Source organism: Palaemon carinicauda, chromosome 19 (genome assembly GCF_036898095.1).
Source record: "Palaemon carinicauda isolate YSFRI2023 chromosome 19, ASM3689809v2, whole genome shotgun sequence".
Taxonomy (NCBI): domain Eukaryota; kingdom Metazoa; phylum Arthropoda; class Malacostraca; order Decapoda; family Palaemonidae; genus Palaemon; species Palaemon carinicauda.
The window spans coordinates 40,714,126-40,786,214 of record NC_090743.1 but is presented as its reverse complement, the minus strand read 5'-3'; the positions used below and the strand labels follow the sequence as shown (position 1 = coordinate 40,786,214).

Sequence of the window (72,089 nt, the reverse complement as noted above, 5' to 3'; positions counted from 1 at the left end):
TGATTGTAGCGGTTCGAACCTGTCTGACATAAGGAATCTTAGAACCACGTCTAAATTCCAACCAGGTGTAACCAAACAACGCTCCTTCGTGGTCTCAAAAGACTTAAGGAGGTCCTGTAGATCTTTATTGTTGGAAAGATCTAAGCCTCTGTGACGGAAGACTGATGCCAACATGCTACTGTAACCCTTGATAGTGGGAGCTGAAAGAGATCGTTCTTTCCTCAGATATAAGAGGAAGTCAGCTATTTGAGTTACAGAGGTACTGGTCGAGGATACGGATACTGACTTGCACCAGTTTCGGAAGATTTCCCACTTCGATTGGTAGACTCTAAGGGTGGATGTTCTCCTTGTTCTAGCAATCGCTCTGGTTGGCTCCTTCGAAAAACCTCTAGTTCTCGAGAGTCTTTCGATAGTCTGAAGGCAGTCAGACGAAGAGCGTGGAGGCCTTGGAGTACCTTCTTTACGCGTGGCAGACGTAGCAGGTCCACCCTTAGGGGAAGTGTTCTGGGAACGTCTACTAGCCATCGAAGTACCTCGGTGAGTTATTCTCTCGCGGGCCAGAGGGAAGCAACTAGCGTCAACTTTGTCCCTTCGTGAGAGGCGAACTTCTGCAGTACCTTGTTGACAATCTAGAACGGAGGGAATGCATATAGATCTAGATGTGACCAATCTAGTAGAAAGGCATCTATATGAACTACTGCTGGGTCCGGGATAGGTGAGCAAAGTATTGGGAGCCTCTTGGTCATCGAGGTTGCGAAGAGATCTATGGTTGGCTGGCCCCAGGTGGCCCAAAGTCTCTTGCATACATCCTTGTGGAGGGTCCAATATGTTGGAATTATTTGTCCCTTCCTACTGAGACAATCTGCTATGACATTCAAGTTGCCTTGGATGAACCTCGTTACTAGTGAAAAGTCTAGACCTGTTGAACAGGAGAGGAGGTCTCTTGCGAACTCGTACCATGTCAGAGAGTAGGTCCCTCCTTGCTTGGAGATGTACGTCAAAGCAGGGTGTTGTTCGTGTTCACCTCCACCACTTTGCCTTGAAGGAGAGACCTGAAGCTTTTCCAGGTCAGACGTACTGCCAGTAGCTTCTTGCAGTTGAAATGCATTGTCCTTTGACTCGAGTTCCATAATCCCGAGCATTCCCTACCGCCTAATGTCGCACCCCAGCCTACGTCTGATGCGTCCGAGAAGAGAACGTGGTTGGGAGTCTGAACAGTCAGGGGAAGACCCTTTCAAAGGTTGATAAAGTCCTTTCACCAAGTCAGACCAGACTTTATCTTTCCGGAAACCGGGATCGAGACCGCTTCTAGCGTCTTGTCCTTTTCCAGTGAAAAGCTAGATGATACAGAAGAGGACGGAGGTGTAGTCTTCAAAGTGACACAAATTGAACCACGGATGACAGTGTCCTAACCAGACTCATCCACAGCCTGACAGGGCAGTGTTCCTTCTTCAGCATCTTCTGGATGGATAACAGGGCTGGGGGTTGATCGTCTTGTTCAGCAATGTCCTCATCAGAGGGTTCCTCATCCGAAACTGATGAGGAAACGGCAACGGAGTGGGCAACGTCTGACTCGCTGAATCCGGTCGCACTGGTGGATGCGTGACGGAGCCGGACACAAGATCATGGTACTGCTGCACAGTCTGTGAACTGTCAACCATGGGGACGCGAGGCGAGGAAGTACAGCGTCAACCCGAAACTGTCTAGACTGTCTGGGTTGTGCAGTCAACCCCCTACCGGGTTGCTGAGGTTGCCGCACAGCGTCACAACAAGTCACCTCTGCTGGTTGTTGAACGTCTTCCTAGTGACACAATGAACGTCCACAACCACCTCCGAGAGTCGCTTAACGTCAACGTGCGACTGGCAACCCACACTGGGTCGCACCGGTGGAGGAACCACCTCAACTGGCGGACGTGAGAAGGATACCTCAGCGTCAACAGGGCGTACAACCAACCGGTAGGAAGGTTGTTGGCTAGGAGGTTCTTCTCCGTAAAAAATCCTCTATCAAGGACACAAGCTTGGACTGCATGTCTTGCAACAAAGCCCATTAGGGTCTATGGGAGCAGGTGTGGCAACAGACGGGGTTAGCGACCGAAGCGGAACCATTTACCATCCCTGGAAGCCTTGTTATGCTTTAATTAAAGTCCATAGGAGGCTAAGCAGCTTAAGGCTCCTCTCCAAATGACAGAGTCCTCAAAGGAATATCAGAAGGAGGGAGAACAGCACTTTCTCATCTACAGGAACCATGTCCGAGAAAAGCTAGGTTATCTCAGTGAGGGTCTCACTGGTGCATAAGCAGCAGACCAGAAGGCAACGTTATGTAACTGCTTGACAGTTCAAAAACTGAACTGTCAACCACAACAGGTGCGTGAGGACATACAGCACTGGTGCATTAGTAGCAGACCAGAAGGCAACGTCATGTAACTGCTTGACAGTCTGTGAGCTGGCAACAACCAAAGCTGTGTGGGGAAGCCTCAACTCCTGACTGACTAGTCTGCTGCGGGCGAGTGGCGGAAACCACAGTGGGTTGCGGAGGCTGACACACCGTGTCAAAACACGGCAGCTTGTGGTAGCTCACGCACGGCAACGGAGTGCTCCGTGTGTCTGTGGGAGTCAGCATGCGTCTGGCAGGGTCGACTGCGCATGGGTGGAGGAGCTCTCACAACAAGAGTGTGGGAGCAGGCAGCCATGCTGGGCGCACAACCGTGGCAGGTTGTAGGCAAACGGGTGCATCGTCAACCTTCTCCGCAGTCGGAGTGTGGGAGCAGGCAACAACCAAAGCGGAGTGGTGGTGCGTGGTGGGGACTGCCGTGGGTTGCGGAAACTAATGCATCGCGTCAAAACACGGCAGCTTGACTCCACCTTCCCACTGCTGATGCAGTAGCTCACGCATGTTAACGGAGGGTGCCGCACGTCGGCTAACATTAACATGCGTCTGGCAGGGTCGATTGCGCATCGGAGGTGGAGCTCTCCGCAGCCGGAGTGTGGGAGCAGGCAGCCTCAGTGTGAGCTGGGCGCAAAACCGTGGCAGGTTGTAGGCTAACGAGAGCAGTGTCAACCTTCTCCGCACGAAACTCCTGCATAACCGCAGCTAACTGAGTCTGCATAGACTGCAGTAAAGACCACTAAGGGTCTACAAAAAACGGCAACAGACGGAGCTACTGTCCGTTGTGACTGAGGGTCTAAAACAGCTGGTGCGGCAACAGACGGAGTTACTGCCTGTTGCGGTACCACCTTGCCTCTCTTGGGAGGAGTGCAGTCGTCGGATGACTGCAGCGAGTCCGAACTGACCCAGTGGCTACACCTAGGCCGTTGGACTTGCGCGGAAGGGACCGACTTGCACTTAAAAAGCTGCAAGATGTGGTCCATGGTTTCTTAAGAGAAACCTCTTCCGCAGACGAGGAATAAATGGGCTCTCTCGTCTTTGTGTGGGTGGGGCGATCTCACGTCGGCTAACGTGGGTAGATACGCCCGAAACCACGGAGGGAAAAACGTCTGTTCGTCGATCAAGGCCTGTGGAACCCATAAGTCGTTCGACATTACTTCTCCCCTGGGCTTGGGAGCTTGTAAGAGGTCCCGGACTAGGTGAACAACTGGCACGAACAGACGAACCCTCGGACGCAACACTGTAACACTTTGCGCATATCACTTTATCACTTTTGATTTTCTGTTAGCACTTATTTCACTGAAATCGAAACTTTAACTGATTTCTACCTGAAACACGCAATCCTATCCTTCATTAAAAGGTAGTAATTGCGAAAACAGTTTTACAATGCAACAGAAAAACATAAAAAAAAAGATAAAGAATTCAGTGGCTGGAAAAGAGACTAAACACTAGATCAAATAAACTACGTTTACAATCTCTCACCGCATATAGCCTGGGAACAAGAATAAAACCCTAGAAACGTTTTACCTTCTTCCCCTACAGCGACTAGGGAGAAGAGTAAAAAAAACGAGAACAACGTTACCCGCTTGAACGAAACGTTTATTCTCCTCTCTCTCCCTCCGTCTCTATCTCTCTCTCTCTTCTCTCTTGATTTAGCACCTGAGAGAAGAGCCCAATTATATATCGTTAAAACATGTTATTTGCTAAAGGAAAAAACTGAAAGGTTTCCCAAATAAAAAGTTCCTTTATTTAGAATTTAAACCATTTAAGCTAAGAAAGAATGAACGAAACGCTAGAATCGGTTTACTCTTACTGCAACGTGAAACCGTGATACACTCTCTCTCTATCGTAACGATAGAGCGCATGTTGAACGTTCTGAACGTCAACAACTGCAGAGACTAAAAAACTAAACGTTAGTTCATCTTTGAAAACAGTACGAGACTATCAAAGAAATTCTTTCATAAAACATTAAAATTAAAAAAGTATTAAACTCTTAAAAGGTTAAATACGATATAACGGGCTCAATGTTAATTAACTTCGGTTCCAAGTAAGGACCGCCTACTATTAGGAAAGGTCGCATATAAACAAACATAAAAATTAATTTTTTATAAGTTTATAATAAATGGAAAGTTAATCGAAGAGGCCTATAAAGGCGGAGAGATATAAAATAAATAGATCTATAACTTGTTAAGCAAAATTACCAAAAACCTAAACACACTTCCGTCTAAGGGAAGGGTCGGCCATTTAAAAGTGAAAGAGAGTCCATACTCTCTTCGTCACCATAAATAAATCTATCCAAAACGAGTTCAAGTTTTGAAATGAAGATAAAACCCCTGCATAGCGAAAGCTCAAAACTGGAATAGTGTACTTCACCAAATCGTTGTGAAAACAAATCCAGTTAGGGACGGCGTATTTAGTAGGTCTTGCCATTGGCACGACAGAGAGAAAATTGGTTCTTGTTGACATCGAGTACTTGAGTACCTACTTGACAGATGGCACTGTTGATGTACACCCCCACCTGTATAGCGATCGCTGGCGTATTCCGCCCGTAGGTTTTTTCTGTCGGGCAGCAGAGCTGACAGCTATATGATCATCGGGTAAGTTTAATATTGAAAATTCTGATTTTAGGGATTATAAATTATTTAATAATTATTGTTAAAAACTATTATTATTATTAGCTAAGCTACAACCCTAGCTAGAAGAGCAGGGTGCAATAAGCCTAAGGGCTCCAACGGAAAATTAGCCCAAAAATGGGTGTACGTGTATTTATGGACTTGTGGAATGCATCGAGTGAATTTCCCTTATTTCCTATGGGAAAAAAATAGTTTTAAAATACTAGTATTTTAGGTTATGAGCTTGCTCCTACAACGAAATAAATCTCGTGAACCGAGGTACTACTGTATAGCCACTTTACAATTACTGTTCCAGAATTATTAAACTAAGTATGGAAATTGGTACCTAGTTAGAAATTCTCTCTCATAGCAAATTCTTATTTTAAAATCAAAATGGGATACGATACATTGTACAGTTTTTCAAGAAATATGTTACTCTATTCTTCAACAAATCTATTCATCATCTGATGCCTCTGCCCTTTTGTACTTTTACCATTTCTGATATCCTGTCCTCCATGCAAACTATCCATACTTTCATCAGCTCCTAACTTCCAACGAGGCCTATAACTCATAGATCACAATCACAAAATTGAAAAACTGTAGGATGGAGAAGAACTTAGCAAGACAAATGCTCCCTGAATCAAACTCATTAAAACAAATCCTCAAAGATATGGTTTAAAGATATTAATATCCTTCAAAACCCATCTCAAAAGAGACATACTCTATAGTACATAAACATCAGACATGAATACACATATTGTAAAGTACTGTAACACTTGCAGTCTTACATATAAAAAAAAAATCAGAGGATGACTCTTCCATCCATCTGTTATATGGGGAGGTTTGAAGTTGAATTGCACAGGTCTATACATATAAAAATCTTAATCGGTTCTTTCATCCATCTGTGACACAGGAGGGGTCTAGCTTCTGGAGAGAAGGCTTCATGCCACTCAACAGATGATAATCTGTAAAGGAAATTGAAGGTCTTAAGCATTGCAATTAAAAATATTAAAACAAATGTTATATGGGAGAATTTACAGAAACACAACTTAACTATTTTTTTGAAATTTCACAATAACAACTGAAATCAACGCACTTAAATATTCTGATTTTTTTTCTGCCGTAATATAAAAATGATATTTTAATTATAAAATAAATTTTTGAATATACTTACCCGGTGAATATATAATAGCTGCTGCTCCAGCGGCTCGACAGAAAACACACACAAAAACTCGCGAGCGATCGCTATGAAGGTTGCGGGTGTGCCCACCAGCGCCAACTATCGGCCAGATACCGCATATACATGTAAACAGACCCAATTTTTCTCATCCCGCTGGGTCTCTATCGGGGAGGAAGGGGGGGCCTTTAATTTATATATTCACCGGGTAAGTATATTCAAAAATTTATTTTATAATTAAAATATCATTTTTAAATATTTAACTTAGCCGGTGAATATATAATAGCTGATTCACACCCATGGTGGTGGGTAGAGACCAGAGTTAATTAAGTTTACAGCGTATATGCTTAGAGTTTTTGACAGTTATATCATAACAAAACCCAAATATATAAAGGTACCTGGTAAGGAAGTTGACTTAGACGATTACTCTGCCTTATTAGTCTGTCTTCCTCACGAAGCCCAGCGATTCTCTTAGGATGCTGAAAGACTCCCAGGAGCTGAAGTATTAAGGGCTGCAACCCATACAACAGGACCTCATCAAACCCCTAATCTGGGCGCTCTCAAGAAATGACTTTGACCACCCGCCAAATCAACCAGGATGCGAAAGGCTTCTTAGCCTTCCGTACAACCCAAAAAACAATATTAAAAACATTTCAAGAGACAGATTAAAAAGGATATTGGAATTAGGGTAATGTAGTGGTAGAACCCTCACCCACTACTGCACTCGCTGCAACGAATGGACCCAGTGTGTAGCAGTCCTCGTAAAGAGTCTGGACATCTTTTAAGTAAAATGACGCGAACACTGACTTGCTTCTCCAAAAAGTCGCGTCCATAATACTTTGCCGAGATTTATTTTGCTTGAAGGCCACGGAGGTTGCTATAGCTCTAACTTCGTGCGTCTTAACCTTAAGCAAACATCGGTCTTTCTCATTCAAGTGAGAATGAGCTTCTTGTATTAAAAATCTGATAAAATATGACAAAGCATTCTTTGACATAGGCAATGATGGTTTCTTAACTGAGCACCATAATGCCTCAGATTTACCTCGTAATGACTTAGTACGAGCTAAAATAGAACTTAAGAGCTCTAACAGGACATAATACTCTTTCCAGTTCGTTGCCTACGATCTCTGATAAGCAAGGAATATCAAAAGATTTAGGCCAAGGACGAGAAGGCAGTTCATTTTTGGCCAGGAAACCAAGTTGAAGTGAACAAGTGGCTTTTTCTGTAGAAAAGCCGATGTTCTTACTGAAGGCATGAAGTTCACTGACCCTTTTAGCCGAAGCCAAGCACACTAGGAAAAGTGTCTTGAGGGTGAGATCCTTCAGGGAGGCTGAATGTAATGGCTCAAACCTGTCTGACATGAGGAACCTTAGGACCACGTCTAAGTTCCATCCAGGAGTTGCCAAACGACGTTCCTTAGAGGTCTCGAAAGACTTAAGGAGATCTTGGAGATCTTTATTGTTGGAAAGATCTAAGCCTCTATGTCGAAAGACCGAAGCCAACATGCTCCTGTAGCCCTTAATCGTGGGAGCTGAAAGGGAGCGAACCTTTCTCAGATGTAAAAGAAAATCTGCGATTTGGGCTACAGAGGTACTGGACGAGGACACAGATGCTGACTTGCACCAGTCTCGAAAGACTTCCCACTTCGACTGGTATACTCTAATGGTAGAAGCTCTCCTCGCTCTTGCCATCGCACTGGCTGCCTCCTTCGAAAAGCCTCGAGCTCTTGAGAGTCTTTCGATAGTCTGAAGGAAGTCAGACGAAGAGCGGGGAGGCTTTGATGGACATTCTTTACGTGGGGCTGACGTAACAGATCTACCCTTAGAGGAAGACTTCTTGGAAAGTCTACCAGCCATTGAAGTACCTCGGTGAACCACTCTCTCGCGGGCCAGAGGGTAGCAACCAACGTCAACCTTGTCCCTTCGTGAGAGGCGAACTTCTGCAGTACCTTGTTGACTATCTTGAATGGTGGGAATGCATATAAGTCCAGAAGAGACCAATCCAGTAGAAACGCGTCTATGTGGATTGCTTCTGTATCTAGGACTGGAGAGCAATAGATTGGTAACCTTTTGGTCAACGAGGAGGCAAAGAGGTCTATGGTGGGTTGACCCCAAGTAGCCCAAAAACTCTTGCCCACGTCCTTGTGGAGGGTCCATTCCGTGGGTATCACCTGACCCCTCCGACTGAGACAGTCTGCCAAGACGTTCAAGTCCCCCTGGATGAATCTCGTCAACAGGGAGATGCCTCGATTTCTTGACCATAAGAGAAGGTCCCTTGCGATCTCGAGCAGTGTGAAGGAGTGTGTGCCTCCTTGCTTGGAGATGTACGCCAAAGCTGTGGTGTTGTCTGAGTTGACCTCTACCACTTAGTTTCGAAGAAGCTTTCGAATATCATCAAGGCCAAGTGGACTGCTAATAGCTCCTTGCCGTTGATGTGCATGCTCTTCTGACTTGAGGTCCACAGACCCGAGCATTCCCGACCGTCCAGGGTCGCACCCCAACCCAAATCCGACGCGTCTGAGAACAACGCGTGGTTTGGGTTCTTGACTGCTAGGGATAGTTCCTCTCTCAGACTGATATTGCTGTCCCACCATTTCAGGCATGCCTTTACTGGTTCGTAGACTGGGAATGATACCGTCTCTAACGTCTTGTCCTAGTTCCAGTGAGAGGCTAGATGGAACCGGAGAGGCAGAAGGTGTAGTCTCCCTAGTGAGACAAACTGCTCCAGGGATGAGAGAGTCCCTACGAGACTGTTCCAACTCCTGACTGAACAAACGTTTCCTTTTCAGCATTAGTTGGACTTCGAGCAGGGCTTGTTCTATTCGGTGGCAGACGGAAAAGCCCGAAAAAACTGGACTGCGAATCTCCATCCCCAAATATAGAATAATCTGGGATGGGATCAGTTGGGACTTTTAGGTTGACCAAAAGTCCCAACTCCCTGGCCAGACTCAACGTCCAATGTAGATCCTGCAGACAGCGAAGACTGGACGATGCTCTGAGAAGCCAGTCGTCCAAGTACAGGGAGGCTCGGATCCCCGATAGATGGAGGGATTTTGCCACATTCCTCATGAGCCTCTTAAACACGAGAGGAGCAGGACTGAGGCCAAAGCACAGGGCTCGAAACTGGTACCCCACATTCCTGTAAACAAACCTCAGAAACGGTTGGGAATCCGGGTGTATAGGAATGTGGAAGTATGCCTCCTGAAGGTCGAGAGAGACCATCCAGTCGCCTTCCATTAATGCTGTCAAGACAGCCTGGTAGACTTCATCGTGAAGTTTGTCTTGACAATGAACACATTGAGCGCACTTGCCTCTTACGTACTCCTGCAGTGAACATGGCTGCCAGATCATTGGAGCCATCCCTGAGGGACTTGTTCCTGCAGAGAACGTGGCTGTCAGATCATGGAGCCATCCCTGAAAGCCTTGTTTATGCATGACATAACTGTACAGCAAAACTTCAAACGCTCGAAAAAACTCCTAACAGGAGATGGTCTAGCTCTGAACTCGACCATAAAATCTTGGAGCGTCTCATGGCCAGGCACCAGGGAGAGTCTATGAGGTTTGAGAAGTCTATCTGGGTAGAGGCAGGAACTCCCAAGCCGAGAACTTCTCCCGTGTCATATCAGACTCTCGCTCTATAAGCCAGCTTAAAAGAAGGGAAAGCAAAGGCTGTCTCCCCCAAACTCCTCCTGGTGATAAACCAGTCGCCTAGCAAACGTAAAGCTCTCTTAGAAGAGCGAGAGAGCACTAGCTTATAAAACAACGGCTTCGAAGTAGCTAGGCCTAGTGTAAACTCTGACGTTTAGGCGAACGAGGAGCAGCAGTTACAAAAAGATCCGGACAAAGATCCTTAAAAATCAGCATGATTTATTTAAAGTCCATAGAGGGCTGAGCAGCTTTAGGCTCCTCTCCGTCTGACAGAGTCCTCAAGGGAATATCAGTAGGAGGGGGAACAGCAACTTCCTCATCTGAAGGAACCTTGTCCGACAATAGCCGAGTCTCAAGCAAGGGAGAGACCTGCCGTGGTGGCAATGCTTGACAAGCAGAGTCCACACGCAAAGGAGCAACAGTAGCAGTCAAGGAAGCTATGTCATGTAACTGCTTAAAGGACTGAACAGCAACAACCAACAGGTGCGGGAGGACGCTCGACGTCAACTCGAGACTGCCTTGACTGCCTAGACTGAGCAGTCAAAACAACTCTTGACTGCGGTGCTTGACGCTCAACGTCAAAACAAGTCAACTTCGCTGGTTGGCGAACGTCCTGAACGTCAACAAGAGCATGCGGCAGCGGCTGAACGTCCACAAGCGGCTGAAAGTCAACACTGGACTGCATCGAGTGAGGCTCTACAAAACGTGACTGACGTGACTTTGTAACGTCAACGTCAACAGGACGTAGCAAAGGTTCGTTTGGGCGGCTGACGGCCAGGATCTCGATCAGCTAAGCGGCGAGGATCATCGTGAACCTGCTCAGCAGAATAGTCCTCCATAAGAGAGGCAAGCTTATTCTGCATGTCTTGCCGTACAATCCATTCAGGATCAACGGGAATGGTTGCGGTAAGAGACGAGGGTAACGTCTGTGACTGCAAAACCTTACCTACAAAAAGACTCTCGGAGCCTGTGTTACGCTTTTGTTTAGGCGGCGAGCAGTCTTCCGATGACTGCATAGGGTCAGAGCTGTCCTAAAAGTTAAAACCAGGACGCTGGACCTGTCCTGAAAGGACTGACTTTCGCTTAAAGGGCCTCGAAACCTTGTTCCACGGTTTCTTATGCGAAAAGCCTTCGGATGACGAGGAGAAAAACGTCTCGCTTGTCTTATGGTAGGGGCGGTGTTGATGAGACACGCCTGAAACCATAGAGGGAACGTCTGTTCGCTGATCAAGTCCTCTCGAACCCATAAGTCGTACGACATTACTTCTCCCCTGGGCTTGGGAGCTTGCAAGAGGTCTCGGACTAAGCGAACGACAGGCACGAACAGACGAACCCTCGGTCGCAACACTGATAACACTTTGCGCAATTATCACTTTATCACTACGATTTTCTGTTTTGCACTTATTTCACTGAAATCGAATTTTTTAACAATTCACATTAGGTATGAATAAAACTGATTTCTACCTGAAGCACGCAATTCTACCCTCATCAAAAGGTTATAATTGCGAAATCAGTCGTATAATGTAAGCACATTAATACAAGCAAAAAACAGTAAACATATTTTAAGATAAAAAGATCAGTGGCTGGGAAGGAGACTAAACACTAGTTCATTCAAAACTACGTTTTCAATCTCTCACCGTACAGTGCCTTGGGACGAGAATAAAAACTAAAAACGTTTTATCCTTTCTCCCCGTACAGAGACTAGGGACGAGAGTAACTCGAGAACAACGTTACTCGCTTGGGACGAGAATAAAGATCGGAACGTTCTCTCTCCTCTCTCTCTCTCCGTCTCTATCTCTCTCTCTCTCTCTCTCTCTCTCTTGATTTCGCACCGAAGAGAAGAGCCCACTTACGTTTCGTCAATAAACAGGTTATTTGACCAAAGGAAAAAACTGAAAGGTTTTTCAATTAAAAAGTTCCTTTAAAATAGTATTTAAAACATTTAAGCTTTGAAAGAAGAATGAACAAAACGTCAAAATCGATTTACTCTTTCTGCAAAGTGAAACCGTGATACTCTCTCTCTCTATCATAACGATAGAGCGCAAACTGCGTAGCATAAATAAACTAAACGTTAGTTCATCTTTGAAACAGTACGAAGACTATTCAAAGAAAATCTTTCATAAAATATCTACTAAAAAATATTCATTTAATAAGTTTTAAATCATTTTCTCTGTAAAAGTTATTTACGATTGAAAGGGCTCAACGTTGTTTAACTTCGGTTTCCAAGTTAGGACCGCCTACTCTCAGGAAAGGTCGCATATAAACAAATCATTAAAATTTATCTTGATGTTTATTATAAATGGAAAGCTAATCGAAGAGGCCTAATAAAGGCGGTTGAGATATAAAATATATAGAGGAAAATCTATAATTAATTTATAACGTGATAAGATAATTGCTAAAAGCCTAAAACACACTTCCGTACTAAGGGAAGGGTCGGCCATTTAAAAGTCAAAGAAAGTCCAAAAAACAATCCAAAGTCATCAAAAATTAAATCTATCCAAAAACGAGTTCAAGATTTAAGTTGAAGATAAAACACCTGCACTGCGAAAGCTGAAACCAAAAGGAAGTACTTCACCAAATATGTTGAGAAAACTCCAGGTTATACAGCGAGTATTGATACGTCTTGTCGTTAAGGCCGACAGAGAAAAAATTGGGTCTGTTAACATGTATATGCGGTATCTGGCCGATAGTTGGCGCTGGTGGGCACACCCGCAACCTTCATAGCGATCGCTCGCGAGTTTTTGTGTGTGTTTTCTGTCGAGCCGCTGGAGCAGCAGCTATTATATATTCACCGGCTAAGTTAAATATTTAAAAAAAAGAAGTGTTAAACTGCTAAATGTTTTAATCAATCACAGAGGTTTAAATTCTCAAGTCTCGCAAGACTGGACAAAGGTAATAAAAACTACACCTTATCTACCATATTTATATAAGTAGTCTGGGAAAACTATTTTTTCATTATTAACTGAATAATTCAACTTTGGGTCCTACAGATTATGGATGGAATCTAGGCAATATAGTTCCCATAAAGACTTGAAAAATTTATCTATACAATGTTGTCCTACACAGCATACTGTTGATGATACCAACAGTTCTGGTGTGTGTTTTTTTTTTTTTTTTTTGTATTTTAGAGGTTTTTAAAGGCTACTCATGAATGACAGAGGCAGGGGAGAGTGACATTCCCCTGTCAAGCAGGACAATTTGCAGCTTCCCTTCACCCCTTGATGTGTTGCCTTTTAATTGTTACTGTTCGTCTATTCTCAAACTTTCAATAAGAACAATTACAAATGATTCACCAACTCACATCTGTCTCAATATGGACATAAGCTTTCAAAAACATATTTCAAGTCAAGACCAACATTAATTTCATGAGCATAATTTGAGGATCTCTGAATAACACTGGAAATTATAAGAGGAAAATCACAAACACCTAAAGCCTTGCATGAACTAAACTGGAAACTGCAGAAGAGATATTTACCTTCTGACATTTTCCACCGGATGTTGAAACACTTTAGGTACCATACAGTAAGTTATTGGAATTAAGATGTAATTGGCACGTAACAAGGTACTATTTCCACTTTTAGCTAAGTGATTTGACCATATGTAAAAAAAGAACCTCATTTAGCTAAATAAAATAATTGACATTTAGAAGCCAAGAAATCAACTGCTTTCACAAACAACAAAATTAAAGAAATACCACTTGGATTTACAAAACATTAAACATCAAAGTAAAATCAAACATTCTTCAATTTACATGACCATAAAGCTGGTGAGTTTTACATAATTCTGCTTACTGTAAAAAAATAAAGAGTTGCCTTTTCCTTTTGATAGTTAGCGTCAGTGCCATCTGATTTAGGCAAAGGAAGAACTTTCAGAACTACATAAAAAGACACAGTCTTCTATATAGCTCACCATATACATTCCTAGGTTGTACTTAAAAAGGTTGCTTTTATGGTCAATCTGAAGTAATTTTTAGCTGAAGCATAAACTGTCTGAGCTACAGCTATTTGATTTCATTATTCCAAGTCAAATCTGACTTATTCCATTTTGCAAAGAATATAAGACTCCTGTTTCTACAAATATACGTATATATCTACAACTGTCAGTGAACCAGGGTTTTTCCTTGATACGGTACTTCATCAACTGAGAAGGAACATGTCTAAGAATTATGACAAAACTTTAATCTAAAGGAACAAGTTCATATTCTGTAAGCAAATGTTATCCATTTATGTGCAAGAGATCATTCAAAATGCTGTTCCAATATGCTTAAGATTTTATAAACATTTCACAAGAATATTCTCTATGGCTGTCCATTAAGTCGATGATGACTACTGCTTCCTTAAATGTTATCTATGGAGATGATGATCAAGTTAAGTGTTACTGTCGTTGATGCCATTGTGTATGACTGTGCAGATCAATCCAAGAACCACAGAATCTACTGCACATCTGGCAGGTTCACTTGGGGTTCAGTGGGAGGACTCCAGTAAGATGATTTTGCCTTTGTTCTCTGCATTGCTGTGTTGCTAGGATTCTTTCCTCTTCTAGTCTAATTACCTCTGCACTGCATAACAAATGCCATAGTGGTCTGTTGGAACCACTTACTTCAAGATCTTCTAGATTAATGTTGCATTTCTTAAGTGTTGTCTTTATGTTATCTTTACACCTCTTCATTTGATCCCCCGGGTTTCAACGTGCCTTAGGGAGCTGTCTATACAAGAACTGACAAGGGAGGCTGTGTTCTGGCATATGTATAATATGTCCATTCCATCTCAACTGTATTTTTACTAGTGTAGCTTCTAAGCTGATTAATTTGGCGCGTTGCAATATTCCTGTATGAGGAACTTTATCTCTCCATGTTATTCCAAGGATGCATTGTAAGCATCTAATATGGAAGGCTTCCATAGGCTTTATGTGGCGACAGTAGATAGTCCAGGATTCTGCCCCATATAGTAGTGTGGAGAAGCATACAGCTGCATAGACCGAGACTTTAGTATCTATTTTTAGGTTGTTGTTATTGAATACTCTGGATTAAAGGCATACAAAGGATGCTGATGCTTTGTTGATTTGGGATATGATTTCTTAATCTATGTTGTGCTTGATGGAGAGCACACTACCAAGATAAGAGAAACTTTCGACTTGTTTGATATTCCTCCGTTAATTTGGAATGTTAAAGGCTGTTCGTTATTATTTCTCTGAGCAATCATTTCTATTTTAGCAATATTTATTTCAAGTCCCATTGCTTGATAAATGGAGGAGACTATTTTGAGAGTGTGTTGGAGAGCCTCAGGTGTGTGGGCTAAGAGTGCAGTCATCAGCATATTAGAGCTCTAAAAGATGTGCTATTGTGATTTTTGTTTCTGCCTGGAGATGCTTATGGTTAAAAAGAGTACCATCCAAGCTAAATTGAATTTCACACAGTCATCAGAATATTGCCCTCGATGGCTGAGAAGAGTGACTACTGTGAGAAAGATGTTGGAGATAACAGGAGTGATACAAGGATGCATCCTACATCCTTGTATCACTCCAACTTTGACATTAAAGTGCTCAGATTTGCTGCTGCCAAATTCCACTTGAGATTGCATATCATCATGCAGATCCTTCAGAATGTTGATGAATTTGGGAGGGACACCAAATTTAGAGAGAATTCCATAAAAGTTCACAATTAAGTGTCAAAAGCTTTGGTCAAATCAATGAAAGCAATACAGTATACAGATGGCAGTTTTGCTAATGACATTTTTCTGGTAGCTGACGGGTGACAAAAATCATATAGCAAGTGCTCCCATCCCCACGAAAGCCACATTGCGAATCTGGAAGTATGGTCCCTAATAAGAGTGTTGTGAGCATAATCCTTGCTAGAATTTTACCAGCAACAGCAAGGAGGGATATGCCTTTAATAAATGGCATATATTGAGATCTCCGTTCTGTATGTAGACTGTAATTATATCATTGTCTCAGAATTCTTTTGGGACATTTTCAAGAGTCCAGATGGACAACATAAGGTTGTGGAGGTACTGATGGAGTAGGTATCCTTCCTCCTTGAAAAAGTTTAGAGGGCAAGTCATCTGGGCAAGGGCTTTTGTTAATTTTCAGGGTTTTGCTGAGTTCTTTAGTTTCAGTAAAGGTGGACTGGTCATCAAAAGCCACTACTGGAGATAGTGTTGGTAGGAGGTCTATGATGGTGGGTTCCGTATGGTTTCTTTGATTAAGAGGGCCACTTGTTTACCTATCAGAAGTATTTCTTCAGATGATCGCATAGGTATTACATTACGTTTTATCCGTCCATAAATGGTTTTAAGCTTATTGTAGAAACCGTGTTGGTCGTTTATATCTGAAAGACAGCAATTTTGCTGAGTGAGCAAGCCACCAGTTGTTTTCCGTGTTACGTTGTACTCTCCGAGTATAATCTCTAAGGTTTTGAAATGTAGTCTTTAGTGAACAGGAGCTCCGGTTTGGGAGACAAGCATTAGATGCTCTGGTTTTCTTTTTGATGAGATCATGCAAGTCTTCTGCATTTTCGTTAAACCAGTCCTTGTGGCGATGTGCGGAGAATCCCAGGGTTTCCTCTACTGAGTGATGGATTAGTACTTTTAGGTTTGACAACTCACTATCAATATCTATTTTGTTGCCAGGCTCCACAAGTCGATGGCGAGATTTATTACCTGCAATTGAACTGTGATAGTTTTCCCTTGTATCAACGTTTTTTAAAGCATTGCAATTCAGTTTCGTGTCAGAAGGTATTCGAGAGGTCTGGGGTCTTATTTTGACCCTTTGTTTGGTTTGAATATGGCTGTGGTGTGTTAAACATTCGGCACCTCCAATTACTCCAGTATGAAGTACAGTATTTCGTCTTGGTCATTCTGATAAGCACATAGTTGAGAAGATGCCACTGTTTTGACCTAGGGAGCATCCACTAGGTTTTTTATTTATTCTTCAGCTGGTATAGGGTGTTTGTTATTGCCATGTTGTGTTCTGAACTTATGGACAAGAGTCTGAGGCCATTGCTGTTCATTTTGCCATGGTGGTCCAGAATTCCTTCCCAGAGATGTTGGTCTTTCCCAACTCTTGCATTAAAATCACCTAATATAATCAATTTATCCTTACGAAGTCTTTTGCGAATAGTAGAATCTAAAGTTTTATAGAAGGAGTCCTTAACAGCATCATCAGTCAAGTGTTGGAGCATATGCACTTAGGAGGGTTAAATGTCGGCATCTGGAGAGTGGCATACGCCAGGACATTAGCCTCTCTGATATGGCTACTGGGGATTAACGGATTTTTTGCAGCAGAGTGCTACGAACTGCGAAACCCACTCCATCTATTCTTCTTTCATTTACAGGATAACCCTTCCAAAAGTTGCAACTCTCCCAAACCCCATTTAAATTATCTTCTCCTGAAAAGCGAGTCTCACTCAGAGCAGCTATGTAAATTTTGTATCTGCTAAGCTCATGAGCAACTAAAGCAGTCCTGTGGTGGGGTCTATTACTTCCGTCACTATTAAGTAAGGTGCGGACATTCCACGCCGCTATGATTAAAGGAATTTGTCTGTCTAAACTGCATTAAGAGATGCCTTGATGGGTATGATGAACCGTCCAGGTGTTGATGGAACAGCCAGGGTTTAGGTCTCCTTTTATCGACCCCTCCCCGCCAGCGGTTAGCAGTGGGGCATCTGTCACCGGCTGCTCAGGCACACAGTAAGCTACCTCAGGCTAGATCTGTTCCAATGTCATCTTGCCAGCAGCCATCATTACTATGCCGTCTACGTGTAGGACTCAAGCTAATGACTCCCAGCCACATCTATAGCTTGTCCCTGTCACTGTTTCCTATTGCCATGGAACTCTTTATTATGTTGATGAACTGAGGGATGAGAAAATAAGAAGCAGTGAACTTGCGCAGTGATTGGATTTATTGTGGCAGTGTGTGAGTGCAGATCTCACCACTACATTCTTGGTCTTATGTGCAGGATAACATTGGCAGGAGGGAGCTCAAGCCGACTGCAAGGAACGCATGGTTGCAGAGTGAAACAGATATGCGTCTCTGGTCACGCAGCCATGGTTCGTCAACAGGTAAGCTCCCAGTCGAGACTGATAATTATAGTCATCCTTGTGGCTATTTCTCCCCAAAAGTTAAAAGACCTTTTTACATAAACTGAGAAGTACACAAGATAGCTTTAAGCTGGGGCACCTCTCAAGGTTAGACAGTCCCTTGCCCTGGTGGTGGTAAAGCCACCAGAACCACACCTGATATGACAAATCAGGAATAACTTGCTCAGCGTTAATTAGTGACAAAATCACAAAATTGTCAAGAAGTTTTTTATTTTCATAAATATTCAAACTAGAATCCTTTAATTGGAGTATGCTTTTAGCAAAGCTGGATATGGCTGATAAAAAACTGCCAGGTGGCGGTTAAGCCCCGCCCACATGAAAGGCCACTGAGCTCCAAATTTGAGTACAAACCTGATGTATAACTTGAAGGACTTAATTTTATTTAGGAAAAATAGAAATTATTTAAAAAAATTTGTGATTTATTCCTGCACAAATACACAACTTCGTCATTTAATGTGAGACTTATCCTTTGGAAGAAAGAAATCCACATAACAGTCTGGCTGGTTTACTTTCCCAGGAGGATGATAAGGGGCTTCAGTCCTGTGTATAAGTAAAAGTGATGACTCAAGTCATCCCCATAACAATCTTAGCATGAAGATGATGTAGGTGTTAGGCTAGGTCACTACCAGGTACTGATGGTCAAAAAAGAACTTATGTGTGGAGGATATGTTGTTCAAGTGAAATGGGGTTCCATACATTTTCCAATCCTCCTCTTTGTCTGGGAGGATGGAGGGGATGCTTCTAAACAATTCTTAATTGCTAAGAAATATTGCTAGAATAATGGAGTGAGTGCTGTACCCTAAGGAAAGGAAAGAAAGAATAGCTAACAAGGACCAGTAAATCTAACCTTTTATTCTAGACTTACGTCATGACTACTGCCTTGAACGAGACATTTTCTATCCTGCGAAGGAGTAGAGTTCACTACACGATCTACAGAGCTATGACCACTGGGTCAAGGATCAAGTTATCCAGGGTCTTGTGATTAAACTCCTGAAGGTCATCTGTCATCACATGACTCCTTTCTTCAAAGAATTCCACCACTAATATGTTCTCCCCTGAGAGCTTAGATAGTTCAGATATGTATGTCGGACTTCCTGCACTTGAATCTGGGATGAAATTTTCATCTCCTTGCTTTTAGAAAAGCATGTCCAATTGATCCATGAAGCCAGAAAGGAACAGAATTCTAGGATCTCTTCTTATCTCTTTGTTTGCTGTAGGAAGAGTCGTAGTGTCCTCCCGAAACAAGAAGCTACGTCATCCTTGTCCCCTCTTGCCACTTTTTATAGGGAAGAGGCAACGAAGGATTTAAAGTTGTGAATAGCTAGATCTATGTCCAGGCTATGAATCACTGAACTAAGATCATGAAGATCTTCCATCCTTCAAAATGACTTGTGACAGAGAAAAAGTTAGGGGGTCTTCCTACTTGCTTCGCTGCGGCTAGGCTAGTAGAGGACAGTCTTTAGGGTCGAAACCCTATCTGTCGACCATCCCACAGGCTTGAGAGACCTAAAAACTTGGTATACGTACCAAGTGGTTTGAGCTACTTAGGAAGTCTAGATTGTTCCTTGCTCCTCGTGAGTCTTGTCGACTCTCACGAGAGTCAAAGCATAAGTTCTATTTGAAACTCGGATTGACAGCCGAGTGGCATCCTTCATCACAGAGATTGATGAGCTTCCCTAACAAATGAAAATCGAAAAATAGCTGATCCGGATACCATTTGGCATGTAGCCACATGGGGGCAATCAAGGTTACCCAGAGCCTTGATGTCATCAATTGACTATTTGGAAATTGGTCAAATGGGAAAACAGGTGGAAAGTGAAAGTGTCTTTGAATTCCCAGGGATGCAAGAGGGTGTCCTTGAATGCTGCTGATGGTCTGGGACAGGAGAACAGAATACTAGAAGATTCTTGATCAATTGAATGGGGAGCAGGTCGAAGGATGGAGAACCCGAGTAAGAAGCCTTTCCACCATGCAATGATGTAATGATCACATTTGACTCCTACACCCTAACTTTGTCCACTGAGAGTATCTGTTCTCACAGTCCTTCTGCTTGGAAGAGTACTGCAAAGAGATCTACCACATTATCGACTTACCAAGAGTACACCTACTTGTCAAGGACCTGCAACATGGGACCCTTTCTTGATGTTTTTCATCAGCGATTTTGAGTGTTTCATCAAACTCATTTGGAAAGTTTGCAACATGGCTATGCTAGATGCAATATCAGTAGGTTGAAAAGTAGGTGCATTTCTTCCATGGACTATATCCCTGATATAGATTGAATACTCGGGTAGGCACTCTATTCTTCCTCCAGAGGTGAGGAGTTTCTGCTACAAGGTTCATCATGCAGCTATCCTGATAGATCGTCCGGTATTCCTGTTTCATCAAAACTAGACAGTGAGGGGAAAGCTGGTTGCTCACTAGCGACACTTCAGGAACTACTGGAACAATCAGTGGAGAGCTGCTCATGAGAAACTAATCTATTTGTTATTAGATTACGACTCTGAGGACGTTGTCTCTGGCGATCCGTAAGGTTATGCAGACACAGCTGCACTGCCTCTATTGTTCTGGTTGTTCAAAAGGGAAGCCTCTCGGTGCTGTCCTATCACTGGTATCAAATATTCCAATACATCATAATTTGAAGATTGTGAATAAAGGAAGTACTTTTTCTGTAAAAGGAAAACTAAGAATCATAGAGATCCTTCAGAAGACGAACATAATTCAAAAGTCCTCAAGAAGAGACTAGTGTGAATACTTGAGGAGTGGTAGCTAGTCTGAAGCACAGGTCTTTGCACTGGCACACTACTCACTCACAAGCATAACTGAGAAAAACTCTTGAAGGACAGAGATTGGACCCGAAGGTACATATCCTTCAGATCAGTCTTCTTTCTTATGAGAGATCAGGACTTCTACTTTCTTCAGTACAAACAGGGCTGCAGTCTTCATATTGGAGCATTCTGTAAGGAATGTACCCTCTTCTATCTCCCCTATCTGACAAAGCAGGAGCTATGGTAACCTTCTCTTCAGGGTTCACTCACTGGTTTGCTATTTGGTATGCCAAGGTCCTGGTCTTGGTGCCTGACTGGATCAAGTTTGAGTACTGTACAGTACTTATACCTCATCCAAAGGCTGTAAAGTCGTGGGTCATATTGAAGGACAGAGTTGTATGTGGAGAGAGAGATCCAATATTAAACAGTGTGGTCAGTCCTTAAAGAACCAAAACAGTGTGGTCAGTCCTTAAAGAACCATGTAACTCACTTCCTTGTGAATCTACTAACAGGTTTGCAGTTGAGTCCGAGGTACTGTTACTATAATTACGTCCTTACAATGAACACATTTAGTATATCTTTAAAATTGAGCAAAGTCAAATTTCTCCATCCATACAGCTTCCCTAAAAACATTTTAGGTAAAAGGCAAAAATTTGATCATGAAAAAATTGCAAACCATAAAACCTTACTTCATGTAACTGACAAACTATGTTTATCCTAGCTCTATGAAATATATAGTTAAACATAAATTGATTGACCTGATAAAAAAACATTGAAAAATTCTAGCTACAAAATGGCTATATTGAATGTAATATAACGGTAAATTACTTTATTTTCTTAAAATTTCCCTCAAAAGGAAAATTAAATTAATCACCAAATACTTACAGCATTCAGTTGAGAGAGAGATCCAAGTCTGCATCAAGTGACTCATTATCCTCCAAGACAACAAGTTTATTAATAAACATTTTGTAGAAAGACATTGGAAAGCCCCTTTGATGTAATGATCGTGAAACACGGGTGTTCCAATAATGCAACCCAAACAGTGATGTATGATGGATATTCCTGAGAAAAGAAATACCAACTGTACCTCATAAGCCTGATAGCACACTAGCATCTTTATCACATAAACATTACACTTAGTATTCCAATAATTTTCCAGAAAAAAATTTTAAATTTTTAAAGTTACTCTCTTTGAAGGAATTACTAATGCACATTGAATATCACCTACTTGAAAGTTGTGGGGTACTTACTGTATCTGATTTGTAATGTGCAGTTGTCATCTTGAAAATATTGGAAAATTCCATTGTAAGGATTGAGCAATTTCTGTGAGAGATGGTACTATCATTCATGAACCACATCTTCCTTTCCTTGCGACGATGTGATAAGATTGCCCCAATTCGTAGGTGGGACATGGTCTCTTGCATCGCCTGCTTGTATTTAGAGAAGTGGTACACATTTGTGAGAGGTGAGAATTTTTTATAGAAAGGAGGATGAATAACCATGCTGGATTGGCACGGGAAAACAGAAGACGAACAGGATGACGATGCGATGAATACCGCCAGACACACTCAAGAGATAACGGCAAGTCTAGGGGGGTTGCCACCCGTGCTTTAATATACACTAAACCAAGAAATCTCTTCAATTCTTATAGGAGCTCTGCTCTAGATAAGATTTAGAGGGAGAATTTCTTTTTCTTTAACCTCCATATGTCTTTTCCTATGTACACTACAGTATTTGGGTTTCATCTTTCTGCTTTTCCAACTAGGGTTGTAGCTTAGCAATTAATAATAATAATATTAATCTGAAAACAAGTCCCTTTGAATATTTTCCAACATGGAATGTATAAGGGGCAATGTCTTATTGGGGATTCTAGGTACTGGAACTCCACAAATACTGTCATCTTGGCCAGTAAATTTCCCTTAAATTTTGGGCGGCTTTCATTTTCAAAGTTCATCACAGTTAGGTTTTCAAAAGCTTCGGTATTTTTGCTGATCTGTAAGCTGATAGGGTTACTCTGGAGTGCAAAAAATATATACTGTTCTACTATTAAGAGTGCCATTTCTATTATTATTAACACCACTTCCTTCACTGCTCACAGCTTTAATAACACTTGTTGAACTGGCAGTAGTGGTATAAACTAAATGATTAGATTCTTTGTTACAAAGAGGAGGACTTCTAATGATTCCTAAATTTATGTTAGCTTCAAGCGATGGGCCTCTGCTATGTGAAGCACTAATTTTCCTACAACTGCTACCTCTGTTATGGCAAATAGAACTACTATTTCCTATGATTCCAGTGTTTATTCACTATTATTGTTATTGTGTGATTTAAAAAAAAATAACTTAGAATGTGATTCTTTGTAATTTTAGGATCAGTAAACTTTGTAGAATAGATGCAGAGATCCAAGAAATAAGGGCAATTCTTCTTGATATGACCTACATTTCTCAGAAATCTTGGATTGTACCAAGTTGAGTTAGTCAGAGTAGCCTTGTAATACTGTACTAAAATACACCTGGCTTTGTTTGCATCATGCAATCCTCTGGAAAATCTGATGGTTAACAGTGTAAATATGTCAAAAAGTCTCATCTATACTGTAATGCAGTGATGACGACGAGCTGAGAGTCTCCTGACAGAATTATGGTTACAGTATATCTTGATTTTGCAGAATTTCTTTGTCTCTTGGCTATGTCCCAACTTTTTCTACGTTCAATGGGATCTCATCTGACTGGAAGTCTTTCAGTTAGACCATCTCATGAACTAATGTTAGAATTCCTAGTACAATATGTACCACTTCCATGAAACACAGTGATGTGAAAGTTGTATTTCAATCTTATTTGGTATGCCAATTTTGATTGGAGAGGAAGAGAGTTTGTTTAGTGAAGCCATTGTGCTGCTACTACCCTCTGGGTTACCTGTCAATATCAATCAGCTATTGTAATGATTCTACATAATTTTTTAATCTATATACATTCATATTACATAACTGACATTTCCCACTGTTGTGCTAAAATGTTATTTTTATTAATAAAATAAATTTTTGAATATACTTACCCGATAATCATGTAGCTGTCAACTCCGTTGCCCGACAGAATTCTATGGAGGGATACGCCAGCTATCACAATACTAGAAGGGGGTGTACTTACCAGCGCCACCTGTGGCCAGGTACTCAATTACTTGTTGTTGACACCTCCTCAATTATTCCTCGGTCCACTGGTTCTCTCTGGGGAGGAAGGGAGGGTCGATTAAATCATGATTATCGGGTAAGTATATTCAAAAATTTATTTTATTAATAAAAATAACATTTTTCAATATTAAACTTACCCGATAATCATGTAGCTGATTCACACCCAGGGAGGTGGGTGAAAACCAGTGTACAAGATTAAAGGATAGCTAAGTATCCCATATTTCATATAACAGTTATCTCAAATAACAATGAAATAATAAGTACCTGGTAAGGAAGTCGAATAGAACCGTTACTCTGCCTCTTTATTTAAAGTTCGTCTTCCTTACTGAGCGCAGCGTTCCTCTTGGAGGCTGAATCAACCCAAAGGTGCCAAAGTACACGGGGTTGCAACCCCTACTAAAGGACCTCTACCAAACCTTTAACCCAGGCGCTTCTCAAGAATGAATAGACCACCCGCCAAATCCAAGGATGCGGAAGGCTTCTTAGCCTACCGTAACAACCATAAAAACAACAATAAAAGTATTCAAGAGAAAGGTTAAAAAAGGTTATGGGATTAAGGGAATGTAGTGGCTGAGCCCCCACCTACTACTGCACTCGCTGCTACGAATGGTCCCAGGGTGTAGCAGTTCTCGTAAAGAGACTGGACATCTTTCAGATAAAATGATGCAAACACTGACTTGCTCCTCCAATAGGTTGCATCCATAATGCTCTGCAGAGAACGGTTTTTATTAAAGGCCATCGAAGTAGCTACAGCTATTACTTCGTGGGTCCTTACCTTCAGCAATGCAAGGTCTTCCTTCTTTAAGTGAGAATGTGCTTCTCTGATCAGAAGCCTTATATAGTACGAAAGCCCATTCTTGGACATGGGTCTCGAGGGTTTCTTGATGGCACACCATAAGGCTTCTGACTGTCCTCGAATAGGTTTAGACCTCTTCAGATAATATTTGAGAGCTCTGACAGGGCAAAGAACTCTCTCTAGTTCGTTACCTACCATGTTGGAGAGGCTAGGTATTTCGAACGATCTAGGCCAAGGACGTGAAGGAAGCTCGTTCTTTGCTAGGAATCCAAGCTGAAAAGAACATGTTGCAGATTCGGTTGTGAAACCAATGTTCTTGCTGAAGGCATGAACCTCACTGACTCTCTTAGCTGTTGCAAGGCAAACGAGAAAAGAAGTCTTGAGGGTAAGGTCCTTGAAGGAAGCTGACTGGAGAGGTTCGAACCTAGATGTCATAAGGAACCTTAAGACTACGTCTAGATTCCAGCCTGGAGTGGAAAGACGACGTTCTTTAGACGTCTCAAAAGACTTGAGAATGTCTTGAAGGTCCTTGTTGGAAGACAGGTCCAAACCTCTGTGGCGGAGAACTGAGGCCAACATGCTCCTATATCCTTTAATCGTAGGTGCTGAAAGGGATCTCTCATTCCTAAGATGTAGAAGGAAGTCAGCTATTTGGATCACAGAGGTATTGGTAGAGGATATTGAATTGGCTCTACACCAGCTTCGGAAGACCTCCCACTTAGACTGGTAGACTCTACGAGTGGAAACTCTTCTAGCTCTGGCAATCGCACTGGCTGCCTCCTTCGAAAAGCCTCTAGCTCTAGCGAATCTTTCGACAGTCTGAAGGCAGTCAGCCGAAGAGCGTGGAGGTTTGGGTGCAACCTGTCTACGTGAGGTTGACGTAGAAGGTCCACTCTTAGAGGTAGAGTCCTGGGGAAGTCGACTAGCCATTGAAGTACCTCTGTGTACCATTCTCTTGCAGGCCAAAGGGGAGCAACCAGCGTCAGCCGTGTCCCTTCGTGCGAGACGAATTTCTGCAGAACTTTGTTTATTATCTTGAACGGAGGGAATGCGTACAGGTCGAGATGGGACCAGTTCAGAAGAAAGGCATCCACATGAACCGCTGCAGGGTCTGGAACAGGGGAACAATAAAGCGGAAGTCTCTTGGTTATGGAGGTGGCAAACAGATCTATGGTAGGTTGACCCCACAAGGTCCAAAGTCTGTTGCACACACTCTTGTGGAGGGTCCATTCCGTGGGAATGACCTGATTCCTTCTGCTTAGGCGATCCGCTGAAACATTCATATCGCCCTGGATGAACCTCGTGACCAGAGTGAGGTTTAGACCTCTTGACCAAATGAGGAGGTCCCTTGCGATCTCGTAAAGGCTCCTCGAATGGGTCCCTCCTTGCTTGGAGATGTAAGCCAAGGCTGTGGTGTTGTCTGAATTCACCTCCACCACTTTGCCTAGCAGGAGGGACTTGAAGTTCAACAGGGCTAGATGAACTGCTAGCAGTTCCTTGCAGTTGATGTGGAGTAATCCTTGTTCCTCGTTCCATACTCCCGAGCATTCCCGTCCGTCCAAGGTCGCACCCCAGCCCGAGTCCGATGCATCTGAGAAGAGATGAAGATTGGGGGTCTGGATGGCCAATGATAGACCCTCCTTGAGAAGGAGATTGTGCTTCCACCACAGGAGAGTGGTCTTCATCTCTTGGTTGATAGGGATAGAGACTGCTTCTAGAGTCGAGCCCTTGTCCCAATGAGCAGCAAGATGGAATTGAAGAGGGCGGAGGTGGAGTCTTCCTAGCTCGACAAACAGGGCCAGTGATGAGAGGGTCCCTGTGAGACTCATCCACTGTCTCACTGAGCAATTGCTCCTCTTCAGCATGCTCATGATGCACTCTAGGGCTTGGCTTATCCTGGGGGCCGATGGAAAAGCCCGAAAATCCTGACTCCGAATCTCCATTCCCAGGTACACAATGGATTGGGAGGGAATGAGTTGAGATTTCTCTATATTGACTAATAGACCTAGGTCTCTGATTAAGTCTAAAGTCCAGTTGAGGTTCTCCAGACAACGACGACTCGTGGAGGCTCTCAACAGCCAGTCGTCTAGGTAGAGGGAGGCTCTGATGTTCGACAAGTGTAGGAATTTCGCTACATTCCTCATCAGATGAGTAAAGACCATAGGAGCTGTGCTTAGGCCAAAACACAGGGCTTGGAACTGATAGACAACCTTTCCGAAAACGAATCTCAGGAAAGGTTGGGAGTCTGGATGAATGGGAACGTGAAAGTATGCATCTTTCAAGTCCAACGAGACCATCCAGTCCTCCTGTCTGACCGCTGCTAAGACCGACTTGGTCGTCTCCATCGTGAACGTCTGCTTGGTGACATACTCGTTGAGAGAGCTGACGTCCAGCACCGGTCTCCAACCTCCTGTCTTCTTGGCCACAAGAAAGAGACGGTTGTAGAAGCCCGGGGATTGATGGTCCCGGACTATAACCACTGCCTTCTTCTGCACAAGTAGCGACACCTCCTGTTGCAATGCTAGCCTCTTGTCCTCTTCTTTGTAGTTGGGAGAGAGGTTGATGGGCGATGTGGTCAGAGGTGGTTTGAGGCAGAATGGAATCCTGTAACCGTTCCTCAGCCAACTGACAGACTGTGCGTCTGCACCTCTCTTCTCCCAGGCTCGCCAGAAGATCTTGAGTCTGGCTCCTACTGTTGTCTGGAGAAACGGAGAGTCAGTTCTTTCCCTTAGATGTCCTGGATCCTTTCCTAGACTTGCTCCTGTGAGAGTCTGGACGGGAGCTTCCTCGGCTGGGGGCTCTACCACGAAAGGGCGGTATGAACCTAGTAGCCGGGGTATCAGCCACTGGGGAGCGATAAGTCTTGGGGACTGAGGTGGCAACCTTAGACTTACGAGCCGATGAGGCTACAAGATCGTGCGTGTCCTTTTGTATCAGGGCAGCAGACAAGTCCTTAACTAGCTCTTCGGGAAAGAGGAACTTCGAGAGCGGAGCAAAAAGGAGTTGTGACCGTTGGCAAGGTGTAATGCTGGCGGAAAGGAAGGTACACAGTTGTTCCCTTTTCTTCAACACCCCTGATACAAACAACGACGCTAGCTCGCCCGATCCATCTCTGATGGCCTTATCCATGCAGGACATTAATAGCATGGCAGAATCTTTGTCCGCAGGAGAGGTTTTCTTGCTGAGGGCCCCCAGGCACCAGTCGAGAAAGTTGAACATTTCAAATGCTCTGAACATCCCTTTCAGTAAGTGATCCAGGTCTGAGAAGGTCCAACAAACCTTCGAGCGTCTCATAGCAGTTCTCCGAGGCGAGTCCACCAGACTTGAGAAGTCAGCCTGGGCAGAGGCAGGTACTCCCAAGCCTGGTGCTTCCCCTGTGGCATACCAAACGCTCGCTTTCGAAGTGAGCTTCGTTGGAGGGAACATGAAGGAAGTCTTGCCAAGGTGTTGTTTAGACTGCAGCCACTCCCCTAAGATCCTTAAAGCCCTCTTGGAAGATCTAGCCAGGACAAGCTTAGTATAGGAGGACTTAGCTTGTTGTACACCCAGCGAAAACTCAGATGGTGGAGAGCGGGGAATAGCAGAGACAAAGTGGTCTGGGTAAATCTCCCTGAGTAGAGCCAAGACCTTACGAAAATCAATAGACTGTGGAGAAAGCTTGGATTCGTCCACGTCTGATGAGGGATCAAGGTGTGCCTCCTCATCATCCGACACCTCATCACCAGAGTGTAGCGAAGAGATCGGACAAGAATGCTGAACCGCAGAGTCAGAACGGGTAGGAACAATAACAGTGGTTTCCTCTTCCAGTAACTGTTGAGGGAAAACCTGAGGCTCAGACTGCAAAGGCTGAACAACAGACGAAGCAGAAGGAAGGCGCATGGGTGAAGGAGGTTGACTCCTAGCAAGAGAGGTTGAACCCAAGGATTGCGCTTGCTGAGCGGAGGACGGAGGCGGAGTAGCCCGTTCCTGTTCCTGTGAGATGAGCGGAGCATGAGGTGGTTGAGGCTGCGCAGAACAAGGTAAAGTTCTCGCAAGCTGAGGCTCCTGAGGCGCAAGTCCAGGGTGTAGAGGAGCTTGCCTTGAGGAGGGTTGAGCTCGCTGCAGCGATGGCTGAGCAGACTGACTCATGGAAGGGAGAGGTTGTTGTACCCCAACCGAGAGTTGCACCACTGGTGGAGCAGCAAGGGGAGGCGGAGGAAGAGTGGAATAACTCTCCTGATCCCAAAGTAAAGGTTGCCTTAAAGAAGGCTGAGGCTGAACACCACTGGGAACAGCGAACTCCGAAATTGGCTCAACATCGTACGCCTGGCAGATGGTGCTGCGACCAGGCGGAGCGAGCGCAGGCGGGGCGAGCACAGGCGGAGCGAGAACAGGCGGAGGGAGTGTAGGCGGAGGCGGAGGTGCAACACTCTCAGCCCGACACTCACGCATCAAGTCCGAAAGCTGTGCTTGCATGGACTGAAGCAGGGTCCACTTGGGATCGGCAGAAACGATAGCAGACTGAGGTAAAGCCTTAACAGTCGAGCTCTGTTGTGGCAGAACCTTACTCCTCTTGGGCGGAGTACAGTCGACAGATGACTGAGGCGAGTCAGAGCTGAGCCAATGACTGCAACCTGGCTGAGCACTCGCGGACTGGACTCTACGTTTAAGCGGTCTCGAGACCTGAGACCAACGTTTCTTCCCTGACAGTAGATCAGCGGACGAGAATAAGACGGGCTCAATCGTCTGCAGGTGGGAGTGACGGTCTTTGGAAGACACGCCCGCAACCACCGAGGATAGTTCTGTGCGCCTAACAAGGCCTGCCGAACCCTTAAGCCCTTCGACATTGCTTCTCCCCTGGGCATGGGAGCTTGCAAGAGGTCCCGGACTGGGAGGACGACTGGCTCGCACAGAAAAATCCTCACGCACCACACTGGCACCACTAGCACTTGGCACTGCACCGACACTAGCACTCGTCACAGCACTGGCACTAACTCCACCCACTGCACTCTTGACCTTCAGTTCTTTAACTTCGGCCATCAGAGACTTATGGTCACTTACCACTGATTCTACTTTATCGCCTAAAGCCTGAATAGCACGCAAAACAACTGACATATCAGGCGGAGGGCACACAGTAGGTTCGGGGGTAGCCACTACAGGGGTAGGAAAAGGTAGGGGATCATGAGGTGAGGAAAACATAGAAGAGTGAGAAGAACTCCTCCTAACTCTACCTCTCTCTAACTTAGTTGAATATTTTAAAAGACGGACAAATTCCAATTCCGAAAGTCCGGCGCATTCCCCACATCGATTTTCTAACTGACAGGGCCTGTCCCTACAGTCAGAACAAGCGGTGTGAGGATCTACCGAGGCCTTCGGAATACGCCTATTGCAAGACCTACATCGTCTATGGGAGGGGGCTTGCGAAATGTCAGACATCTTGTAATCCAAAGAGTTAGCCAAAGGGGGATCCAAAAACAAGCAAAAATCGTTAACCGTTATATCAGTACTATATAAAAGCTATCTAGCTAATATAAGAAGGATTCCAGTAAAGCGACAGCCGTTAATCTGAGAGAATACTTCACCAAATATCCGTGAATAAACTCGAAGACCATAAGCGTATCCCAGAACGTCTAGCCGGAAGCACGACAGAGGAATAATTGAGGAGGTGTCAACAACAAGTAATTGAGTACCTGGCCACAGGTGGCGCTGGTAAGTACACCCCCTTCTAGTATTGTGATAGCTGGCGTATCCCTCCATAGAATTCTGTCGGGCAACGGAGTTGACAGCTACATGATTATCGGGTAAGTTTAATATTGAAAAATACTCACACCTGTCATGATTAAGATTTACAGATTTCCAAGATGTAACAGTTAAATAATGGTCAAAGTACAAAAAGCTTTCAAGAAGAAACTGAAAACTTCCTTGCTTTATGAGTGCTTCGATAGTGTCGATTTAACAATAAACGAGCAATATGCGGTGTGAAATGTTGAATACTTTCGAATGAACATGATAAAATGACTGTAGAGGTCCTGTAGAGAGTAGGGTTCCCCTGCTGTATAAGACCAGAAAACAGCCCTTAAAGTAAAGTAAGTAAAGTATTTTACCATATTCTATTATTGGAAGATTAATTGTTACTGTACATCAATTCAGATTAAAAAAGGGATTTTGACGAAGGAAAAATCTATTTCTGGGCGAGAGACCCGTGTCGTCCTTTTTTAGCAGTTATATGCCTTAGAAATGGTGTGCTAAAGGAGCATTTCACTGGGCGACACGGGTCGGAGCCCAGAAAGCTTTAAAAAATTGATAGTATGTTGAGAGTGCATAAGCACAACCACCTCAAGGTAATCATGATCTGAATAAATATAAATCTATATTACACAAGGAAGCGTTCCCCTATTTGCATAATTTCTGGACAGATAGTTTTAATCAAGTTCACGCTGACCCCACCCTATTACTGATGGATACTTTGCAATAACTCTCATTGAAATCAATCCATTAGTTCTGGAGAAGTTAATAAGAATATTTGAACACCTTATGTCAGGCACATACAAACATTGAGAGAGATAACAGTTAAACTTGTTGGACAAACTCACCTGCTTTCCACTGAGACGAGTCAACCTCAAGCATTGATCTTCTATTGGTAAGTTCCTCAACTTGATTTTTATCAACACCACCATCAAATAGGTTATACAGAGATCAGCTCTTAGTCCATTACATCACAAAAGAGGAGAGCCGATCCAGAACTTTGTAATGTCTGAAAGATAAAAATACCCACATCACTGAAAGAAAGCCACTTTTCTTTACGATCCTGTACTATGAATAAACTCAATCATTACTAAGTACATTAAAGTCCTTCAAAGACAAGACATGTTACTTTAGTACTTAATTCTAGTGATAGAGTTTCATCAAATTTTGTATGAAATGAAATGTGTGATAACCTCAGTCAGAAGACACAACGACAGATCATGGATACAATTACAGTAAAAAGAACCTGCCAATAATTCATCAGTTATCAGAGCATAGGCAGCATGATAGAAGTGTACTCGTAATTATTGTTAAAAAGTTGACTTAGTAGAAATCGCAACAATGCTAGGAATTTACAAGTGATACTTACCATTGGCAAATCATGGACATCACAGGAAGAAAGACATCGGGTTTATCTAGCAATCCCAAGAATCCTTTGACAAACACCCTCGGGGAGAGTTGCAGCTTCACCAAAGAGTGAAACCAAATAATTCTTCAGAGTGGAGGATTGCAAGTTACCTGCCGATGAAACGTAAGATCTCCTTCTTCCTCATAATCTGCCTGGTGCTGGACTTGATGACCATCCTTGACTCTGCTGTACTCTCAAGGTTGCTCTTTGTACCATTCATTGAGCCTGTAAAGAGCACTTAATTATTTTGGGCCAATATCATGGGGGGATAAGAATTAGCTACACAAAACTTTTTGGCCCATATGTACACCTTAGATTCAGATATCTATGTCACTAAATCCAAAAACTCACTCAGATAGTCATCAAGACATTATCAGCAAGTTAATAAATACTCTTTTATACATCATTATAGAAAAATAACAATAACTATCAAGTACAAATAAAAAAACTTAAATGTAATTCAACTTTCAAAGCTCCGATTTATTTCCATTCCAGAACTCAACTGCTTTACTCTTCACCTGACTGGTTACTTGAATGGTAAAAAAAATTGAACCATCCTGTACTCGAAGTTAATATCTAAATGTACAATATTATTCATAAACGTAAACTATGAAGTATTAGTACTTTTGTTAGTTGTTTCCATAAGTCTTTCTTGTTATCTTTGTCTACTGAAGATAGCACTCTAGGAATTCATCCGCTACAAGTGGAAATGATTTTCCACGGTTTTGGATTACACTACAGTACTGTATATACAAAAATTCATAGAAAAATGTTATTTTGATAATAAAATAAATTTTTGAATATACTTACCCGGTGATTATATAGCTGCAACTCTGTTGCCCGACAGACAACTCTACAGTAAAAACTCGCCAGCGATCGCTACACAGGTTGCGGGTGTGCCCAACAGCGCCATCTGTCGTCCAGATACCCAGTACTCAATGTAAACAAAGACTCAATTTTCTCCTCGTCCCACTGCGTCTCTATTGGGGAGGAAGGGAGGGTCCTTTAATTTATAATCACCGGGTAAGTATATTCAAAAATTTATTTTATTATCAAAATAACATTTTTCAATATTTAACTTAGCCGGTGATTATATAGCTGATTCACACCCAGGGGGGTGGGTAGAGACCAGCTATATATGTTTACACTTTTATGAGCTAAGAGTTTTTATTTCATTTTAGAAGTTATCAAAATAACAAAAACAAAATAAATAGGTACCTGGTAAGGAAGTCGACTTGAACAATTACTCTGCCTTTTAAGTACGTCTTCCTTACGGAGCCTCGCGATCCTCTTAGGATGCTGATCGACCCCTAGGATCTGAAGTATCAAGGGTTGCAACCCATACAACAGGACCTCATTAAAACCCCTAATCTAGGCGCTCTCAAGAAATGACTTTGACCAACCAGGATGCGAAAGGCTTCTTAGCCTTCCGGACAACCCAAAAAACAACAATAAAAACATTTCAAGAGAAAGATTAAAAGGGTATGGAATTAGGGAATTGTAGTGGTTGAGCCCTCACCCACTACTGCACTCGCTGCTACGAATGGTCCCAGTGTGTAGCAGTTCTTGTAAAGAGACTGGACATCTTTCAAGTAAAATGACGCGAACACTGACTTGCTTCTCCAATAGGTTGCGTCCATTATACTTTGCAGAGATATATTTTGCTTAAAGGCCACGGAAGTTGTTACAGCTCTAACTTCGTGCGTCTTCACCTTAAGCAAAGTTCGGTCTTCCTCACTCAGATGTGAATGAGCTTCTCGTATTAACAATCTGATAAAGTCTGACCAAGCATTCTTTGACAAAGGCAAGGATGGTTTCTTAACTGAACACCATACAGCTTCAGATTGGCCTTGTAAAGGTTTAGTACGCTTTAAATAGAACTTAAGAGCTCTAACAGGGCATAAGACTCTTTCTAGTTCATTGCCTACGATCTCCGATAAGCTGGGGATATCGAAAGATTTAGGCCAAGGCCGAGAAGGCAGCTCATTTTTGGCTAGAAAACCAAGTTGTAGCGAACAAGTGGCTTTTTCTGACGAAAATCCTATGTTCTTGCTGAAGGCATGAATCTCACTGACTCTTTTAGCCGAGGCTAAGCATACCAGGAAAAGAGTCTTAAGAGTGAGATCTTTCAGGGAGGCTGATTGTAACGGCTCCAACCTGTCTGACATGAAGAATCTTAGTACCACATCTAAATTCCATCCAGGGGTAGCCAAACAACGCTCCTTGGTGGTCTCAAAAGACTTAAGGAGGTCTTGCAGATCTTTATGTTTGGAAAGATCTAAGCCTCTATGCCGGAAGACCGATGCCAACATGCTTCTGTAGCCCTTGATAGTGGGAGCTGAAAGGGATCGTCCTTTTCTCAGGTATAAGAGAAAAACAGCTATTTGAGCTACAGAGGTACTGGTCGAGGATACAGAAACTGACTTGCACCAGTCTCGGAAGACTTCCCACTTCGATTGGTAGACTCTAATGGAAGAAGCTCTCCTTGCTCTAGCAATCGCACTGGCTGCTTCCTTCGAAAAGCCTCTAGCTCTCGAGAGTCTTTCGATAGTCTGAAGGCAGTCAGACGAAGAGCGTGGAGGCTTTGGAGTACCTTCTTTACGTGTGGCTGACGTAGAAGGTTTACCCTTAGAGGAAGACTACTGGGAACGTCTACTAACCATCGAAGTATCTCGGTGAACTATTCTCTCGCGGGCCAGAGGGAAGCAACTAACGTCAACCTTGTCCCTTCGTGAGAGGCGAACTTCTGCAGTACCTTGTTGACAATCTTGAACGGTGGGAATGCGTAGAGATCCAGATGTGACCAATCTAGGAGGAAAGCATCTATATGTATTGCTGCTGGGTCCGGGACTGGAGAGCAATAGATTGGAAGCCTCTTGGTCAGCGAGGTTGCAAAGAGATCTATGGATGGTTTTACCCCAAGTGGCCCAAAGTCTCTTGCACACATCCTTGTGGAGGGTCCATTCGGTTGGAATTACTTGCCATTTCCGACTGAGACAATCTGCTATGACGTTCAAGTCGCCTTGGATGAACCTCGTTACTAGGGAGATGTCTTGACCTTTTGACCAGATGAGCAGGTCCCTTGCGATCTCGTACAACGTCAGTGAGTGGGTACCTCCTTGTTTGGAGATGTACGCCAAGGCCGTGGTGTTGTCCGAGTTAACTTCCACCACTTTGCCTCGAAGGAGAGACTTGAAGCTTTTCAAGGCCAGATGTACTGCCAACAGCTCCTTGCAGTTGATATGCATGCTCCTCTGACTCGAGTTCCACAGTCCTGAGCATTCCCGACCGTCTAGTGTCGCGCCCCAGCCCACGTCCGATGCGTCCGAGAAGAGAACGTGGTTGGGAGTCTGAACAGCCAGGGGAAGACCCTCTCTTAGGTTGATATTGTCCTTCCACCAAGTCAGACAAGACTTTATCTTTTCGGAAACCGGGATCGAGACCGCTTCTAGTGTCTTGTCCTTTTTCCAGAGAAAAGCTAGATGGTATGAAGAGGACGGAGGAGTAGTCTTCCTAGTGACACAAATTGTTCTACGGATGACAGCGTCCCTACCAGACTCATCCACAGCCTGACTGAGCAGCGTTCCTTCTTCAGCATCTTCTGGATGGATAGCAGGGCTTGATCTATTCTGGGGGCTGATCGTCTTGTTGTTCAGCAACGTCCTCAGCAGAGGGTTCCTCATCCGAAAACTGATGAGGAAACGGCAACGGAGTGGGCAACGTCTGGCTCGCTGAGTCCGGTCGCACTGGTGCATGCGTGACGGAGCCGGACGCAACATCATGCATCATGGAACTGCTGCACAGTCTGTGAACTGTCAACAACCATGGGTGCGCGAGGAAGCACAGCGTCAACCCGAGACTGTCTAGACCGTCTGGGTTGTGCAGTCAACACCCTACCGGGTTGCTGAGGTTGACGCACTGCGTCAAAACAAGTCACCTCTGCTGGTTGTTGAACGTCCTGAACGTCAACAACCACCTCCGAGCGTCGCTTAACGTCAACGTGCGGCTGGCAACCCACACTGGGTCGCATCGGTGGAGGAACCACCTCAACTGGCAGACGCGAGTAGGTTACCTCAGCGTCAACAGGGCGCACAACCGACCGGTTGGAAGGTTGTTGGCCAGAAGGTTCGGTAGCAACCTTCTCCGCATTAAAGTCCTCTATCAAGGACGCAAGCTTGGACTGCATGTCTTGCAGCAAAGCCCATTTAGGGTCTACGGGAGCAGGTGTGTGGCAACAGACGGGGTTAGCGACTGAGGCGGTACCGCTTACCATCCCTGAAAGCCTTGTTATGCATGACATAATTGTACAGCAAAACTTCAAAGGCTCGAAAACAGCTGTGAAGTTGACCTGTAAACAACTTGGAGCGTCTCCTGGCCAGGCGCCAGGGAGAGTCTACGAGAATTGAGAAGTCTATCTGGGCAGAGGCATGAACTCCCAAGCCGAGAACTTCTCTCGTGTCATATCAGACTCTCGCTCTATAAACCAGTTTAAAAGAAGGGAAAGCAAAGGCTGTATCCCCCAAACTCCTCCTGGTGAAAAACCAGTCGCCTAGCCAACGTAAAGCTCTCTAGGAGAGCGAGAGAGCACTAGCTTAAAAACAACGGCTTCGAAGTAGCTAGGCCTAGTGTAAGCTCTGACGTTTAGGCGAACGAGGAGCAGCAGTTACAAAAAGATCCGGACAAAGATCCTTAAAAAATCATCATGATTTAATTAAAGTCCATAGGAGGCTAAGCAGCTTTAGGCTCCTCTCCATCTGACAGAGTCCTCAAGGGAATATCAGTAGGAGGGGGAACAGCAACTTCCTCATCTACAGGAACCTTGTCCGATAAAAGCTGAGTCTCAAGCAAGGGAGAGACCTACCGTGGTGGCAATGCTTTACAAGCAGAGTCCACACTCACTGGTGCATTAGTAGCGGACCAGAACGCAACGTCATGTAACTGCTTGACAGTCTGTGAACTGTCAACAACTGAACTGTCAACCACAACAGGTGCGTGAGGACGCACAGCGTCCACTCGAGACTGCTTTGACTGCCTGGACTGAGCAGTCAAAACAACTCTAGAATGCGGAGGTTGACGCACAGCGTCAAAACAAGTCAACTCCGATTGTTAGTGAACGTCTTGAACGTCAACAGGAGCATCAGCAAGTGGCCTAACGTCCAAATGCGGCTGAAAAACCACACGAGACCGCATCGAGTGTGGTTCTAAACAACCTGACTGACGTGACTAAGCTACGCCAACGTCAACAGTAAGCACAAAGGAACGTCAGGTTGGCTGAAAGCCAGGATATCGATGAGATAAACGGCTAGACTCAACGGACTAATCGGCCGAATAGTCTTCCATAAGGGAGGCAAGCATATACTGCATGTCTTGCCATACAACCCATTAAGGATCAACGGAAATGGTTGTGGTAAGAGACGAGGGTAATGTCTGTGACCGCAACACTTTGCCAACAAAAAAAAGACTCTCGGAGTCTGTGTTACGCTTTTGTTAGGCGGCGAGCAGTTATCCGATGACTGCATAGGGTCAGAGCTGTCCTAATGGTTGTAACCAGGACGCTGGACCTGTCCTGAAAGGACTGACTTTCGCTTAAGGGCTTCGAAACCTTGTGACAGGTTTCTTATGCGAAAAGCCTTCGGATGACGAGGAGAAACAACGTCTCTCTCGTCTTATGGTAGGGGAGATCTTGGTAAGATACACCCGATACCATAGAGGGAAAACGTCTGTTCGTTGATCAAGGCCTCTCGAACCCATAAGTCGTTTGACATTACTTCTCCCCTGGGCTTGGGAGCATGCAAGAGGTCCCGGACTAGGTGAACGACAGGCACGAACAGACGAACCCTCGGACGCAACACTGTAACACTTTGCGCATATCACTTTATCACTTCGATTTTCTGTTTTGCACTTATTTCACTGAAATCGAAACTTTTACTGATTTCTACCTGAAACACGCAATTCTACCCTTCATTAAAAGGTAGTAATTGCGAAATCAGTCGTATAATGCAAGCTCATTAATACCAGCAAAAAACAGAAAACATATTTTAAGATAAAAAAATCAGTGGCTGGGAAAGAGACTAAACACTAGTTCATATATAACTACGTTTTCAAGCTCTCACCGCACATAGCCTGGGGACGAGAATAAAAAACTAAAAACGTTTTATCCTTCCTCCCCGTACAGCGACTAGGGACGAGAGTAACTCGAGAACAACGTTACCCGCTTGAACGGAACGTTTTCTCTCCTCTCTCTCCCTCCGTCTCTATCTCTCTCTCTCTTTCTCTCTTGATTTCACACCTAAGAGAAGAGCCCAATTATATTTCGTCAAAAAAAAAATGTTATTTGACTAAAGGAAAAAACTGAAAGGTTTTTCAAATAAAAAGTTCCTTTAAAATAGAATTTAAAACATTTAAGCTAAGAAAGAATGAACAAAACGTCAGAATCGATTTACTCTTACTGCAAAGTGAAACCGTGATACACTCTCTCTCTATCGTAACGATAGAACGCATGTTGAACGTCCTGAACGTCAACAACTGCGTAGCATAAATAAACTAAACGTTAGTTCATCTTTGAAAACAGTACGAAGACTATCAAAGAAATTCTTTCATAAAATATTACATTTAAAAAGTTTTAAATCCTTAGCTCTTTAAAAGCTAATTACGAAATAAAGGGCTCAACGTTGATTAACTTCGGTTTCCAAGTTAGGACCGCCTACTCTCAGGAAAGGTCTATATAAACAAAACATTAAAATTATTTTTATATGTTTATAATAAATGGAAAGTTAATCGAAGAGGCCTAATAAAGGCGGAGAGATATAAAATATATAGAGGAAAATCTATAACGTGATAAGATAATTACTAAAAGCCTAAACACACTTCCGTCTAAGGGAAGGGTCGGCCATTTAAAAGCGAAAGAAAGTCCATACTCTCTTTGTCACCATAATTAAATCTATCCAAAACGAGTTCAAGATTTAAGATGAAGATAAAACACCTGCATAGCGAAAGCTCAAAACTAGAATAAAGTACTTCACCAATTAGTTGTGAAAAAACTCCAGTTTAGCAACAGCGAGTAAGTACGTCTTGTCGATAGCTCGACAGAGAGAAAATTGAGTCTTTGTTTACATTGAGTACTGGGTATCTGGACGACAGATGGCGCTGTTGGGCACACCCGCAACCTGTGTAGCGATCGCTGGCGAGTTTTTACCGTAGAGTTGTCTGTCGGGCAACAGAGTTGCAGCTATATAATCACCGGCTAAGTTAAATATTGAAAAAAATGAGTACAGTATTAGTGGTTTGATTACAGTATATGTTTATCAAAGTGCCTTTTATTTCTTTTAGCTCATCTTAAGTCAAACAGAATTTTAAGAATTTATAGGCTGAAAGTATTTTGTATCTAAAAATTGAAAGAGAGAAAATTTGAACACTGAATGTACGTAGACAACAGGCCTTCACAAATTTTCGCATAGCCTACATGGCCTTAGTTATAAAACTAGGCATATTCTTTTAATTACAATACATACTGTGTAAATCAAAATAAGTTGGTTTGGTCTTTAATGTTGCATAACTTGGAGAAAAAAAAATGTAAACGGATCAAAACTTTTGGAGGCAAGTTATCAAGTTGTCGTGCATAAAAGTGGGAGGGGCTCAAGTTATATTAAATTCGGACAGAAATGAGGAGATACGTAATTGTTACCAACATATTTTTGTTAAGAGAAAAGAGTTAGCATAGACGAGTCAGACTAAGACTATCATAATATGAGAGGCTAGACTGGCAAGTAGCATAGCTCAGCTCAGCCAAATCTTAAACACAGCAATAAGTTGTCTGAGCTATTACAGCCTTACCTGGCAGATCTTGACCAACTCAGAGTTACAAGTAAACATCCAAACCTCACCTAAGCGCTTCCTCCCCACATAACCTAAGACCTTGTGCACTTATTCAACGAGCCTTGACCCTCCATTTACTTGAAATAACCTTAATTAATCAAGCCTTAACCTTGCATTTACCTGAACTGACCTTAATTCATCGAGCCTTGACCCTCCATTTACTTGAAATGACCTTAATTAATCGAGCCTTGACCCTCCATTTACTTGAAATGACCTTAATTAATCGAGCCTTGACCTTCCATTTTCTTGAACCGACCTTAATTAATTGAGTCTTGACCTTCTATTTACTTGAACTGACCTTAATTAATCGAGCTCTTACCTTCTATTTACTTGAACTAACCTTAACCCTCTGGTGATCCGATGACACAAATAAAGAGGTTGCAGCCACGTGAAAGATCTACAATTCTACACAATTTGCATATGAGAAAAAATCCTCAAACGTAATTATTATATTTCCATGAATTTCTAAAAAAAATATTTACAATTTATTTTCAAAAATTTCTCGTTCAACACGCATTCTTTATTATATTTTAGCATTCCAGTTATGTCCTTTTTTTCACATTATTTCAGACTTCAATCGGGGTGTACATATGATGACATCTAAATAAGAATATGGAGGTGTAAGGGGGTCGCAAGAGGCTTTAGCTCCCCCCCCCACCCCCGACCCCGGCAAGTAGGTAAGGACACGGCTTGTAGGTTAGGCTAGGGGGTTGAAATGACAAATTCGGAGATAATTTGTATTTTTCCTAAATACTACAAACCTTAGCTATTTAATATGGGTATAATTACTTTCGGCATAGCTGAAAGGACGAGCCATTAGAATTTTAACGAGGGTTTACTACCCCACCGCTAGTTAGCGGGGGGTAGGGAGGGTAGCTTGCTACCCTCCCCCCTCACACACCTGTGTGGTAAGCTCACTTTGCTTAGAGGTAGGACTTCATGGGGGACAGGGCTGGCGGGCAAGTTTGATTAAATAGCTAAGGTTTGTATAGTTAGGAAAAATACAAATTATCTCCGAATTTGTCATTTGTTCCGTAACTGAAATACAAACTACGCTATTTAATATGGGTGACTCAACCCTTAGGAAGGATGGGATAAGTCCCAGCAATGCTGGCTTTTGGCTTTTACCCGGGGACTCATTATCTGAGTGTGTCAGCACTCAACAATAAAGTCCCTGCAACTCGCTCGCACCTTGCTATGCAAGGGCTGCGGCCTACATAAGCTGTGTGTGAAGGAATATGTGTGACTCGTCCTAGGAAGTTGACCTGAAGTTCTTTAAATGGAAACTTTAGGCTAGGACTCTCCCAATACCACCTCGTCAGGGTATGGGGACGCAACAGTACTAACTTAATACTAGGAACGCAAGGGAACATGGTTTACCTGCAGTGGTTTGAGGTCAGCTGTGCAGAGAACCCAGGATGCTGCTTTCCCCAAGAGATGGGAGGATGAAGAAAAGAATAAGGGCCAGACATACCTTTTCTTTCATGCAGACTAAAACCAGGTAACAATGCCCTCAACCCTCTGCTACTCGTCCATTAAAGAGCCTGAGGTTTAAACCAGCTGTTGTCCAGCCACCACAGGGTCGATAGAGAACGTATCGAGCCTCCTGTGGGTTACGTCTTGCAGGTAGTGGGCTGTGAAGGTCGTTTGACGCTTCCATACCCCTGCTTGTAGAACCTGCATCACTGAGAAGTTCCTTTTGAAGGCCAGGGATGTAGCTACACCCCTGACATCATGAGCTCTAGGGCGACGTGATGGAGGAGGGTCAGGATTCAGCGACAGATGGATTGTCTTTCGAATCCATGCTGAGATGGTGTTCTTGGTAACCTTACTCTTCGACCTCCCAGTGCTAACAAATAATGCCTGCACTTGGGGACGAACTGCAGCTGTTTTTTTCATATATAGCCTCAGACTCCTTACTGGGCACAGTAGGAGATGGTCTGGGTCATCTGTTATGGAACAAAGACTCGAAATCCGGAAGGAGTCGAACCGAGGGTCCGGCACTCCCAGATTCTGTCTTAGCAATAAACTCAGGGACGAAGTTGAACGTTACCTCCCCCCATCCCCTTGAATGGGCGATGTCATTCGAGAGACCATGAAGTTCACTAACTCGCTTGGCTGACGCCAAAGCTAGTAGGAACACCGTCTTCCAAGTCAGGTGGCGATCTGAAGCCTGGCGTAATGGTTCATAGGGAGGTCTCTTAAGAGACCTGAGAACTCGAACCACGTTCCATGGAGGAGGTCTCACTTCCGACTGAGGGCAGTAAGTTCATAACTACGTATGAGTAGTGAAAGTTCAAGCAAAGAAGAAATGTCCACTCCTTTTAGCCTGAAGGCTAGACTTAAGGCTGAGCGATAGCCTTTCACTGCCGAGACTGAAAGGCGCATTTCTTCTCGCAAGTACATGAAGAACTCTGCTATTGCTGGAATAGTGGCATCGAGTGGAGAGATGCCCCTTCCACGACACCAACCACAGAAAACTCTCCACTTTGCCTGGTAGACCCTGCGGATGACTTTCGCAGGTGTCCAGACATCCTTTCCGCAACTTGTTGCGAAAATCCACTCTCTGCTAGGAGATGCTGGATAGTCTCCAGGCGTGAAGCCGAAGCGAAGCTACGGCTTTGTGAAAGATGTTGGCGTGTGGTTGTTTGAGTAGCTCGTGTCGCGGAGGGAGTTCTCTCGGAGGCTCCGTAAGGAGTTGCAGACGGTCCGGAAACCATTCCGAGTGATGCCAAAGCGGAGCTATGAGGGTCATTGAGAGATTGACCGATATTCTGGTCTTGTTGAGTACCCTCCTCATAAGACAGAACGGGGGAAAGGCGTATACGTCGATGTTGTCCCACCGTTGTTGGAAAGCATCTTGCCAGAGAGCCTTGGGATCCGGGACTGGGGAGCAGTACAGCGGCAGTTTGAAGTTCAACGCTGTCGCGAACAGATCCACAGTCAGGGAACCCCACAAAGTCAGGACTTTGTTGGCTACTTGACGATCCAAAGACCACTCGGTACTCACTATCTGAGATGCTCTGCTCAAACTGTCGGCGAGCACATTCCTTTTGCCCGGAATGAAGCGAGCCGATAGTGGAATTGAGTGGACTTCGGTCCACCTCAGTATCTCTACTGCAAGATGGGATAGCTGTTCTGAAAAGGTACCTCCCTGCTTGTTGATGTAAGCCACTACTGTGGTGTTGTCACTCATCACCACCACAGAGTGACTCACCAGGTGCTGTTGGAACTGTTGAAGGGCCAAAAAAACGGCCTTCATTTCTAGCAGATTTATATGGAGGCACTTTTCTGATTACAGTATGACCACAGGCCTGAGGTCCTGTGGTTCAGAACGTGGGCCCCCCACCCTTTCTTTGAGGTGTCCAAAAACAGCATCAACTCCGGGGGAAGAACGAGAAGATCTACTCCCTTTCGTAGGTTCTCGTCTGCCATCCACCACTGAAAGTCCGTCCGTTCCGCGAGACCCATAGGGATCAAGACGTCCGGGGAATCGTGTCCTTGACTCCACCGAGACTTGAGTCGCCATTGTAGAGATCTCATTGTGAGATGACTGTTGAGAACTAGACGGGCCAAGGATGAGAGATGGCCGAGAAGACGTAACCACGACTGGGCTGGGAGTTCGTCTCGTTTGAGGAAAGGACTTGCGACCTTCCTCAGTCTTGCTATCCTGTCGTCTGATGGGAAGGCTTTGTGGTGATTGGTGTCCAATATCATGCCTAGATATACCAGTCTTTGGGTAGGAAGCAGAGAAGACTTCTCGAGATTTACCATGATCCCTAGATCTTGGCAAATCCCTAGAAGTTTGTCTCAGTGTCGAAGAAGGGTTGACTCCGAGTCTGCTAGGATCAGCCAGTCGTCCAGATAACGGAGGAGACGGATGCCGATCCTGTGTGCCCACGAAGATATCAGGGTGAACACTCTGGTGAAAACCTGAGGTGCTGTGGAAAGTCCGAAACACAGCACTTTGAACTGGTAGATCTTGTTGTCTAAGCTGAATCTTAAGTACTTCCTTGAAGATGGATGGATTGGGATCTGGAAGTACGCGTCCTTCAGATCCAGTGTGCACATGAAGTCTTGCGGTCTGACCATCTCTGCTGTCTCCATGCTGAACGAAGTTTGTTTGAAAAACTTGTTCAGGGCTGAGAGGTCGATGACGACTCTCCAGCCTCCAGACGCCTTCTTTACAAGAAAGAGTTGACTGAAGAAGCCTGGGGAGCCGTCGACGACCTCTTGGAGAGCATCCTTCTTGAGCATGGTCTCGACTTCTGCCCGAAGGGCTAGCCCCTTTGCCGATCCCATGGCATAGGAGCTCAACGACACTGGATTCACTGTCAGGGGAGGTAAGAATGTTATGAACGGGATGCGATATCCTTGGCTGATCACGGAGATCGTCCAGGAATCGGCCCCAAGTTGCTGCCACCTGAACGCGCAACTTTGCAGGCATCCCCCCACTGGTGGACATGCAGGGGGATTGCAAATCCTAGTGTTTGCGGCCTCGGCCACTCCCTCTAGGATTCTTGCCTCCCCTGGAGGACTTTCCGCCCTTCCTGTTCTTGACCGGAAAGGGTTGCTGTTTGGACACCTTTGCCTTTGCTGCTGGAGCCAGTTTCGATGTCCTAGACTGACGAGGCTGTTGTTGTTGAGGTGCTGGAGGCTTGTAGGGTCTGGATGTAAGAGCCCTTTGGAGGAGAGAATCGTGATTCGATTTCCTCCACCTCTCAGCTGTCCGTTCCACATCCTTGGTCTAAAACAGGCTCTTTCCAAGGATGTAAGTGTCTGAGCTTGCAGACATCCACGGCTGGGACCTTCGAGTGGAACCTCTCGGTCACCGCATCACGACGCTTCAAGATCGAGTTTGCCCACAAGTTCGAAACTTGGTGAGCTAGAAACTCGATGGTGCGCGTGCCCGAGAGGAGAAAAGTCTCCATGGCCTTCCTGGTGCTCTCCTTGGACAAGTCCTCGGATCGCAACAGGATGCCCAGAGACCCCAGCCAGACATCCAGCCACGAAGTGGCCTGTATGGCACACTTTGCGACTTTCTCCTGGCTCAAGATCTCTGTAGCCGAGAATGTCACCTGCCGGGCGGAGAGTTTCTCAAGAGAAATTCCCCTGGAAAGCTCTTCCACAGAATGCTGGAGAGGAAGAGCTAAACAAGACTCCCATGATCTCAAAGTACCTCCTCTGTTGTACACGAGGAGGTGGAAGGAGTTTGTTACCGGTAGAGGAACGGCTGGAGGAGGCGAGTATGGAGAGCTGGCTCTCAACCTTGTCTCTGGCGCTCTTCACCCCCTGGGACCAGGGCAGAGCCGCACTGGCCTTCGGAGGTTTTTGAGTGCCGTAGACTTGGTCCAGAACCGTATCCTTGCCTTCGCGAGGGGCGGTCTCCGGATCCTCGAACCTGTTGAGTTGCCTCATCAGATTCAGGACCTGCCAGAAGGCATGCTCCGACTCATGCAGCTCTCCTCCTTGTGGACTGGCAGCAAAGTCTCCTGTCCCCAGCTGCTCTACTTGGGGGGACACGAGGACATTATCCTGGGGTCTTGCTGGCTCTGGTCGAATCCGTGATGAAGACTTTGGGACGGTCTTCGAGTCCTTGGGCTCCCTCCTAGGAGAGATACAGGACTCCAGTAAAGAAGTCTGAGGGCTCCTCTCTGCTCCCACACGAGACGATTCTCCTACTCGAGATGGGGTTCCTCCCATTGGTGCTGTGGGAGAATGTCTCACCTCGCTGGACTCTCCCGAGGACGGAAAGGCTTCGTCCACAGGAGAAGGAGGAAACGTCTGAGAGGGGGAAGGGGCCTTCCTGACGGACTTCTTGGGAGCCAGTTTAACACTATGAGAAGTCACCCCGAAGTCTACTCCTCTCCTTCTCTTCAGCGGAGACGAGGCTGCCGTTGGTTTGAGGCCTAGATCAGCGAGGGCAGGCTTAACAGCCTGGACGACCGCTTTGATCAGGAACCCAAACCAAGGCTGACGGCTGACAGACGCAGTGTCAGCGACTCCCGCTGGAAGGAAGGGGATCGGGCGATCCTTAGGAGTAGACACCACAGGGCCTGACTGAAAAGTAGAGTGTTGCCTAGACCTCTCTGAAGATCCTTCCTCCTCCTGCAAGTTCTGCGCTTATGGGGTGGAGATCGTGAAGATGATGACCTGGAAGTACGCGTTCCAGAAGACTCGCAAGGTTGCCCGTGCTGCGAAACCTGCCGGGAATCGCGGTCGAGATCGCGCTGGCGCTCGCGCAATGGTAAAATCGTGGGTTTGCGTGCGGGCGAACGTTGGCGCACATGCACGCAGGCGCGTGGCGATGAAAGCGCGGGTGCGTGGGCGAGAGGGCGCGCAGGCGAGTGGGCGCACGGGCGAGTGGGCGCGCAGGTGAGAGTGCGCGTGGGTGCGCAGGTGAGAGTGCGCGCGGTTGTAAGGGTGAGCGCTGGCGGCCGGGAGAACGACGGCGCGTAGGGGAGCGATGGCACGTTGGCGAGTGATGGCGCGTAGGGCGAGAAGGCGAACGACTGCGCACAGGCGAGTTAGCGCGTGGGAGCGTAGGAGACCTTCGCCGATCTGAATTATGGGCGCGCGGGAGATTGCTGGCGCGTTGGAGATCGTTGGCGCGCAGTTGCGCGGTCAGGAGATATCAGCTGGGACGCAGGACCAGAAGGTGTAGTGGCGCGCAAAGGCGAATGCTCGTGGGCGTGCACAGGAGACTTCTCGTGGGCGCGCAGAGACTCGTACCAATCTAGAAGTGCGTGCGATGGCACGCAGGCGAAGGCTGGTGCGTGGGTGAGTTCTGAGGGCGCGCAGGAGATCGTCGACGAGGAGGCAAAGGAATAATCTCCTTGCCTGCACCCAGATTCCGAGATCGAGGGCGCGTGGGCGAACGTTGGCGCGCATCAGGAACAGGACGCGCAGATGTGCACTGGCAAGTAGGCGATTGTGGGCACCCAGGAGAACGTGGGCGCGCAAGGCGTGCAGCAGGAACTGGGCGTGCAGATGTGCGCTGGCGAGCAGGAGAGCGCTGGCGCACAGGAGATCCCTGACGAGCAGGAGAGCGCTGATGCGCAGGCGAGCGCTAGCACGCAGGTGAGCAGATCTACGGCGAGATGACTCAGCTACAGGAGATCGCTGGCGCGTTGAGTCCGAAGAGATCTGGTCCACAGCTACAGCAGGAGAGCGCGCGCGAGCGCGCAGGAGATCGTGGGTGCGCAGGTAAAACATGATAAATTCGTAGATAATTTGTATTTTTCCTAACGATACAAACCTTAGCTATTTACATGGGGTAATTACTTTGGCGACAGCCGATGACGAGCCATAAAGTTTTAACGAGGGTTTCCTACCCCGCCGCTAGTTAGCTGGGGGTAGGGAGGGGTAGCTAGCTACCCCTCCCCCCTCACACACACCGGTGATTGATTCACTTTACTTAGAGGTAGGACTTATCTTGGGGGACAGGGCTGGCGGGCACATAACTGTAAATAGCTAGGGTTTGTATCGTTAGGAAAAATACAAATTATCTACGAATTTGTCATTTGTTCCGTAACTGAATACAAACCACGCTATTTACATGAGGTGACTTAACCCTTAGGAAGGGAGGTAAGTCCCCTGCCATACTGGCTTTGGCTTGCCCGGGGGCCCCGAACCCGAGTTCATAAAGCAACTCAAGGGTTGGGGCTCCTGCGCCTCGCAGACAGCTGAGGGGCTGCTGCGGCCTACGTAAGTCATGTGTGAAGGTGAGCAGTGACATGTCCTAGGAAGTTGACCTGGAGTTCTTTAGAAGGAAATCTAGGCTAGAACTTACCCAATACCACCTCGTCAGGGTATGGGGACATGACAGTATTACAACTTAATACTAGGAACACAAGGAAGCATGGCTTACCTGCAGAGGTTCGAGGTCAGCTGTGTAAAGGACCCAGGATGCTGTTTTTCTCCAAGGGAGGAGAGGATGAAGAAAAGAAAAGGGCCAGACAGATCTTTTCATTCACACAGACTAAAACCGGGTAACAATGCCCTCAACCCTCTGCTACTTGTCCAATTAGGAGCCTGAGGTTAGACCAGCTGTTGTGCAGCCACCACAGGGCCGATAGAAAACGTATCGAGCCTTCTGTGTGTCACGTCTTGCAGGTAGTGGGCCGTGAAGGTGGTCTGACGCTTCCACACCCCAGCTTGCAGGACCTGCGTCACCGAAAAGTTCTTCTTGAAGGCCAGGGACGTAGCTACGCCCCTGACATCATGCGCCCTCGGGCGCCGTGACGGAGGAGGGTCAGAACTCAAGGCCAGGTGGATCACCTTGCGAATCAAGGCCGAGATGGTATTCCTGGTGACCCTCCTCTTCGTTTCCCCGGTGTTAACAAACAAGGCTCGCACCTGGGGGCGGACTGCAGCTGTTCTTTCAAGATACAACCTCAGACTCCTGACTGGGCACAGTAGGAGATGGTCTGGGTCATCTGTTACAGAACGAAGACTTGAGACCTGGAAAGAGTCGAACCTAGGGTCCGGCACTCCCGGGTTCTGAGTCTTGGCAACAAACTCAGGGATGAAGCCGAACGTTACCTCCCCCCATCCCCTTGAATGGGCGACGTCGTAGGAGAGACCATGTAGTTCGCTGACTCCCTTGGTCGAGGCCAAAGCTAGCAGGAACACCGTCTTCCAGGTAAGGTTGCGATCAGAAGCCTAGCGTAATGGTTCGTAGGGAGGCCTCTTAAGAGACCTGAGGACCCGAACCACGTTCCAAGGAGGAGGTCTCACTTCCGACTGAGGGCAGGTAAGTTCGTAACTCCGTATGAGAAGAGACAGTTCCAGCGAGGAGGAAATGTCCATTCCTTTGAGCCTGAAGGCAAGAATTAAGGCTGAGCGATAGCCTTTCACTGCCGAGACTGAAAGGCGCATTTCTTCCCGCAGATACACAAGGAACTCCGCTATTGCTGGTAAAGTGGCATCGAGGGGAGAGATACCCCTTCCACGGCACCAACCACAGAAAACTCGCCACTTCGCCTGGTAGACTCCTGCGGATGACCTGCGCAGGTGGCCAGACATCCTTTTACGCAACTTGTTGCAAAAATCCTCTCTCTTTAAGGAGATGCTGGATAGTCTCCAGGCGTGAAGTCGAAGCGAAGCTACGGCTTTGTGGAAAATGTTGGAGTGTGGTTGTTTGAGTAGCTCGTGACGTGGAGGGAGCTCCCTCGGGATCTCCGTGAGGAGCTGCAGAAGGTCCGGAAACCACTCTGCGTGATGCCATAGCGGAGCTATCAAGGTCATCGAGAGATTGACCGATGTTCTGGTCTTGTTGAGTACCCTCCTCATAAGACAGAACGGGGGAAAGGCGTACACGTCGACGTTGTCCCACCGTTGTTGGAAGGCATCTTGCCAGAGGGCCTTGGGGTCCGGGACTGGGGAGCAGTACAGCGGAAGCTTGGTGTTCAACGCCGTAGCGAACAGGTCCACAGTTGGGGAACCCCACAAAGTCAGGACTTTGTTGGCTATCCGAGGATCCAAAGACCACTCGGTACTCACTATCTGCGTCGCTCTGCTCAGACTGTCGGCGAGCACATTCCTCTTGCCTGGAATGAAGCGAGCCGCAAGTGATATCGAGTGGACTTCGGACCATCTCAGGATCTCTACTGCAAGATGGGACAGCTGTTCCAAAAAGGTACCTCCCTGCTAGTTGATGTAAGCCACCACCGTGGTGTTGTCGCTCATCACCACCACAGAGTGGCCCGCCAAGACTTGGTGGAACTTCTGATTGATTGATTCAAAGTTTTCAGGCATCCTGACATGTGGAACTTCTGAAGGGCCAGGAAAACGGCCTTCATCTCCAGCAGGTTTATGTGAAGGTACTTTTCTGATTCTGACCACAGGCCTGAGGCCCTGTGGTTCAGAACGTGGGCACCCCACCCCTTGTTTGATGCGTCCGAAAACAGCATCAACTCTGGGGTAGAGACGAGAAGATCCACTCCCTTTCGCAGGTTCTCGTCTGCCACCCACCACCTGAGGTCCGCTCGTTCCGCAGATCCCATGGGGATCAGGATGTCCGGGGAGTCGAGTCCTTGACTCCACCGAGACTTCAGTCGCCACTGAAGGGATCTCATCCTGAGGCGACTGTTGGGGACGAGACGGGTCAGAGAGGAGAGGTGGCCGAGGAGACGAAGCTACGATTGGGCTGGGAGTTCTTCTCGATTGAGGAAAGGTTTCGCAACCTTACTCAGCCTTGCTATCCTTTCGTCTGATGGGAAGGCTTTGTGGAGATTCGTGTCTATGATCATGCCTACATATACCAGTTTCTGAGAGGGCTGCAGAGAGGACTTCTCGAGGTTTACCACGATCCCCAGATCCTGGCAAACTTCGAGGAGCTTGTCTCGGTGGTGAAAAAAGGATGCCTCCGAGTCTGCCAGGATCAGCCAGTCGTCCAGGTAACGAAGGAGACGGATGCCGATCCTGTGAGCCCACGAAGAGATGATGGTGAAGACTCTGGTGAACACCTGAGGCGCTGTGGAGAGACCGAAACACAGCACCTTGAACTGGTAGATCTTGTTGTCTAGGCAAAATCTCAGGTTCTTCCTTGAAGACAGATGGATTGGGATCTGGAAGTACGCGTCCTTCAGATCCAGTGTGCACATGAAGTCTCGTGGTCTCACTGCAAGTCTGACCGTGTCTGCTGTCTCCATACTGAACGGAGTCTGCTTGACAAACCCGTTCAGTGTCGAGAGGTCGATGACTGGTCTCCAGCCTCCAGACGGCTTTCTCACAAGAAAGAGTCGACTGTAGAAGCCTGGGGACCCATCCACGACCTCCTGGAGAGCGTCCTTCTCCAACATGGTCTGGACTTCGGCCCGAAGGGCCTGCCCTTTTGCCGATCCCATGGCAAGAGAGCTCAACGACACTGGATTCGCTGTCAGGGGAGGGAGAGATGCTGTGAACGGGACGCGATACCCTAGGGATATCACGGAGACCGTCCAGGCATCCGCCCCGAGTTGCTGCCACCTTGCTGCGCAACTCTGCAGGCATCCCCCCACTGGTGGACACGCAGGGGGATTGCCAATCCTAGCGCTTCCGGCCTCGGCCGGAGCCTCTAGGGTTCTTGCCTCCCCTGGAGGACTTCTTTCCCCTCCTGCCCTTGGCAGGAAAGGGCTTAGACACCTTGGGCTTCGCTGCTACGGTAGTCTTCTTCGTATCCTTGACGGGACGGGGCTGCTGAACCGCCGGAGGCTTATAGGGCCTCGATGTCAGGGCCCTATGGATGAGGGAATCATGGTTGGATTTCCTCCACCTCTCGGCAGAGAGCTCCACGTCTTTAGGCTCAAACAAGCTCTTACCGAGGACGGAAGAGTGTCTGAGCCTGCTCGACTTGGCGCTGGGAACCTTATGGTGGAACCTCTCGGCAACAGCGTCCCTGCGTTTGAGGATCGTGTTGGCCCACAAGCTCGAGAGTTGGTGGGACAGGAACTCGATGGTCCGAGTGCCCGAGAGGAGAAAGGTTTCCAGCGCTTTCCTGGTGCTTTCCTTGGAGAGATCCTCAGACCGCACCAGGATGCCCAGAGACCCCAGCCAGATGTCGAGCCATGAAGTGGCCTGCATGGCGCACTTGATGACCTTCTCCTGGCTCTGGATCTCAGTGACTGAGAAGGATACGTGCCGGTTGGAGAGCCTCTCAAGAGGGACTCCCCCTGTGAGTCCTTCCACGGAGTGATGTAAGGGAAGGCTCCGCGAAGACTCCTCGAGGATTTCAAAGTACCTCCTCTGATGGACACGAGGAGGAGGGAGGAGCTTATTCCCGGCACTGGATCTGCTGGAGGAGGCAAGCTCCGCGAGCTGGCCCTCGATCTTGTCTCTGGCGCTCTTCATCCCTTGGGACCAGGGCAATGCTGCGCTGGCTCTAGAGGGCTTCTGAGTGCCGTAGACGCGATCCAGGACCGTGTCCTTACCTTCACGAGGTGGGACCTCAGGGTCTGGAATCCCATTAAGGTTCCTCATGAGAGTCAGAACTTGCCAGAACGCGTGTTCTGACTCCTGGTGCTCGCCTCCTGTCGGACTTGCAGCGAAGTCTCCGGACCCCAGAGGCTCTTCCTGGGGGGAAACGTGGGCATCCTCGACGGCTCTGGGCTGTTCCTGTCTGATCCTAGTAGACGATTTGGGAATCGTCTTAGAGTCCTTAGGTTCCCTCCTGGGAGGGATGCAGGACTCTAAAGGCGATGGGGGCAAGTCCTTCTCCACCTCGGGACGAGGAGACCTCTCGGGAAGAGGAGGAACATCCACCATTGGTGCGATGGGGGAGTATTCCTGCTCAACCGACTCCCCTGAGGAGGGGTAATCCTCCTCCGCAGGGGAGGGCGAGAAGGTCTGAGGGGGAGTAGGATCCTTGCGCAAGGATCTACGGGGGGACAGCACAGGCCTCGGAGGAGGATCCACGGTAGAGACTCCTCTCTTCCTCTTCAGGGGGGAGGAAGCTGCCGCTGGCTCGCGACCTGAATCAGAGAGGGCTGGCTTAATCGCCCGCACGAGAGCTCTGAGTAGGGTGTCGAACCAGGGCTGTTGACTGACAGCAGTGCTGTCAGAAACTCCCTCTGGAGGGAAGGGGATCGAGGGATCCCTAGGAGGAGTTGACAAACGAGGGTTTGCCTGCAGGGCTGTAAGAGAAGAATCCCTAGACCTGTTCGAGGAGTGTTCCCCCTCTGGCGAGCGCGCTGGTCTGCGCTTGCGAGGAGGGTAACGCGACAAGGAAGAAACCGCCTGTCGGCAATCGCGCTGGGGCTCGTGTGACGGGCCCAGATCAGGGTCGCGCGCGAGAGGAGGGCGCGAAGCTGGAAAATCGCGCGCGCGATGGCGCGCAGGAGGGTGGTCAAGAGCGATGGCGCGCTGGCGACAGAGCGGGAGCGTGGCGGCGGGGGCGCACGGCAGCCTGAGCGGGAACATGCCCGCGAGCGCGAGTGGGCGATGGTGTGGGCGTGCGGCGATCAGGAGCTGGAATAGGAGGAGGCCGAACGCGCGGGCGCGCAGCGACCTGGTGCGTGCGATAACAGGAGCGCCCGAGAGGGTGTCCGGTAGGACTGGCCGAGGGCGCAATAGCGCGGGAGCAGGGTCGCGAGCGACCTGGGAACGAGAGGTTTGGTGACGGTCTGGATGGACCGGTTTACTCGCCTGTGTAAGCGCTAGTTGCGCTGGCGATCGTGGGCGTGCATAGCGCGCATCAGGAACAGGTTGCACCGGGGTTCGCTGCTTCGGAGGTCGCGTGGTGCGAGCCACGTGAGGGCGTTCTGGAGTTAGTTGCGCCACCACCGCTGTCTTAAAGACAGGCACGGGGCGTGAAGCAGGAACAGGGCGCGATTTGGGCGCGATCGTGTCTGCAATAGATTCGCGCGGTTCCAGAGGCGGCCGTGAGCCCACGTGCACTGGCTTGGCAACCTCTGGGGCGACGAGCTGAGACGTCGCGACGTGTGGTCGCGTTGGTGCTGGAACAGGAACTGCGCGCGGGCGCGCATCGCGAACCTCTCTCGTATCGCGAGGCTCCCTTGTATCGCGAACCTCCTTAGGTGGGCGCGATAGGTCCAAAGCGACACGTGGGCGTGTTGGGGTGCGCGTGAGCGCTGGAGCTGGAACCGCGCGGGGACGCGTATCGCCTCTCTCCCCCGCAGGGCGCGACGAGTCCGTGGGAACCTGTGGGCGCCTGTGCGCCAACTCAGGAACCTCCTTGATCGTGCGTGATGAAACAGGAACAAGGGGACGGTGAGGTGTCGGAGGGCGCGTGAGCGCTGGAGGCCGCTGGGGCACCAGTGGACGCGTAGGCGCCATATCAGGAACTGGCCGCAAGTGTGCAGGAGAGCGCGGCGGCACTATAACAGAAACAAAGCGCATTTGCGCAGTTGGGCGCTTGCGCGCTACTTCAGCATCTGCTGGAGGGCGACGGGGCGCCGATGGGCGTGGGCGCGCAGGGGAACACTGGCGAGCAACAGGAACAGCAGCGCGAACGCCTAAGGGTGAGCGCCGAGGCGCTTTGTCAGGAACGTCAGGAACAACAGCAGCAGGGTGCGCAGGCGGAGCCTTGCGCTTAGGGGCGAGCGGCGCAGTTGCGCGCTCAAGTCCCTGAGACCCCGAAGGATCTTGAGGCCCCGAAGGGTCAGGAGGTTGCGCAGTAGCAGACTCCGATGCGTAAAGCGCGTCAGCAGCTTTAGATGTCGATGGTTGAGGCGAAAGCTCACATTGTCCCGAAGGATGACCATCCTCCAACGGGGATCGCGAACGATCCCTGGAGAGGTCAAGGTTGGTAGCAGGCAGGTCAGGAGAACGGCGAGTCGTCTCCTCCGCAGAAGACTGTGGTGACGACGAGCCGAAGAGGCGCCTCTTATCCACTTTGAAGGGGGAAGGAAGGCCTCTACGGCGAAGGGGAGGGTGAGCCTTCCGCCTTATACGCCCACGAGGGGCCGTGGGATCAGCAGGCTGACCATCAAAAGGCCTCCAAAGAGGCGTCTCTACCAGAGAACTCCCCAGAGAGGGAGTCTCAACGGAAGGAGAGACCGTGGGACTAAGCTCCTCCCTCGAAGTATGTTCGGAGGGGGAGACAGAGCTTTCTGCTACCGCAGCCACAGGAACGGGAGTTTGGCCAGACCCACGGGACGTTTCCGACACAACAACGTCAACCACAGACAGAGGATCTATGTCCACTGAGGTTGACGATTGTTCGGCAGCCGCACCCCGTTTGATCATACCAAACAAGGCTTCCTTGGAGGGCGAACCCTGTAGCCCCAAGGAAGCCCAAAGCTGAAAAAGGTCATTGTTAGAAACAAATACCTCCTCCGAGGGGGGAGGGGCAGCCGCCTCGCTATGGTAGGCAACGACCTCTCCCTCACCATGGGATCGGTTAATGACATCAACATTATGGTCTACGCTACCACTCGCCGGCCTCTCGGAAGAGGCCGCCCGAGCGGGAGCTTCGGAGGAGGAATGGGTGGCGGAAGAAGAAGACTTAGGATTTTCTCTCTTCCGAGAAACCTCGGAAGGAGAAATATATTCAATTGTGGCTAATAATTCAATTGTGAAAGATAAAAAGCTAAGCCGCAGCTAAAGTCTAAAGCTTAGATTATAGTACTGTAAAGCGTATTTACGATCTCCGGTGAGGCCGGAGGGAGAAGAAAGGTCCTGAATAATTATTGTGAATAACAAACACAGTTGTAATAACAAAGGCTATTGTGGATATGGCCGTCGCCTGAGACCGGAGTAAGGGCCACCGGAGGGTCGTATCTAAACAATATGAAGCCCGTCCCATGTAGTAAACAATATAAATATAACAATAGAACGAAAGTTATTGAGAATCCCTCATGGCGGAGTATAACTCAAGGCGGAGTGGAAAACGTTCATAACTACTCCCGAGCCGTAACGGGGAGAGGACGAAACACGGACCAAAATAACGCTAACAATTGAAAAGTCACGAAAAATAAATAACTCGTAAGTTATCATCCACCCAGAGGGGGAGAGGTGAGGGAGGGAGAACCCGTTGAACGCACAAAACGGAAAACGGGAAATCCGCTCCCCCACCGGAGCTAAGAAAGAAAACGAGAGAAAGGGGTAACTCGTGACTGCGAACAGAAAACGGGGACCCCAAGCTCTCGCTCTCTTAAACACAAAAACAGGACTAAAAAATGTTATTTTCATTAGTAAAATAAATTTTTGAATATACTTACCCGATAATCATGTAGCTGTCAACTCTGTTGCCGACAGAAATCTACGGTCGGGATACGCCAGCGATCGCTATACAGGTGGGGGTGAACACCACAGCGCCATCTGTGGTCAGGTACTCCAGTACTTCTTGTCAACACCAACTCAATTTTTTCCTCGGTCCACTGGTTCTCTATGGGGAGGAAGGGTGGGTCAATTAAATCATGATTATCGGGTAAGTATATTCAAAAATTTATTTTACTAATGAAAATAACATTTTTCAATATTAATCTTACCCGATAATCATGTAGCTGATTCACACCCAGGGTGGTGGGTGGAGACCAGCATACATGTTAACAAAGAAGCTAAGTATCCCGTATTTTATTTTATTAGTTATTCAAAAATAACATAAAATAAATAAGTACCTGGTAAGGAAGACGACTTGAACCATTACTCTGCCTTTATTAAGTACGTCTTCCTTACTGAGCGTAGCGGTCCTCTTAGGATGCTGAACGACTCTTAGGTGCTGAAGTATAAAGGGCTGCAACCCATACTAAAGGACCTCATCACAACCTTTAACCTCGGCGCTTCTCAAGAAAGAATTGACCACCCGCCAAATCAACAAGGATGTGGAAGGCTTCTTAGCCGACCGTACAACCCATAAAAAGTATTCAAGAGAAAGGTTAAAAAGGTTATGGGATTATGGGAATGTAGTGGCTGAGCCCCCGCCTACTACTGCATTCGTTGCTACGAATGGTCCCAGGGTGTAGCAGTTCTCGTAAAGAGACTGGACATCTTTGAGATAGAATGATGCGAACACTGACTTGCTTCTCCAATAGGTTGCAACCATAACACTCTGCAGAGAACGGTTCTGTTTGAGGGCCACTGAAGTAGCCACAGCTCTCACTTCATGTGTCCTTACCTTCAGCAAAGCAAGGTCTTCTTCCTTCAGATGAGAATGTGCTTCCCTAATCAGGAGCCTGAATAGGTAAGAAACTGAGTTCTTAGACCTTGGAAGAGAAGGCTTCTTGATAGCACACCATAAGGCTTCTGATTGTCCTCGTAAAGGTTATGACCTTTTTAGATAGTACCTAAGAGCTCTAACTGGGCAAAGTACCAGTTCGTCCCCCACCAAGTTGGACAGGCTTGGGATCTCGAACGACTTAGGCCAAGGACGTGAAGGAAGCTCGTTTTAGCAAAAAACCGAGCTGCAAGGAACATGTAGCCGTTTCAGATGTGAAAACTATGTTCCTGCTGAAGGCGTGGATCTCACTTACTCTTTTAGCTGTTGTCAAGCACACGAGGAAAAGAGTTTTTAATGTGAGGTCCTTAAAAGAGGCTGATTGGAGAGGTTCAAATCTTGATGACATAAGGAACCTTAGGACCACGTCTAGATTCCAGCCTGGAGTGGACAACCGACGTTCCTTTGAGGTCTCAAAAGACCTAAGGAGGTCCTGTAGATCTTTGTTGGTGGAAAGATCCAAGCCTCTGTGGCGGAAAACCGCTGCCAACATACTTCTGTAACCCTTAATCGTAGGAGCTGAAAGGGATCTTACGTTCCTTAGATGTAACAGGAAGTCAGCAATCTGGGTTACAGTGGTACTGGATGAGGAAACTGCATTGGCCTTGTACCAGCTTCGGAAGACTTCCCCTTTAGACTGATAGACTCTGAGAGTGGATGTCCTCCTTGCTCTGGCAATCGCTCTGGCTGCCTCCTTCGAAAAGCCCCTAGCTCTTGAGAGTCTTTCGAAAGTCTGAAGGCAGTCAGACGAAGAGCGTGGAGGTTAGGATGTACCTTCTTTACGTGAGGTAGACGTAGAAGGTCCACTCCTAGAGGAAGACTCCTGGGAATGTCGACCAGCCATTGCAGTACCTCTATGAACCATTCTCTCGCGGGCCAGAGCGGAGCCAACCAACGTCAGCCGTGTCCCTTTGCGAGAGGCGAACTTCTGAAGTACCCTGTTGACAATCTTGAACGGCGGGAATGCATACAGGTCGAGATGGGACCAATCCAGCAGAAAAGCATCCACGTGAACTGCTGCTGGGTCTGGAATCGGAGAACAATACAACGGGAGCCTCTAGGTTATCGAGGTAGCGAACAGATCTATGGTTGGCTGACCCCACAGGGCCCAAAGTCTGCTGCAAACATTCTTGTGAAGGGTCCACTCTGTGGGGATGACCTGACCCTTCCGGCTAAGGCGATCTGCCATGACATTCATATCGCCCTGAATGAACCTCGTTACCAGCGTGAGCTTTCGATCTTTTAACCAGATGAGGAGGTCCCTTGCGATCTAGAACAACTTCCATGAATGAGTCCCTCCCTGCTTGGAGATGTAAGCCAAGGCTGTGGTGTTGTCAGAGTCCACCTCCACCACCTTGTTAAGCTGGAGGGACTTGAAGTTTATCAAGGCCAGATGAACCGCCAACAGCTCCTTGCAATAGATGTGAAGTGTCCTTAGCTCCTGATTCCATGTTCCCGAGCATTCCTGTCCGTCCAAAGTCGCACCCCAGCCCGTGTCTGATGCGTCAGAGAAGAGACGGCGGTCGGGTTTCTGAACAGCCAAAGGTAGACTTCCTTGAGAAGAAAGCTGTTCTTTCACCACGTGAGAGTAGACCTCCTCTCTTCGGAAACAGGAACTGAGATCGTCTCTAGCGTCATGTCCTTTATCCAGTGAGCCGCTAGATGATACTGAAGGGGGCGGAGGTGGCGTCTCCCTAACTCGATGAACAGGGCCAGCGATGAAAGTGTCCCTGTTAGACTCATCCACTACCTGACTGAGCATCGGTTCCTTCTCAGCATGCTCTGGATGCAATATAGGGCTTAGAAGATCCTTGGGGCCGACGGAAAAGCCCGAAAAGCTCGACTCTGAAGATCCATACCCAGGTAGACAATGGTCTGGGATGGGACGAGCTGGGACTCCTCAAAATTGACCAGGAGGCCCAGTTCCTTGGTCAGATCCATAGTCCATCTGAGAATCTCCAGACAGCGACGACTTGTGGGAGCTCTTAAAAGCTAGTCGTCTGACGGAGCCGGACACAAGATCATGGTACTGCTGCACAGTCTGTGAACTGTCAACCATGGGGAAGCGAGGAAGTACCGCGACAACTCGAAGCTGTCTAGACTGTCTGGGTCGTACAGACAACTCCTTATCGGGTTGCTGAGGTTGCCGCACTGCGTCACAACAAGTCACTTCTGCTGGTTGTTGAACGTCTTCCCAGTGACACACTGACTCCGTAAACAAAAAATCCTCTAACAAGGACTAAGCTTGGACTGCATGTCTTGCAACAAAGCTCAAGGTCTATGGGAGCAGGTGTGGTAACAGACGGGGTTAGCGACTGAAGTGGAACCATTACCCTCCCTGGAAGCATGTTATGCTTAAATAAAAGTCCATAGGAGGCTAAGCAGCTAAAGGCTCCTCTCCAAATGACAGAGTCCTCAAGGGAATATCAGAAGGAGGGAGAATAGCACTTTCTCATCTACAGGAACCATATCCGAGAAAAGCTAAGTTCTCTCAGTGAGGGTTTCACTGGTGCAAAAGCAGCAGACTAGAAGGCAACGTTATGAAACTGCTTGACAGTCTAGTGAGTTGGCAACAACCAAAGATGTGTGACTGAGGAGCATGCGGTAAGGTATGCAGAGCATGCTGTATGCAGAGCATGCTGTATGAAGAGCATGCTGTATGCAGAGCATGCTGTATGAAGAGCATGCTGTAAGGTAAGCAGAGCATGTTGCATGGCGTGCGGCTTATGCTGCATGGGATGAGGCTCATGCTGCATGGGATGAGGCTCATGCTGCATGGGATGAGGCTCATGCTGCATGGTATGAGGCTCATGCTGCATGGGATGAGGCTCATGCTGCAAGGGATGAGGCTCATGCCGCATGCGTTGAGGAGGATGCCGCATAGTATGAGGCTCCTGCCTCATGGGTTGAGGCGGTTGCCGCATAGCATGAGGCTCCTGCCTCATGGTTTGAGGAGGATGCCGCATAGCATGAGGCTCCTCATAGCATGAGACTCCTGCCTCATGGGTTGAGGAGGATGCCGCATAGCATGAGGCTCCTGCCTCATGGGTTGAGGAGGATGCCGCATAGCATGAGGCTGCCTCATGGGTAGAGGAGGTTGCCGCATAGCAAGAGGCTCCTGCCTCATGGGTTGAGGAGGATGCCGCATAGCATGAGGCTCCTGCCTCATGGTTTGAGGAGGATGCCGCATAGCATGAGGCTCCTGTGAGGTTCCTGCCTCAAGAGTTGCGTCTGCCTCAAGGGTTGAGGAGGTAGCTGCGCAGAGAGAGGCTCATGCTGTGAAGAATGCGGTTGCTGCATGCGTTGAGGCGGCTGCCTCATAGCATGAGGTTCCTGCCTCAAGAGTTGCGTCTGCCTCAAGGGTTGAGGAGGTGGCTGCGCAGAGAGAGGCTCTTGCCTCAAGAGTTGAGGTTCTTGCCTCAAGAGTTGAGGTTCTTGCCTCAAGAGTTGAGGCTCTTGCCTCAAGAGTTGAGGTTCTTGCCTCAAGAGTTGAGGTTCTTGCCTCAAGAGTTGAGGCTCTTGCCTCAAGAGTTGAGGCTCTTGCCTCAAGAGTTGAGGTTCTTGCCTCAAGAGTTGAGGTTCTTGCCTCAAGAGTTGAGGTTCTTGCCTCAAGAGTTGAGGTTCTTACCTCAAGAGTTGAGGTTCTTGCCTCAAGAGTTGAGGCTCTTGCCTCAAGAGTTGAGGTTCTTGCCTCAAGAGTTGAGGTTCTTGCCTCAAGAGTTGAGGCTCTTGCCTCAAGAGCTGAGGTTCTTGCCTCAAGAGTTGAGGCTCTTGCCTCAAGAGTTGAGGCGGTTGCCGCATAGCATGAGGCTCCTGCCTCAAGGAAAGTGGAGGTTGCTGCATAGCGCTGGTACCTGGCAACTCCCAATGCGGCAGCTCACGCATGGAGGCAGGAGGAGCCTCAACATCATACGTCTGGCAGGGTGGACTGCGCAGAGGTGGAGGAGCGCTCGCAGGAGGAGGTGTGCTAACCTTCTCTGCCTGAAACTCCTGCATCAACACCGCAAGCTGAGACTGCATTGTCTGCAGCATAGACCACTAGAGTTTAAGAAAGACAACAACAAACGGAGCTACTGTCCGTTGAGACTGAGGGTCTAAAACAGCTGGTGCGGCAACAGACGGAGTTACTGCCTGTTGCGATACCACCTTGCCTCTCTGGGAGGTGTGCAGTTGTCGTACTGCAGCAAGTCCGAACTGACCCAGTGCTAATGGCACCACCTAGGAGTTGGACTTGCGCGGAAGGGACCGACTTGCACTTAAAAGCTGCAAGATTTGGTCCATGGTTTCTGCGAGAAACCTCTTCCGCAGACGAGGAATAAAAGGGCTCTCTCGTCTTTGTGTGGGTGGGGTGATCACGTCGGCAACGTGTGTAGATACACCCGAAACCACGGAGGGAAACGTCTGTTCGTCGATCAAGGCCTGATGAACCCATAAGTCCTTCGACATTACTTCTCCCCTGGGCTTGGGAGCTTGTAAGAGGTCCCAGACTAGGCGAACAACTGGCACGAACAGACGAACCCTCGAACGCAACACTGTAACACTTTGCGCTTATCACTTTATCACTTTTGATTTTCTGTTTGCACTTATTTCACTGAACTCGACACTTTAAGTGGTTTGTACCTGAAACACGCAATTCTATCCTTCATTAAAAGTTAGTAATTGCGAAAACAGTATTACAATGTAACAGAAAAACATAATGAAAGATAAATAATTCAGTGGCTGGAAAAGAGACTAAACACTAGATCAAATAAACTACGTTTAAAATCTCTCACCGCATAAAGCCTGAGAACAAGAATAAAACTCTAGAAACGTTTACCTTCTTCCCCTAAAGAGACTAGGGAGAAGAGCAAAAACGATAACAACGTTACCCGCTTGAACGAAACGTTTATCCTCCTCTCTCTCCCTCCGTCTCTATCTCTCTCTCTCTCTCTCTTGACTTAGAACCTGAGAGATGAGCCCAATTATATATATCGTTAAAACATATTATTGTTAAAGGAAAAAAAACTGAAAGATTTCCCAAATAAAAAGTTCCTTTATTAGAATTAAAACCATTTAAGCTAAGAAAGAATGAACAAAACGCTAGAATCGGTTTACTCTTACTGCAACGTGACACCGTGAATACTCTCTCTCTATCGTAACGATAGAGCGCAAGTTGAACGTTCTGAACGTCAACAACTGCAGAGACAAAACAAAACGTTAGTTCAACTTTGAAAACAGTACGAGACTATCAAAGAAATTCTTTCAAAAACATTAAAATAGCATAATATGTTAACAGGTAAAAACGAAATGACGGGCTCAATGTTAATTAACTTCGGTTCCAAGAAAAGACCGCCTACTATTAGGAAAGGTCGAATATAAACAAATATAAAAATTAATTTTAATAAGTTTATAATAAAAGGAAGTTAATCGAAGAGGCCTATAAAAGGCGGAGAGATATAAAATAAATCTATAACTTTTGTTAAGCAAAATTAAGAAAGAGAGTCTATACTCTCTTCGATACCAACACTTCCGTCTAAGGGAAGGGTCGGCCATTTAAAAGTGAAAGAGAGTTCATACTCTCTTCGTCACCATAATTAAATCAAATTAATTCCAAAAGCTAGCTAAGCTAATGATAAAACTTCCTGAATAGCGAAAGCTAAACTCTAGAGCAAATACATCACCAAATTGTGAGCAATAACTCCAGAATCAACAGCGTATCCATGTAGGTCTAGCCGGAGGCACGACAGAGGAAAAATTGAGGTGGTGTTGACAAGAAGTACTGGAGTACCTGACCACAGATGGCGCTGTGGTGTTCACCCCCACCTGTATAGCGATCGCTGGCGTATCCCGACCGTAGATTTCTGTCGGCAACAGAGTTGACAGCTACATGATTATCGGGTAAGATTAATATTGAAAAACACACAACACTATTATAAACGTATAAAATAAACCTGTACATCCATAAAACACTACGATCGAAGAATAGAAACTGCTAAAACTTAAAATAAATAGCACAGTCGAGTGACGAACGCCTCGGAGGGGCGGGTACTAAACAAATACAAAGCTAAATCGCTATCTCGATCGTAGGCTGGACTTACTAGCAAAAAGTACCATGAGCATAAATACACAAAAAAAAAAAAATAATAACGGTTCTAAAGGCATAAGGCCAGGGACTTAACCAAGAACCTAAGTGACAGAGTACTAAACGGGCAGACAAAGATGAATTCCCAAACAAGTGAACAAACAATGGCCGCCATGAAAGGCCAGACGGGAATAATAAAACAGACTATACTGGATATAAAACAAAAGCCCGGTACAATAAAAAACTGTCAAAACAAACTATGGTACTTAACATTGGAATGTGTGAAGATGGAGCTTCGGACATGACAAAATAAATCCACGATTGATAAAAAAGACCGAGAGCACAACAAAACAATTCAACACTTTAGATTCCAAAAAGAAGGATGTTGTTCAGATGGCGCTCGCGTCGTGGCGTGGGTGGTGTGGCGCTGGGGGTTTGGCTAGGGCCTTTGTATCGGCCCATCCCTTTGACGAAGGAATTAACTAAATGGAAGACAACCTGTGAATAGTGGATTTCACGTGCCTTTGCTTTATACACGACACCCAAAAGGTGCTCGCGCGAGGGTTGTAACCTCAGCATTCCATGCTTTTATCTTTCTCTGGTATAATTGGAAGGTTTTATCAGAAAAGATATACAAGAAGGACTCTTTTCACCGGGCGCCACAGGTCTCTACCCAGAAATAGATTTTTCCTTCGTCAAAATCCCTTTAGCCTTCTTCTTGCGTTACCGGGCAAAACTCTCCCACTGGGAGGTAGACCACTCCCTACACTCAATGCACAAATTAGAACTATCACACCGTTGGCCCCTACACTGGGGGCATAAGGAGTGAGGATCCGTTTCCACAGCCGACATAAAGGTCCCACAAGGGCGGCCGGGAAGTCCAGGGCAAGTGTGCATAAGGAGAGTAGAAGCCAACTTCACACACAAACACTGAAAGAAAAAGCAAACAAAAATTATGGCAGTCAAAAGAGAGGAGAGAGCTGACAGGTCTGTCGTCTCTCCGAGCCAAAAGTAAAGTGAATCAATCACCGGTGTGTGTGAGGGGGGAGGGGTAGCTAGCTACCCCTCCCTACCCCCCACTAACTAGCGGTGGGGTAGGAAACCCTCGTTAAAACTTTATGGCTCGTCATCGGCTGTCGCCAAAGTAATTACCCCTTGTAAATAGCGTGGTTTGTATTCAGTTACGGAACAACTGGCACTTAAGGGACTTACTCACATTGTGAGATAAGCCCTTTTGCCCCGAAGGAACCGGTGCCGGTTGGAAAACGGGGTGCGTTGGCGCCCACTGCGCATCTGCGTCCAGGAACAGAGAAGGAAGACTAGCAGGTCTGGCAGGCGTGGGATATCGCAAACGATCTGCTGAGAGGTCTAGCGATGCAGCTGCAACAGTCTGCTCATGTCAAGGAGGATCCTCTGCGGGGGACGTTGAAGGCGATGAACCGAAGAGGCGCCTTCTAACTCCCTTATAAGGGGAAAGAAGGCCTCTACGGCGAAGAGGAGGGCGAGCCTTATGGCGAAGACGACCTCGAGGGGCAGCAACACCATCGTCGGTCCTCCGAAGAGGAGTCTCCGTCAGTGAACTCCTCCGATGGGGAGAATCTCCCGCAGGAGAGACCGTTGGACCCAGCTCCTCCCTCGAAGGATGTTCGGAGGGGGTAACTGAGCCTTCAGCAACATCCGCAACAACAGCAGGGGTTTGACCCGACCCGTCGGAAGCCTCTGCCAAAACAACGTCGACAATAGACAGAGGATCTACCTCTGCTATTACCGGCGACTGTTTGACAGCTGCACCCAACTTGATCAGGTCAAACAGGGCTTCCCTGGAGGGCGAGCCCTTAAGCCCCAAGGAAGCCCAAAGCTGCAAAAGATCATTGTTAGCAACAGAGTCATCAATATCAATATCCTCCCCCGGAGGAGGAGGAGCTGCCTCGCTATGGGAGGCAACTCCCTCTCCCGAACCCCGAGGTTGGTCAACAAAAGAAAGGCCTACGCTACCACTCGACGGCCCCTCACGAGAGACAGATCGAGTGGGAGCTTCGGAGGAGGTTTGGGCAACGGAAGAAGAGTCTTTGGAACCTTCCTTCTTCAAGGAAGCCCTTGAAGGAGAAAGGTCACGCTTAGACTTCTTTTTACGTCGCCGGGAAAACCTCTCCCACTGGGAGGTAGACCACTCGCTACACTCACTACAAGTTTTATCCCTATCACACCGTTGACCTCTGTAGTATGGACACAAGGTGTGAGGGTCCGTCTCGACCACCGACATGAACGTCCCACAAGGGCGGTCGGGTAGTCCAGGGCACTTCCGCATGATAGAGAGAGGCCAACTTCCAAACACACAAGCTGTAAGAAAAAGCAAACAAATTAAGGCTGTCAAAAATGCGAGGGTGAGACAGACAGGTCTGATCATCACCCGAGCCAAAAGTGAAGTGAATCAGTTCACCGGTGTGTGAGGGCAGAGGGGTAATTAGCTACCCCTCCCCTAACCCCTCGCTAACTAGCGAGAGGGGGTAGTTAACCCTCGTTAAAAATCTAATGGCGCGTCATTTCAGCTACACCAAAAGTAATACTGTACCCCATGTAAATAGGGTGGTTTGTATTTCGGTTACGGAACAAGTTAGCATTCCATGCTAACATTAGCACCCGTACGTACGTTCATTCGTGCATACCAGTTTTCGACCTGCGCAAAAATCCCTCCCCCTGCGTTAAAGCTTTTCCCCCTCCAATTACTCGTTTTATTATCGTATACCTTTTAAAATCATCTCATTTTATATCCCCATTCAATATTATTTATCATACATTCCATTTTATCTTCCTATATTGGGTTTATTTCTTTTATTTCCTTTTCACTCCCCACTTTCACATAAATACCTGTACTTGCTCTGGACTAGTTTCCCTATCCAGTTCATTCATGGTAAAATCATCTCATTTTATATTCCCATTCAATATTATTTATCATACATTCCATTTTATCTTCCTATATTGTTTTTATTTCTTTTGTTATTTCCTTTTCACTCCCCCGTTTCACATCAATACTTTCTCTGGACTAGTTTCCCTATTTAGTTCATTCATGTTTACCCTCTAGACTCCGTTGTTTTTCCCCTAACCAATCATGAACCGATACGTATTAAAAGTTTACACAAAGGGGTTGTCAACTGGTATTTCCCTAGCCCCCTTCCTTTATCTCTTTGAGTGGTCTGTCCATAGCCCTTCCACCAAATCCTTTTCCCTTGAAACCTTTGTCCTAGTAAGGTGTCCATCATTTCGAGTGAGATTTATATTTTCGTATTTTGCGATGGAGGAAGTTATAGAAACTTGTAACGGCGGCAGTATTCCGTATCTAAAAGCATTTGCTAAATTCCATTGTGATTTTTATGATTCTTCAACTAATGTTGATAATTTCCTGAAAGCACACAACGTAATTCCTATCTTACAGGAGAGTCATTCATGTTTTATTGTAATACCGAATCCATCATACCTAAAACCAAAAAGAAACGTTGTTGTGGTTATACCGTTACTTCTTATAAAGGTACATTTTTGGGAAAAAGTGGTCTACCCTCATGGTAGATAATATTATTTGCAAACCACTTTCTATATAAAAACATTGGCCCCACAACCATCCTCATCCTAGTCATAGGAGTTAAGCCGTCAGTCTCACCCTCCCGTGACCAGCAAGTTTCGACGTCTTTTTCATAAAGGTAAGTCATTCCTCAATAGTCATTATGTGTTTTGTGACCGGGGAACTCCTAGGTTAGGTTAGGTGGGTTTGTTAGGTTCTGTGCCCTTTTTGTACTTTTCGTATATTGTGTATAACTTATATGGAAAAATTATTTTAAATATGTATGGAAATATCTATCATTACTATCGCTAGTAATGTCACCGTACGGCTGGTAACTCTGTGTATCATTCGTATCATGGAGAATTTTACCGTTTTCAGTAAATACCTGAGGTTTGTGACCTGTCATACTACTAGGTTAGGTTAGGTGGGTTTGTTAGGTTCTGTGCCCTTTTTGTACTTTTTATATATTGAGTAAAACTTATATGAACAAATTATTTAAAATACGTATGGAAATATCTAGCATTGCTATCGTTAGTAATGTCATCGTACCGTTGGTAACTCTGTGTACCATTCGTCAACGTTGGTAACACTGTGTATCATTGGTAACGTTGCTAATGTTACCGTTCGCAGTACATTCGTAAGGGAACAAGTGCTTATACTGTATTTAAATATTTTAACACAAAATATATGTCAACAGTAATTATATTTAACCATTTTAACAGAAAATATGTTTTCCTGTAGGAAATAACGTGATTTAACCGGTTTTCACCTTCATTTCATCCGTAATAACAGCAACCAATTCGGCAACTTAAAGTGAGCCAAATTGGTTGATCTGTTTGTTTGCGGTTGAAATGAAAGTCATATTCGGTTAAATCACGTTATTTACTATAGGAAAACATATATTTTCTGTTCGAAATCACAACCTGTAATAAAATACAAATTTACCCCTTTCTCTAGGTGGGAAACCTTTTATCAGTCTTGCTCCTCTGTCTATTATGTTTTGTAATTTCTTAAGTTGGACTTTTGGTAAATTGTAGAAGATAGAGTTGCAGTAGTCAATCTTGGTAATAGCAGTTTATCACAAGTTTCTTAACTGAATTTTCGTCCAGGTACTTTTTTATAAAAGCAATATGTCTTAGATGATAACCAGCACTTTTTATTACATTATTTATTTGGGCATTTAGAGACAAGTTACAGTCAAGAAATACACCTAGATCTCGAACTTTACTAGATATCGGCACCGACCCCAGGTCATTATTATGTTCGTTTGAATATCACCTTAGGACTAAAATTACAGCTATAGAAGATGATGAAATGACTATTATTATCTATATGTATAATATACTTGTCCTAACTTACCAGCTCTAAATATGATTGAAGTTATCATGACGTTACGAAACAAGAACTTATTCTGCCACTCGGTGTTTTTATGATTTTATGTTACAGTTTACATTTTTGAGAAATAAACTGTCAGTTCAGGTTCAGGTTCTGGGGTGAGACAAAGCCTATACAACGGCGCCTCCAACATTTATCTTCTTGTACTGTTTTGTCTTTTCTTCCACATCAGGTTTAATACTTCTTTTTTCTTTTCTATATTTGTTTCAATAAATAAAAATAATCCTACTATCTTCTTTAAGTCTTCCTCGTATGATTGTTGTAGCTCAATTACTTCATTCCTTTCTTTTCTATATTCCTGGCAAAATAACAAAAAATGTATCAAATCTTCCTCCTCATTTTCACAAAAATTACAGTTTACATTCCCCCCCATTGTGTCTATTTACAATATTTAGTTTTAACGTATTAGTTCTTGCTCTAAAAAATATCACTAAAGCAAATGTATTGCCATAAATTAACTCTTCTTTAATTTCTTTCTTCCACGTTCTATATATTTCTAAGCTCACTTTATTTTCTATTTCTTCTTTCCACTTTTCAGTATCCCACTTTCTGGTTTCCGTTTTTATTTCTGCCTTGTTCATTCTTCTTATTTGTCTTATGCCTAAACTTAATTCTTCCACATACTTTGCAGGTTGTTTCCACCATCTTCCTTCTTTTTCTTGAATATCCTGGATAATTATTTTCAGTATTTCCTTCTTTCCATTCAGGGTACGACTTAAGTACTGCAGCTTCCCATCCATCACCCTTGCTTTCATAGAAGATGCACCTATCTCCCCTCTAAGAGTAGTATTAGCTGTGCTTTGAGTGGAACCTAAAATCTTTCTGTATTCCCCATTCTCTATTCTTTGTAGTTTCTCTATTTCAGTTTCTGTTAGATTTATAACACTTGTTCCATACAAAATAGATAGTAAAGCAATACTTTTCCAGAACGTTTTTCCTATCATTACTTGATTGCAACTTTTCTCTATAACTGAATATGTTAGATTAGCTAATTTTTGTGCCTTTTCTATCATTACCCTTTTCTGAGTTTTAAATATATTCCTATTATTATCTAGCTTTATTCATAAGTATGCCAAACTTTCTACTACTTTATTTCCCTCTATGTTATCTGGCTTTTCTTTCATATAGTAAATCATAATATTACTCTTTCCTTTATTAATTTCTATGTGAAGAATTTTCTTCACTCTTCTTCTTTCAATCGTATTTTTAGCTCTCTTCTACTAATACTATAGCTACCCCTTAAACATTCTCTCCTACATCTAGTTTTCTTTAACGAAACATAGGGAGGACTAATCTAAACTTGTTGACAGTGGCGCACGCCATGCTCGTGACGTCACAGCGTAGATACGCACGTTAGAGGGCCTTAGTGTAACCACGGCGTATGTTGGTTCTTTCCTTAAGCTACGTGGGTCGAGATTAAATTCCTAAACTGAATTTTAAATATAAATTTCAATACTGCTGAATTAATGCATCTTATATTTCTCAATACCAATTAAGGTTTGTTAATTTTAAGATGTATGCCCATCGTACCAGTCCATTGCTAATTAATCACTTAAATATTAATTTTTAGCAAGCCAGAATAGGTAGGATTATTGTATATATAAACTCCCTTAGAGCAGCAAGATTTCTCTAAGTATTTAGTACAAAATCCTGCCTCCTCTGCACTCCTTGCAACAAAATATTGCCCTGTCCTGAAGTCCCGATATGGCACCCTCAAGGGATTACTGTGCGCATCAAGCTCCTCACCTGTCTGGAAAGGTGAAGCCAGGTGATCTCTTCGACCGTAGAGTCGGCCCCATTCAACGAAAAGCTGCCCTGGCCTACTGATCTGCTGGGTCAGTGAATCCGTGCACTTCTGGCTCACCCCCATCCCATCCCACTCTCCCAAACGTGACTCACCAAGGAGTCCTGTTGCTGCCGGTCGGAGAGATTGAGAAGAAGAGGACCCTGGGATACCATAGTTGTAGCCAACGAGGATTCTTGGGGTGAGCCAGGCAAGAGGGCAACGTGCCAATTAGTGCGACAACCAGGTCAACAGACGGGCATAGGACTAATCTTAAAAGAGTGCAGGTACTACAACAATGGCCATTTAGTTTTCCCCCATTTTTTATTAGCTTAGACTAATTTTAACTTGATAGGGAACCTGGCTAATTACACTATTCGGACTGTGTGCGGTGGGATTGTGTGTATATATATTTTTTCTATACAATTTTTGCCTTTTGAGACTAACACAGTCTCTGGGTCACATGGGCCACGTGTCCGACCCCATTTCGATTTTTTATTATTGCAGACCACGTGTCTAACTAACTAATTTCCATCATTTAGAATTGCTTTCAATTTGCATTTCTTTTATGATATTTTTGTGTTGTGAAGATGTCCGTTTTGTTTTAATGTAAATGTGAATAAATCAATATTAGGTTAATTAAACCTCCTTAGTATTTTTGCTCCCTCATTTATTTTAATGTGTGAAATGAATAGTTGATCACGGGACAAAGTACCCAATATTTAAAGAGAAAACCTAAGTAAGTCTATAGGTGGTAACAGCGAGAAACTTTGCATTAATATATTTGCTTCGAAGGTAAAGATCCTTATCTTTATAAACTTTTAAACTACTTTACATCACTGCTCCCATTTTGGATTTTGTCTTAATTACATTAACGTAAAATAACTGTCCAGCATTTCATTGGGGGTAGCTGGGACGGAGCCGGAACAGAGCCTGAGAATGAGATGACTATAGACCTGACAAAGCTAGAGTAGGCCATAAATTATTGATAGTTCTACGTGTGGAGTTCTTCGGCCTCTGGACAGTAAAATTTCCCCCTTTTTGTATTTGAGAGTGATGGTTTGTGAATTGTGACAGTAAAGTATTAGCAGGGTGTTTGTGCCCCGAGAGTAAGTGCTCATATCCTCCCCTGTTGAACTTTATGTAACTGTTATAAGGAGACTTTCCCGGACTAAGTTCCCACTCAGAACACATAACCATTAAAAAATTCTCCACACGAGTGGTCCTTCGAACCGGATCTTTTACCTTTGACTTATGAAGCATTAACGTAATTAATCAGCTTGATTAAGCATATAGTAACTCGCTATATCACTTACCCACACGCACACAGCCAGTTTGTCGAATGTGTAATGCCCAGACTTTAATTGGGAAGAGAAATTTGTAATCATCATGAACTTTTTGTATCGACCATGTGTTTAAGGAAAGAGCTACGTAACCAGGTTAATTTGTTGCTTGAATGTTCTCTACAGAAAGACTAGAATTTGTCGTAGGAACTTCACTTTGTCTCGGATCCGTTCACCCACGTGTGGCGGAATCCACTTATACCAGAAAGTTCTAAGCTACTTGAACTAAGGTTTTTTGTTGTTCAGACGCCCGTGTTTACTGCTCAGCTAGAGCGCCGGTGTACTCGTTCTGTCAACTAATTTTGCTAGCTAAGCATCTAATTTGTAACATTTTGTACCTTGGTCTACCTTCCTTTGTGTCGTTTACCTTCCCTAACCAACATTAACTTTTCTAACTAACGTTTCCCGTATACCTAGCACGTGTCCTTGTCCTAAAGAGCGAGTTGGCGCAACATAATTTTAGGTGTTCTTACGAGTAACGTAGAAACTTAACCCCAAGTCCGTTTCATTCCACGTGTTTGTTCCGAGATGGCGGATCTTGTTTACAGCCCAACTTAGGGTGCGTAATCGTTTGCTACCGTAAGTAAATTACTGCGTGTAGTTAATTTAATTTCCTTTAGCGAGGAGATATTGTTTTTGTCCTTTAACGAGGATATTTTTGTTTTACCTCCACGTGAGGGAAATTTTATATTTGTTTAGCCTCCACGAGAGTGCTCTTTAAAGTCGTTGCCTTGTGCGCCTATTTACATTTTGAATAGATCAATGGTTGCCTTAGTGCACCCGTAATTGTGAAATCATCACAACAGTGTCAGCCTCGACCTGTTATTTTAACTTTTAACTTGAATCTTTGCATTCATAAGCCCATGTGCTTTCTAATATGTTCTACTTTAAAGTAAATTAATTTGTCAGTATCGCCACGTGCGTATATAATTCATTTTAGTAAAGTTTGTCACGTGACCGAGCATCGTCTGCTTTGTTGGACCCGGTCACTTTGAATTTTAAAGTAATTTCATGAGTTATATGTTTTTTGTCCATTTAACCATTTTCCTCCCATCATGAGTAAATTTAAATGTTCAATTATCAACCTTGTAAATTTGTAAAGTTTCATTTTTACATTCCTTTTGAAAATTCAGTTATCCCTTGTTTTGTTTTGCGAATCCGTTCATCAAACGTGGTCATTCCAAGATGGCGGACTTCATGTTTAACGTAAACAACCCTTCACCGCCTAAGGCGGAAACGCTTAGCCCCGAGGAGATTAACGCTAGGCTTAAGGAACAGGAGTTGACGTTCACCTTTGTTTGTGAGGACGCAGACCTAGCACTTCATGCTCTGGCTTCTGTGGATTTTCCCAGCATGGGTTCAGAAGCCGTAAATCATTTTAAAAACCTTATTGGTAAAGTAAGAGATGAACTTAACCATTACAAGAATTTTTGGAGACGTCATTACGACCATCCTATTGTCAAAATAAATTATCCCGTGCTTGCTGCTTGTTCAAGTAAAGTTGAAATTGCTTTTAATAGCCTTATGGCTCATCCAAATTTACTTATAAAACCTAATCAGTCTTGTTCTTCTTCGAATGCAACACCTTCAGTGACACGTCCCCTGATTGTTACTTGTAACATA

The 72,089-nt window shown here is 45.8% G+C and overlaps 1 long non-coding RNA gene across 1 annotated transcript; it reads right to left on the bottom strand.

The window, feature by feature from the left end:
* Positions 1-31,242: 31,242 nt before the first annotated feature.
* LOC137658218 (uncharacterized) lies at positions 31,243-67,402 on the bottom strand. Its single transcript, XR_011047280.1, has 3 exons — positions 67,305-67,402; positions 31,758-32,021; positions 31,243-31,397 (listed from the first exon to the last, which is right to left on the bottom strand). It is a non-coding gene; the product is annotated as an uncharacterized lncRNA (long non-coding RNA).
* Between the last annotated feature and the right edge of the window lie 4,687 nt (positions 67,403-72,089).